This window comes from Lithobates pipiens, unplaced genomic scaffold (genome assembly GCF_037356315.1).
Source record: "Lithobates pipiens isolate NorthernLeopardFrog02 unplaced genomic scaffold, aLitPip1_a1.2 Scaffold_16, whole genome shotgun sequence".
Taxonomy (NCBI): domain Eukaryota; kingdom Metazoa; phylum Chordata; class Amphibia; order Anura; family Ranidae; genus Lithobates; species Lithobates pipiens.
In genome coordinates, this window is record NW_027507748.1 from 524,513,761 (window position 1) to 524,585,849 (window position 72,089).

A 72,089-nucleotide genomic window follows, 5' to 3' on the forward strand; every position below is an offset into this window, starting at 1 on the left:
TCTGATCCTCTCCCCAACTCTCTCACACTCCTTTGCAGTATGGGATGGACTTAAACACAATTGCTCCCTAATTTCCCAATTAAAACCTTTATCTCACATTTTCCATAACCCAGACTTCCCCCCGGGCCTGGACATTAAAGCCTTTCAATGGTGGCTAGACAAGGGGCTATATAGAATAGGACATTTCCTCAGACCAGTGGGCCCTATCTCTAAAGCCTATTGCATCAGCAAACTTGATATGCCCCCCACTGAAATATTCCGATTCACTCAGATTTCAAAGTCCCTTCCCAGTGGTCCCCAGGTGACGTGTTATGAAACGTGGTGCGGTCAGTCAAGTGAGCAGAGGGGGGGGATTTCAGTCATCTATAAAGCACTATCTTCCACACGATCCAAGACGTCTTACATGTTGACTTGGGAAGAGGACCTCAACCAATCCTGGAACCTCGATCTATGGCATGGGCTGTTTCTTAAATCCTTCAGAGGTATCCTTAACCCAAGTCTGATGGAAGCTGGTGTCAAGGTGCTAACGAGATGGTACCTAGTCCCTTCTAAATTGGCAAAGATGTTCCCTTCCTCTTCCCCACTGTGCTTCAGGGGATGCGGCCTACGAGGTGACATGATCCACACTTGGTGGACATGCCCTAGAATACGGCAGTTCTGGTATAGGATCTTTACCTGGATCTCCAAATTCTCCACCATACCGGTTCAGATGTCTCCTCTGGTGGCACTCCTTAATTTCCCTACAGAGGGAGCCTCCAGGAATACGCAACGCCTCATCACTTTTATTTTATTAGGAGCCAAGCTTACTCTTGCCAAAGCCTGGAAGCAGCCATCTGTTTCCACTGTACTGGCAAAAAGAAAAATTTCCTGGATCATGTTACAGGAAAAGACGGCAAGCGTACTCCTGGACCGCTCGGACAAATTCAGGGCCACTTGGGACCCATGGGCACGCTTCGTGGGAGTTTCTCTGTCCACATAAATGATCCCGGATTTAGACCCTGATTTCAGCTTTGTTACCCCCCAAGCGACTCCTGCTAGAAGATGCCACTCCCTTTGCCTTCCTTTTCTCTTCCTTCCTCTCTCTTCTTCTTCTCTCTTTTTATTTTCATTATTCGCCTTCTTCAATGTAGCCTAGTGAGAGACGGTCTGTAGTGGATGCTTCAGTGCAGAGCAGGGCCAAGCATGCTGGTCTCAGGACCTGTCCCTGCATTGCAATGTAGGTCCCAGTATATTATTCTCGGTTCACGGGAACCTGGGTTACATGTTTTCAACTAGATGCACTGGGCTTCTGAGCTCGTTCGGGATGTTGTTCCATTCATCCCTGGTTAATTTTTGCGTTTTAGTTATGCAACATATTTTGGTTACATATTTTGGTTCATTTACATAGTTCAACACCTCTGGTGAGCATGCTCCTGGTCCTCTCTGTCTTTATTCTTGGCAGGGGGATAGGGGTCCTCGGCCACAGCAAAGAGCCCTTATGGGGTGGCGGAGATCCCTCCCTCCTTCCTTGGCCATTTTTTACCCTTTTTTTTTTCGGACTGGGATTTTGCTCAAATAATTAAGTTAGCTCCGGTCTATTAGGGGCAAATGACCTCCACAGGTGCATAAATGTGTAATCTATATCATCTGTATTTTGTATTGGCTCCTGGATCACTTTATATTGCTCTGTTTGATTGTAAACTGGCTTGGCATTTTTATGTTTCAGACTGTCTGCACTTCTATATCACCTTTACTGTGTTTTAGTCATATCCACATTGACTTTGTTTCTTGTTCTTGATGCAAAATAAAAATATATTGAAACGAAAAAATAAAAACCCCAGAGGTGATCAAATACCACCAAAAGAAAGTTCTATTTGTGGGAAAAGAGGACAAAAAATTCATTTGGGTACAGTGTTGCATGACTGAGTAATTGTCATTCAAATTGTGAGAGCACTGAAAGCTGAAAATTGGTCTGGGCAGTAAGGGTGTTTAAGTGCCCAGTAGGCAAGTGGTTAATAGTTTTTTTTTTTGTATTAACAGAATATTATATTTTTTTCTGCAATATATTTTACAATTTTCTTAGCGGTAAATATTGCATCATCAATATTCCTCTCTTTGTGAATTGAACAATTTGCTATTGCATGCAATGTTTCAGTAAATTGAGTCATGTGCTCCTCATATAAAATTCTGTATCTTGAGCTGACCCCAATGCTGTATACTAGACCCTACTTTTGGAAACTGTTCCACACCTCTGAATCCACAATAAAAATAAAGGCAGAAAATAGCTTTATAGAGGGTAGGAGGAACTGAAGTAATTGAGTGATACACACAAAGCCTTGATATCAATATTACACAAAAATAGAGGGTCAACCATGTGAATTAGGAAAATGTTGAGTAAGTTAGAGACATAACCTGGAAATGTTATAACATGAAGTTGTAAATATTTTACATTCAAATGAAATTTGTAGGAATTTTTAACATAACTTATTGATTACCTATAGTGAAATATTTTAGGGGCCATTAAATGGTGTACAGTAAAAGGGAGGGGTGCTTGGGGACGAAGAAAATATTAGGCAGAGTAACAAAAGTATTTAGTGACTAAAACCTGACATAGACTAATCACTCAAACTCCTAATGCTAATTACTGATTATGACTCTTGGCACTGACTTATGACTTTGAAAACAGACACCTGACAATGACAACTGATAAGTGAGTCTGACTTTGTGCAAGTGATTCTGACTTTGGTCTGATTAATAGTTGCTAGGGTTGAACATGGTTTGCTAGATACCTGATTACAATTTGAAGAAAGATAATAAAGTTTTGTATTGGGATCATGGAGAAAATTGAGATACCGTATGTCCCCAAATGTACGCTGTACAGGAAACCAATCATTATGGTAAAATGTAAAATCCATATGTAAAATGTATATATATATATATATATTTTTTTTTTGTACAGACAAATAGCTTATGAATGGGGAAGGCCAGAGCAGGGCAATTGATATTGCAGAACATATTTCTGCATGATGCTGCAGTTTCTATAGTGGCATAATTTAACACAAATGTAATAAGTGTTCCTGTGTATGGAAATGGTCATATAAATACACCCTGTGGAAATTTCTTGTGGGGCCACAGACAGCATATCTAACCTTTCCCTATTGTGTCCAAAACAAATAAAAAAAACTTTGGCAAAAGTCATATAAGAAAACAACTATTGCTTAAATACTGCAGAATTCTTACTTAAAGTTTTATTTTGTCTGCTCACGTCAAGCAGTCACAAACAAATTATTATCCCTTGACCTCAAAGAACCATTATCATTTATAAGGGTATTCCAACTCTCAGCAGTGGGTCATCAATCACCCTTGATGGTTAATGACTTTCCAAAAATCTGGCACTCAAATCCTAAGCTTGAAATAGACAAATCTTCATAGTTAAATGCTAAGCTCAAGAGATTCCACTGCTGCTTCTGTACACTGAACTATCAGTTCTCTGAAAGACAGGACATATTTGTTAGAAATACTGGAATTTATTACTTTATCTGTGATGGGGTTTTTAATAATGATGTACCTGAATGTGGACACAATAAATAACTGAACAATAGTTATTATCGACAGGTGAATAATTATATGTAACAGTAAATGCTAACTTGATTTATTTATTTGTTTTGGTTTACATGTAGGTTTACTGTAAGTGACTGACAAAATATAGTGCTGAAACACAATTTTATATAAATGTTAAATATAAGCAAGCATATTTTGGATACTTTATTATAGTATAATTGAGCAATATTAGTATCAGGTACACAAATATTTGCAATATTACCATAAAAAGACTAATTTAATATCCAGTAACTTCCGTTTCATTTACCTGTGGTTGGAAATGACATAACTTACCTCTTGGCATATTGACCACCCATCCTCTTTTACTGCATGCTCCTCAAATGTCACCCTCTGCATATTCTTTTCCTCTACATGTATTGAATGAACGTTTTTACCTTAATGCATTCTTTGCATTAAGGTAAGAAATGCCCCTGCTATTGATATCCTCCACTTCTGTCAGTAAACACTGAAGAAACAGGAACCATTGGCTCCTGATGTTGTCAGTCAGGTCTTGCAAAATGGGAGTGAGGGGGGATTGACAGAGTTGTGCGGTGTTTGTCTGTGGATGCACACAGACCGGCTCTGGAGCACACCTGCAAGATGCACCTGCTAGAGCACATAGGTGAAGGAGAGCACAAGCACTTTTTGTATTCATTATCTACACCATGGTGGAAAAGCACTTAGAATGAAATAATCTATTTAAATCAAAGGACTACTTTATATAATGTTTAATTTTATCCCTTGGAATTGATGCACACTTTGCACTTTATTTTATATACATGAATTTAAGGACACTTTGCACTTTATAATCCGTTTGATTACAGTATTACATTATTGAATGCACATAGTGATGTGTTTATATACTACTGCACCTTATATTGTATATATATATATATATATATATATATATATATATATATATATATATAGTATTGCATATTTGTAGTGTTGTACATACATACATATACCAGAGAATTGATCTATGGTACACGGTTATGTACTAATAAGTTGGAGTAGCTCTTCACTGATTTTTGTTTATAAACCTGCAAGGGCCAAAAGCAGCCAGCTTGCAAAAGAGGCTAACTGACTTCTTTTTGACTATTGTCTATTACATAGACAATAAAATTAGTGACCAGAGCCTCATGGACTAGCAACACATCAACAAGCTACCACAATTAGAAATGGCCTTGCGGTTCACCCGGCGGTCGGTTCGCAATTGCTTGTTCGCAATTCACCAAACCGGTGGACTTCTGGCGCTGTTCACGGTGGCCATATTTGTTTACACACGTATAATATACTTTCTTTCAAATATAGAAATAATATTATACTTGACTGCTGACTGATTCTGCAGCTGTCTTTTATCAGTGTAGGGACTGAGGGATAGTCTGCAAATCACTAGCTACTAGGTCCACAAAGGTCCTTTTAAGGACTGGTATAGGTGTACAGAATATAGGGTTGTACACGTATAATATACTTTCTTTCAAATATAGAAAGTATATTATGGTGCACTGCTGACTGCTGTGCTGCTGAGTGCTGCCTAATTCTGCAGCTGTCTTTTATCAGTGTAGGGACTGAGGGACAGGTTGGTGTTCTGAGCAGGGACAGTCTGCAAATCACTTGCTACTAGGTCCACAAAGGTCCTTTTATAGGTGTACAGTATATAGGGTTGTACACGTATAATATACTTTCTTTAAAATATACAAAGTATATTATGGTGCACTGCTGACTGCTGTGCTGCCCGATTCTGCAGCTGTCTTTTATCAGTGTAGTGACTGAGGGACAGTTTGGTGTTCTGAGCAGGGGCAGTCTGCAAATCCCTTGCTACTAGGTCCACAAAGGTCCTTTTATAGGTGTACAGTATATAGGCTTGTACACGTATAATATACTTTCCACATATATACTGCACTTCTCTAGAGACTTTTGTCACAGGGTCATTTAAAAAATGACAGGCAGAGGAAGAGGCAGGCCCTTCCGCAGGGGTGGTAGGGGTAGGGCAGGAGCTACAGACTTGAGCCAAAGTGGCAAATTGCAGAAGGCGTGTGCGATTACGTCAAAGGATGCACCAGACTTGGTTGAGTGGCTCACTCAGCCTTACTCTTCAGCACCCTCCTCATCTTCTCGATCTGCACCTTCTTCTTCACTCTCTGCTGTGTGTACCCCCAAAGACACTACCACCAACACCATCACCACTATATACCTTCCGCTTGAGTCACAGCAATTATTTTCTGATCCATCACAAGACATTGCCAATGCGCAGCCACTCTTGGCATTGGATCAGGAAGAGGAGGTAGCAACAACCGCCACTCAGCAGTCTGACGACAGCACCCAGATCAACCAGAGGAGTAGGTTGGTCCCCGGTGTTGCTGCCTACTCCGAGATCTCAAATTATAGCGGTGGGGAAGGTGATGATGACGTGTCTAGTGATGTCACGTGGGTGCCCACAAGAGAGAAAGAGGAGGGGAGTTCAGAGGGAAATATGGACCAGCAGATAGGAGAAGCAGGCAGAACTTAGATTGCACAGGAGGAACAAAGCAGACTGCTAATGTATCAGGAGCGAGGCATCAACCACGTACAGTCACATCTGGTGCTCCCAGGATGCCGGTGTCTTGTCAAATAGGGTCCTCCATCAGATGCTGTCCCCTGCGTACTGCGCATGCGCAGTACACAGGAACACAGATTCCGAAAATTGCCGAGGATGAACGGCGCCTGCGCCGTGAGTCCAGGTTCTATCCCCACTATCCAAGTGGACATAGAGTTAGAATAAAAAAGAGCCGAGCGCAGCGAGGCCGAGCCCGAAGCGTGGCGAGTGAAGCTCGCCCGCGAGGGGCCCTCTAAAATTCACAACCCTATGTCCGCTTGGATGGTGGGGCTACCACCTCCACTCACGGCGCAGGCACCGTTCAGCTTCGGAGATTTTCCGAAGCTTCGTCTGCTCTGTACTGCGCATGCGCAGTACGGAGCGGACACATATTGATGGCAGGACTCTATTAGGCAGAACACCGGCACATGGCTCCGCAATGTGGGCTTTTTTTAACTTGTCCGCTGCTGACAATAGTGTTGCCATCTGCAGCCTTTGCAGTCAATGCATAAGTCGCGGTAAGCCCAACACTCACCTAGGGATGACCGCCTTAAGAAGGCAAATAAGCTGCCATCACCGAGCCCAGTGGGAGCAATGGAACACACAAAGCCACACTCCAGGCTCTCACCGTCCAGCCTAGTCTTCTACTTCTCCTTCTCCTCCCTCTTCACAATTGTCCTCCACTCCACCTTCCATCATGCCATCCTCACATTTTTCTGGAAAAAGGCAGGCTTCCATGGGCCAAATGTTTGAGCATAAAAAAATGATTACGCCGGATAACCCTCTTGCCCAATGGTTGACGGCTGGCTTGACCAACTACTGCCATATAAACTGGTGGACTTGGATGCCTTTCGAAAATTTGTGGCCATTGGAACACCACCATTGAAGGTCCCAGGAAGGAAGTATTTCTCACAGAAAGGCATCCCAGAGCTATATGGCCATGTTCAGCGAGTGAATGTATCTCTGGCACACAGTGTCGGTGCCAAAATACATCTGACCACAGACACGTGGTCTAGCAAACACGGGCAGGGAAGGTATATCACTTTTACTGCCCACTGGGTGAACCTTCTGACGGCCGTCAAGCATGTAACCCGTGGCACCCATGTAGATTTGGTTTTACCGCCACGGATTACATGCAGGCCTGTCTGTTCTTCTCCTCCTCCTACTCCATCCTCCTCCCTCTCCTCCTCGGCTGACTCCTCCTTTTCCGCTGCTAGCGTCTCTCCTCTGGGCCACCCAAGCTACCCAGAACCTATTCGACATGCCAGGTGAGACGTTGCCATGCTGTGCTGTGTCTGTTGTGCCTGGAAGCCAAGAGCCACACTGGCCCTGCACTCCTTTCAGCTTTGCGTTCACAGGCAGATCAGTGGCTAACACTGCTCAATTTGACAGTTGGTAAAGTGGTGTGTGACAACGGTGCCAATCTACTTAGCGCATTGAAACAGGGCAAAATTACGCATGTGCCATGCATGGCACACATCTTAAACTTGGTCGTGCAGCGATTCGTTGTCAAATACCCTGGGGTCCAGGACATCTTGCGGCAGGCAAGGAAAATCTCGGTCCATTTCAGAAGAACTTACATGGCCATGGCTCGCCATGCTGACATTCAGCGGTGACACAATTTGTCAGTCAAATGTCTTATTAGCGATTGCCCAACGCGATGGAACTCAACCTTCTATATACTTGATAGGCTGTTCCAGCAGAAACGTGCAGTTAACGACTACCTGTACGAACTCTGCGGTAGAACAGGTTCTGGGGAGCTTGGTTTTTTTTCACTGCGGCAGTGGCTGCTCATGCACGACGCATGCAGACTTCTGTGGCCATTTGATGAGATCACCAAACTGGTCAGTCGCAGCCATGGCGCCATCAGTGACATCGTACCTTATGCCTTCTTTTTGGAGTGTGCATTGCGTCGTGTCATTGATCAAGCCGTGGAGGAGCAGGAGCACGAAGATGAGGAAGTCGCAATGCTGGATGAATTCCCAGGGGGGCTACTCTATCTGAGACAAGTGAACAACAGGAGTCTGAAGAGGAGTCAGAGGAGGATGGTGTCAGGGCGGATGAGGAGGAGCAAGAAGAGCTTTTCCCTTTCTGGGATCCCTGTTGCGCGTGGATGGGGAGAGGAGAATGAAGAAGACGACATTATCCTGGATGATGAGCAGGAGCCAGGCCACCACACCGCTTCCAGTTTAGTGCAAATGGGGGCCTTCATGCTCCAGTGTTTTAATAGGGACCCCCGTATAAAAAGCATAAGGGTCAAAGACCAGTACTGGGTGGCAACGTACTTAGACCCCCGGTACAAACACAAAATGGCGGAAATGTTACCACCATCACAGAGGGCTGTCAGAATGGAGCACTTACAGACCTTGCTTCGACAACTGCTGCATTCTGCTTTTGCGTGTGCTGGCAGAGGAGGAATTCCCACTCTCAGAGAAAGAGTTGCGGGTACCAATCAAACAGCGCCGGCCAGAAGAGGGCGGTTTGAAGATGTGTTGGTGACATCTGATATGAGGTCATTCTTTCAGCCGACCCTTCAACAGGTCTCATCCGGATCCTGCATCAGGGAATGCCTAGACCGACAGGTGTCTGACTACATCAGGTTAACGGCCGATGTGGGCGCTCTGAGAAGTGATGAACCCCTGGACTACTGGGTGGGCAGGCTTGACCACTGGCCAGAGCTTGCCCAATTTGCAATGGAACTGTTGGCTTGCCCCTCGTCCAGTGTCCTGTCCGAAAGGACGTTCAGCGCAGCAGGAGGGTCGTGACCGATAAGCGCATTCGCCTAACTCACGACAGTGTTGACTACCTGACCTTTATAAAAATTAATGAGGCATGGATCTCGGAGGAATTCAACACATGTGACCAGTAGACCATGTATATGTATAACTCTATAAACGATTTATTTAATCAAGCACACGGACCTTTTTTCTACCTTTGGCTCACTTCCTTGTACAAAAAAAGCACACCGTACTATATGCCCGTACCCTCCTGTTTGGAGAGGTTGAGCGATGTCATATTTTTTTATTTTTTATAGGAAGTTTTTATAAATTCCTGTCAGTAAATTTTGTAAATAAGTCATTTTCCTCCTTCCCTGATGGGCGCTGATGAGGCTGCACTGATAGGCACTGATAGGCTGCACTGATGGGCACTGATGAGGTGGCACTTATGGGCCCATCAGTGCTGTCCATCAGTGCCCATCACTGCTGCCCATCAATGCCACCAATCAATGCCCATCAGTGCCACCTATCCATGCCGTCTATCTGTGCCCACCAGTGCTGCCTAACTGTGCCCATCAGTGCTGCCTCTCAGTGCCCATCAGTGCCCACCAGTGCCACCTATCAGTGCTCATCAGTGCCACATATAAGTGGTACCTTTGAGTGCCCATAAGTGCAGCTCATTCGTGCCTCCTCATCAGTGCCACCTAATCAGTGCCCATAAGTGCCGTCAGAGAGGTCGTTCTAGGAGGCTGCCATATGACATTCACCCAGAACAAAAGCCGCACTGCCTAGCCGACATTTGACGGTGGACAGGAGGCAAGTGGTTAAAAACAACCACGCAATATTTTTCCAGAGCAGCCTATATTTCTACTGAGGTTACCTGTGGGTTTTTCTTTGTATCCTGAACAGTTCCTGCGACAGTTTTGGCTGAAATATTTCTTGATCTACCTGACTTTGGCTTGGTGTCAAGCGATCCCCACATTTTCCATTTCTTATTAAGTAACTGAACAGTACTGACTGGCATATTTAAGGCTTTAGATATCTTTTTTATATCATTTTCCATCTTTGTAAAGTTTATTTACCTTGTTACGTAGGTCCTTTGACTGATTTTTTTCTACCTCCTCATGGCTCAGTGTCTAGCCTGCTTAGTGGCCTCTCTAGTGTTTTCTCAGTGTTCTGAGTCCTCTGTGTTTAGACAATAGAAATCAAAAGGAGTACCTTTAGAAAAAATATAACAATTTTCCAAAACAATTCCTACATTTTTTCCTACATTAAACACTTCCTCTGCAGGCTGCTAAGTTCCAGATGGGGTCCTCAAAGTTTACTCCAAATCTCCAAAAAATGCAAGAAAAGGGGAATATATAACTTTGAATACTGCCCTATATCCTGTCACCCTACCCCCTCACCCCTACCCCACAACACCCCACAACACATGAACTGCTAATTAAGTGACCTACTTTCCTTAACCTTTGCAGTGCGTGCTATATTTAAGATTTGAGATGCTTCCCAGCAAACCCAGATTTATGTACTGTGTTAGATGGCTTCTGGATAAGGAATGGCTCAAGGTAGGTACAGTATGCAGAAGTATTCAGAACTAGAGACTAGCTGAATGACAAGCTTGAAGGTATCATTGCTAGCAGCAGGTAGAGATGCAGTCTGCACTCCAAGCAATGTTCAAGGCAGGTGGCAATCAGTGGCATAATCTGTTATCCTAGCAAGGGACTGGGAGGGCAGCAATGGGAGTGGAGCGGATATTGCTGGCAGGGCCTGTTGCCCATTTACAAAAGCTTATGCTGGGGAAGAGAGAGTGGCTGAGCAGACAAGTAGTGACTGTGAGAAGAGAGGAGTGGCAGCTGCAGGCATATGCTCAAACCATTGATATAGAGCAGGGATATGCAATTAGCGAACCTCCAGCTGTTGCAGAACTACAAGTCCCATGAGGCATTGCAAGACTCTGACAGCCACAAGCATGACACCCGGAGGCAGAGGCATGATGAGACTTATAGTTTTGCAACAGCTGGAGGTCCGCTAATTGCATATCCCTGATATCGAGGATAGAGGTTTTTCATGTAATTGGAGCAACATGTGAAAGGATCTGGATATTAAGTATAGAAAATCAACTTCTTTTCCTACAACAATACTCATAGAACACTGTGCATTGTCCTAAAACATGAAACCATAATTCTAGCTGCTAGCAAAAAGGATATAGGAGTTGAAGCCTAAGTATACAACTTACAGATTAGTCTCTACTTAAACTGATAAATTGCTTTAAAATTGAGATCATATGCTATAATTGTGTTTCCATTTAGTATTAGCACACTTGTATATAAATGTTTTCCATGTTATTTATTTTGTTTGAGGTCTGCTATAAAAACTGCTAAGTTTTATCTAGCACAACTTTGCTGCTTTTAAATGATTTAAGCAAATTGATTTTCTGTTGACTCAGTGTGCTCTGTGTGCTTACTGCTGTAAATGATATGAATATTGCTTGTCTTTTTTCAAATCGTCAAAGAATAACCCTCACCTATAATACCCATCGGAGCACTGTATGATCAGCAATCCTGTAACATTTTGAGATAATATTCAGAGATGACACTTCATCAGTGTCTCATTAGGGGCCCCCTGAAATCATTTAAAAAGGAAGAAATGAAAGAACGATTAAATAAATCTAACCCTGTATCCCAGCAGTGGTTGATGTAGTAGGCAGGCTGTTGTGTTCTTTGTTTTCTACTGTTGAATGGCATAGAATATTCATGATACACTCCAAAAACAAAACTTCCCAACAATAAGCACTTAGTAATGTCTCTGCAGTGCAAAGTGAAACTGGCATAGTACAAACCACCTAATTAGATGAATGTTTTCTGTTGCTCTGTTTTTGCTGCCGAGAGACTTAATTAATGACTTTGCAAAATATGCACACATTTGTTCTCAACTTTCTGCTTTCTTCCTATTTGTCACAGGATGTTAACCATTATATGTCAATCATCAATTTAAAACAGCTGTTCAGAAACATAGTTTTTATGAGGATATGTTTTACATATTAACTTTCATCTGTTAGTTCATGGTATTTTATTCACATGCCCCATTCCCAATCTCCTAAAGCACTTTCTTCCAACAAAATCAAATTACTTTTTGATAATATTGATGCTGCTTAGATGTTTACTAAGACATCGTTTGCTTCTTATTTTATTCCTAAAAGAGTGTTTTAAGAATTAACTAAACACTTAAAATTAATAGTTTTAAAGTGAACCTATGCTTTTTCAAAACAGGGAAAAGAAAAAAACAGTTCCCTTTCTATAACTTTGGCATAGAAGGTGGAATTTGAATTTAATCAACCAGGCATCCTGAGGGCATCATCCCAGCATGAATCATAGTAGCTGCAGGAACAAAAGGAACTTTAACTATAAACCCTAGGAGATCAATATCATAGAATGCATCCAAATAGGGATGAGTCCGATGTTTGAGTCAAACGTAAGTTCGAGTCAAACATCGGGTGTTCGCCTGTTCGCCGAATAGCAAACAATTTGGGGTGTTCGCGGCAAATTCCAAAGCAGCGGAACACCCTTTAAAAGTCTATGGGAGAAATTAAAAGTACTAATTTTAAAGGCTTATATGCATGGTATTGTCATAAAAAGTGTTAGGGGACCTGAGTCCTGCTCCAGGGGACATGTATCAATGCAAAAAAAGTTTTAAAAACAGCCGTTTTTTCGGGAGCAGTGATTTTAATAATGCTTAAAGTGAAACAATAAAAGTGAAATATTCTTTTAAATTTCGCACCTGGGGGGTGTCTATAGTATGCCTGTTAAGTGGCGCATGTTTCCCATGATTGGAACAGTCCGAGAGCAAAAATACATTTCTAAAGGAAAAAAGTAATTAAAAAATTGTCGGTCCTGGCAATACACACAAAAGTCATTGAAAAAAACAGCATGAGATTCCCCCACAATCCATTACCAGGCCCTTTGGGCCTGGTATGAATATTAAGGGGAACCCCCAACCAAAATGTAAAAAAAAATTGCGTGGGGATCCCCCAAATTCCATACCAGGCCCTTATCCGAGCACGCAACCTGGCAGCAGAAAAAGAGGAAGGACAAAAGAGCGCCCCCCTCTTGAACCGTACCAGGCCACATGCCCTCAACATGGGGAGGGTGCTTTGGGGTAGCGGCTATCCAAAACAACTTGCCCCCATATTGATGGGGACAGGGCCTCATCCCCACGACCCTTGCCCGGTGGTTGTGGGGGTCTGCGGGCAGGGGGTTTATCGGAATCTGGAAGCCCTCTTTTAAGTGGACCTCCAGATCCCAGCCTCCCCCTGTGTGAAAAGGTAACGGAGTACAAATGTACCCCTACCATTTCACCAAAAAAAAGTGTAAAAATGGTAAAAACAACAATACACGCCTTGGGACAAGTCCTTTATTAAAAAAAAAAATAAAATGTCCCACAAAGTCCATTCATCTTCTTCTTCTCTCGCTCCAACAGACAGATAAAGAAAACAAAAGCTGCATGCCACCACCCGCTCTACTGACCGGCCTCTCAGGTGACAGTTCTTTTATAACTAAAAGTGGGGCCACATGGTGATGTCGCCAGGTGACCGTGCCTCCCTCTGATGCATGGGGACATCCCTATGGCTTCCCCGTAGCGTCAGAGGGGGCAGGGTCACTTGGTTACCTCACCGGGTGTCCTTGCCCCCTCTGATGCTACGGGGAAGCCATAGGGATGTCCCCATGCGTCAGAGGGGGGTCATCATGTGGCCCCTCCCTCAGTTATAAAAGAACTGTCACCTAAGAGGCCGATCATTACCGTAGGTGCCTCCCATGGAGGCAGATCAGTGGCGTCATGCGCTTTTTTTCTTTTTCGGTCCGTTGGAGTGAGAGAAGAAGAAGATGAATGGACTTCGTGGGACACTTTTATTTTTTATTTTTTTAAGGCGTGTATTGTCATTTTTACCATTTTCACACTTTTTTGTGAAATGGTAGGGGTACATTTGTACCCCGTTACCATTTCACATGGGGAGGCCGGGATATGGGGGTCCCCTTGTTAAAGGGGACTTCCAGATTCCGATAAGCCCCCTGTCCACATACTCCCACAACTACCAGGCAAGGGTTGTGGGGATGAGGCCCTTTTCACCATCAACATGGAGACAAGGTGCTTTGGGGGGGCCACTATCCCAAAGCACCCTCCCCATGTTGAGGGCATGTGGCCTGGTACGATTCCGGAGGGGGCGCTCTCTCGTCCCCCTCTTTTCCTGCGGCCTACCAGGTTGCATGCTTGGATAAGGGTCTGGTATGGATTTTTAGGGGGACCCCCACAACATTTTTTTTAAATTTTGGCGTAGGGTTCCCCTTAAAATCCATACCAGACCCAAAGGGCCTGGTAATGGACTGTGGGGGAGTACCATGTCGTTTTTTTCAATGACTTTTATGTGTATTGCCGGGACCGACAATTTTTAAATTACTTTTTACAATTCATTATAGCTGCGAGTACTTTTAAATGAATTTTTTTCCTTTAGAAATTTAATTTTGCTCTCAGACTGTTCTAAACACGGGAAACATGCACCACTTTACAGGCCTACTGTAGACACCCCCAGGTACAAAATTTAAAGAAATATTTCACTTTTGACTTTAATCATTATTAAAATCACTGCTCCCGAAAAGACAGCCATTTTTAAAACTTTTTTTTGCATTGATACATGTCCCCTGCAGCAGGTCCCAGATCCCCAAACACTTTTTATGACAATACCTTGCATATAAGCCTTTAAAATTAGCACTTTTAATTATTCACATTCGTGTCCCATAGAATCGGTGGGTGTTCGGCTCATCACTACATATATAATATACACATAGATTAAATCACACATTTATTGTATTGAAACACCACAAACATACAGTATCTTAAAATAATGCACATAGAGGATTAGGTTTCAGTCTTCAAAGTTATTGTCGTGCAAATTTAAAGGTAGAACATATGTCTATGAAAATTTCATTATAGGACAAAATATTAAAGAGTCTGATTTTCATTTAGAATTTTTTTTTAAAGAACTATTTAATTAAAAAAATATGTAAAACACATAGGAGATGATTTACTAAAACTCGAGAGTGCAAAATCTGCATAGTAACCCTCAGCTTCTAGGTTTTTTTTTTATGTTTACAGCTTACTTTCAGGAGATGGGAACCAACTACATACTGTACTATACTGGCATACTGTGATTTCTATTTGAAATGCATTTTAGTTTCAATATATTTTCAATATATTTTTGCTGATACCATTAAGGAAGCGAATTTAAAAACTGGTATATAAGGACAAACCAAATTGTTTACATTTAGTGCTTTAAATTAAATACCATGGGGTTGATTTCCTAAAACTGGAGAGTGCAAAATCTGAAGCAGCTCTGCATAGAAACCAATCAGCTTCCAGCTTTCTGTCAAAACTTAAGGCTCCGTTCACATCTCCACTCTGAATCGTGGTCATTATTGCCACGACTCTGTCCCAGATTCTAAATAGTGGCAAATTGCAGGACACCCATGCGCTCCCTGTGACTTCCAGTAGCACTCCAATCGCAGCACAATTTTACCATGTTGCGCTGGCAACAATCACGGTAAAATTGTGCAAACAGAATCTCAGGACGCATGTCGTCCAAAAGAAGCCCTTGTACTTCTTTTGGGTGACACATGTCCCATGATTCTGTTTGCGCTATTTTACATGAACGCCAAATCGCGATAAAATTGCGCCATGCTTGGGGTGCCATTGGAATTTACAGGGAATGCATGGGCGTCCCATGATTTGTAGATATTTCGAATGTGAACGCAACCTATTTGAACAAGCTGAAGTTAGAAGCTGATTGGCTACATGCGCAGCTGCACCAGATTTTGCATCTAGTTTTAGTAAATCAACCCCGTACTTTGTATACCACCCAGAGGAAAAAAAAAAAAACATTTACATAAATACCCATACAACATATACAGCACATATGTAAAGAAAGATTACCCTCGCGCCACAGTAATTATAGAAAAAGGAAAATACACAAACAAAAAAGATTATGGTTGCAGCAAAGCACCGACAGGGGTTCAAACCCTCCCCTGAGTGAGTAAAAAACAAATGTATGAAAGTGGTGTTGCGCTCCTTAAATAAATATAGCAGTAAATATGTGAAGTACACAATGTACAAAAAATTAAAAGTGAATATTCCTACAAACTATAAACGCATGATTTAGCATCAAAAGGTGCATTAAATAAAGTGCATACAAGTGCTCGGGTAGATATATAATATATCCAAAGTGCACAGATTGCAGTGATAGCAGGATCTGCAGCGTGATTAAAAAACACTCAATAATCTAATATCCAAAAGGTGCAACAAGGAAAAAAAAATATATATATAACAATAAAATCATAAGAAGATTAAGTAAATTATATAAAGTATATTCCACAGTCCGCATTGAAACATGCACTGCAAGAAAATATTAATCCACTCTGTGTGCAAATATCTGGTAATCCCGTGAGTGAGAAAAATATATATAACAATAAAATTATAAAAAGATTAAATATATTATATAAAGTATATTCCACAGTCCGTATTGAATCATGCACTGAAAAGAGTCCACTCTGTGTGCAAATATCTGCTAATCCCGTGAGTGAATCGTTATTCCATAGGTGATAGCGTGCAAGGTGTCCACACACTGGTAGCAATGGCTACCTTACCTTACTGCTGTAAGGGAACAGCATATATCCTTTTGAGCAGGTGGTAGATGTAAACAACAATGGATGCCCCCCTCTCTCGGTCCTCAGTCACAGGTAGCATATGCATCCATAGGAGAAGAGAAAATGCCAATAGTGAAGTATGTAATGCAATCCGAACTTTATTTTTTAAAAGGACACAGTCCAGGGTACTCACATTTTAGCATACACCATAAATGCAAAAAACTTTACACGAAGCGACAGCATCAAACGAACGAGCAGGTAGTGTGTACTACGAATGTCACTTCCGGTATCCTCCTAGTCCAATCCTACGCGTATCGTCACTTGGACATGTGACTTCATCAGGGAAACTGATGAAGTCACATGTCCAAGTGACGATACGCGTAGGATTGGACTAGGAGGATACCGGAAGTGACGTTCGTAGTACACACTACCTGCTCGTTCGTTTGATGCTGTCGCTTCGTGTAAAGTTTTTTGCATTTATGGTGTATGCTAAAATGTGAGTACCCTGGACTGTGTCCTTTTAAAAAATAAAGTTCGGATTGCATTACATACTTCACTATTGGCATTTTCTCTTCTCCTATGGATGCATATGCTACCTGTGACTGAGGACCGAGAGAGGGGGGCATCCATTGTTGTTTACATCTACCACCTGCTCAAAAGGATATATGCTGTTCCCTTACAGCAGTAAGGCAAGGTAGCCATTGCTACCAGTGTGTGGACACCTTGCACGCTATCACCTATGGAATAACGATTCACTCACGGGATTAGCAGATATTTGCACACAGAGTGGACTCTTTTCAGTGCATGATTCAATACGGACTGTGGAATATACTTTATATAATATATTTAATCTTTTTATAATTTTATTGTTATATATATTTTTCTCACTCACGGGATTACCAGATATTTGCACACAGAGTGGATTAATATTTTCTTGCAGTGCATGTTTCAATGCGGACTGTGGAATATACTTTATATAATTTACTTAATCTTCTTATGATTTTATTGTTATATATATATATTTTTTTCCTTGTTGCACCTTTTGGATATTAGATTATTGAGTGTTTTTTAATCACGCTGCAGATCCTGCTATCACTGCAATCTGTGCACTTTGGATATATTATATATCTACCCGAGCACTTGTATGCACTTTATTTAATGCACCTTTTGATGCTAAATCATGCGTTTATAGTTTGTAGGAATATTCACTTTAAATTTTTTGTACATTGTGTACTTCACATATTTACTGCTATATTTATTTAAGGAGCGCAACACCACTTTCATACATTTGTTATATACAGCACATACCTGTCTAACCAGGAATCAATCGAACCAACACAAGTTATGTGGGAGTAATTACTTACCTCCAGCTTGAGAGGGAGGAAGGCTAATAGGACACATACAATGAAAGTTGGTATAAAAAGTATAAAAATATAAGATCACTTCTCAATCACTTGTCCTCTCAGCCAATCAGGTGATGGGTCTCAGGACCTGCTTCCTGGTTGGCCAGGAGGAAAATCAGGAAGACAATAGTAAATATGAATTCTCTATTGTCACACAACTGGGTGGACTCAGGGAGCAGTGCTCTGTGCCCACCCATTTCTGAAGCCAATTAGAGCCTCAGGCTCTAATCACATGCTTCTAAAAAAAGAAACCCCATTGGAATCCATGCGTCTGGCACCCTGAATGTAGATTTGGGGCTGGACGCATCGATTAGGGGAGGCGGCGCACCTGTGCACTGTGTAGACAGGCCGCCACTGTCGTTTTGTCTGACAGGGTAGGAAACTTTATTTTCTTTGTTGCAATTAAGCAACACTTAGACCCCTTTCAGACTGGGGCATTTTTCAGGCGTTTTTCATGCATTTTCAGGCGCTTTAGCGTTAAAAAAAGCACCTGTAAAGCGCTTGAAAAAAGTCGCAACTGCAATCCCAATGTAAAAGCCTGAGTGCTTTCACACTGAGATCCCTTTCACACTGGGGCATTTTTCAGGCGCTTTAGCTTTAAAAAAAGTGGCTGTAAAGTGCCTGAAAGAAGCCACAACTGCAATCCCAATGTAAAAGCCCGAGTGCTTTCACACTGAGGCGCTGCGCTGGCAGGGCATCAAAAAAAGTCCTGCAAGCAGCTTCTTTGCAGCGCTTTTGGTGCGTCGAATACACCGCTCCTAAAGCGCCTCTTCCCAATGAAATCAATGGGAAGCGCCTGCAAAATGTCTGAAAAGCACCTGAAAAGCACTTTTGGCAGCAGCATTTTGTGGGAGCTTTTAACCCTTTATTTGGCCACTAGCAGGAGTTAAAAGTGCCCCAACAGCGCTTGAAAAAAGCTGGTAAAGCTCTGCGCTTTACGAGCGTTTTTCGGGCAATGACATTGTGAAAGGGCTCTTAAAGCACTTGGGCTTTCACATTGGGATTGCAGATGAGGCTTCTTTCAAGCGCTTCAAAGGCACTTTTTTTTAACGCTAAAGCGCCTGAAAAACGCCAGAAAAAGCCCCAGTGTGAGAGGCTTCTTATAGTTGCTGTCCCTCCCCCATCTGTGACTGGACTCATGAGCTCATCTGTCTATCACTCTGCTGTCTTCTCCTACCAGCATGTTCCTTGTTAGAGTTTAAGCACTGCAAAACACTTAACGTACTGCTTATTCCTCTACTAGTCTCCGAGCTCTGCCACACAGGGAATTACAAGAGGCTGATACCAAGTCAAATTCCCATACTTACATTGCTTGTATTTAAAAAATGTTTATATTATGTTCTTCATTACATTTGCTGTAACAATGAATACAGAGCTAGACTAAATTGTGTTTCCTATCTCAGCCTGGACTTCATTTTAATGTCATTAAAAAGTATATTCTATTTAAATCCACAGATGCTTTAAGTTTCAAAAATTATCAAAAAAGTTAAATGTTGCTTCGGTGCAATTTGTCAACCCATGGATTTTTTGAGATTTTACCTGGTGGTTACAATGAAGGCAGTCCCTCCCAGTCTTCAATCAGTCGGAGTTGACGTTTTGCCTGTCAGAATGGCATAATGATGGGAATTGACAGACTGCTACCTGTGTGTTGATGTGTTGGGTGCATATCCACATAATTACACTAACTCTTACAAATGTCAGATGCAAATTCATGTAACCTATCATGCGGTATATGAACAATAAATGTCCTGGAGCTTATAATCTTCAGCCCAGGAATAGTGAAAATGGCAAAATATTGTAGCCGTTTCCCAGATCCTCCTGTCATAGCTGCATTCTGGGATGCTTTGTCAAAGATAAAACACCAATGCTTTTAGGTGATGTCAAAGCTTGCATCTAAAGCTGGCCATAGATGGATCAAATATCCATTTGTTCAGCATGGACCGGCCAAGATTTGATCCATCTATGAGCAGGCTGGTTGTACCCAAGTCGATCCATTGATCAACTTGGGTACATCCAGCCTTCAGATTTTTTACATGCGATCACTGCCAGAAGTGATATAGCTGCTAGCAGTAATTAATGTGTTCTGCCAGCCGGGAAGGCTACCCACGCCCCCCCCCCCCTCACCCCAGCAAAACACAATAGCAATTCGGGAGGCACAGGTGATGTTGATGGGAGAATAAAGCAATTTTCTTTGCTTCCACCCATGATGGAATGAAAGAAAATGGCATAATCTAGAGGCTGCTTGAGACCCACCACCCTCACATTCCTCTTGGTTCAGCACTATGATGGACTGCCTCACCCTGTGGCATTGTTATGGGGAGGCGGGGGGTGCATCCCACACCAGGTGACACCTGCCAGATGGGTGACACTGAGGCCGCCACTATATCATGCGCTTGCAGAGCTGGAGAGGTGTGAGCAGGACATACAGTGTGCGGGGGGAGGCTGCCTATAACACTACCCCATCATTAAACCAGCTGAAGTGTCCCTCAAATCTCTAATATCTCCTGAGGTAGCCAGAGCTGGTGGATGGAACTGGGGGTGTGGCTGCCTCCTCCACTCCTCCTGCAGACTGCTTCACCCTGGCTAATCTTGTGGCTGAAGGAGGAGAAAGAGGCAAGGACACAGCAGCCCCCAGGTGTCCGCAGGTAAATTACTGCACACTGTGACCACAAAGTGCCCTAACCTGCCAATATGCCACCCTAACCTGCCTCATACCACCCCAAACTGACCCATACCACCCTAACCTGCTCTATACCACCCCAACCTGCCCTATACCTCTCCAACCTGCCATACACCACCCTAACCTGCCCCATACCACCCTAACCTGCCTTATACCACCCCATTCTGCCCCATACCACTCCATTCTGCCCCATACCACTCCATTCTGCCCCATACCACCCTAACCTGCCCCATACCACCCCAATCTGCCCTATACCACCTCAAAATGCCCTATATTACCCTAACTTGCCCCACACCACCCCAATCTGCCATATACCACCCTAACCTGCCCTATACCACCCCAATATGCCCTATACCACCCCAATCTGCCTTATATCACCCTAACCTGTTCCACACCACCCTAAATTGCCCTATACCACCTTAACCTGCCCTATACCACCCTAGCATGCCCTATAATACCCCAACCTGCCCTATACCTCCCCAACTTGCCATATACCACCCTAACCTGTCCCATACCACCCTAACCTGCCCTATACCACCTCAATCTGCCCCATACCACCCCAATCTGCTCTATACCACCCCAAACTGCCCTATATTACTCTAACTTGCCCCACACCACCCCAATCTGCCCTATACCACCATAATCTGCCCTATACCACTCCAACATGCCCTATACCACCCTAATCTGCCCCACGCCACCCTAATCTGCCCCACACCACCCTAACCTGCCCTATACCACCCGACTTACCCTATACCTCCCCAAACTGCCATATACCGCCCTAACCTGCCCTATACCACCCCAGCCTGCCACTATACAACCCTATACTATCATTTACAGGGGTCGTTTTGGGGTGCGCCCCTTGACTGTGCACTGCATTCAGGGTGCTGGGCAGAATAGATGGAGGTAACACCATGTTTTATCGCACCAGGTGACACCAACCTTAGTGACACCATTAGCCTCACTGATAAAAAAAATATACAGAATGCAGGCTATTAAGTGCCAAATTATTGTCAGAACAACCCAGCAGTGACATAAGAACTTGTAAGGCTACTACAGGTATATGCAGACATTAGTAAGTGTCTGCACTTTATACCTTCAAAGGTTTTGGTTGTTACTTCCTGTAACAGGGCCCCTTTAATCCCATGCATTATACCACTGCCACGAGTCATGCTTAGCCTGGTCTTACAATGTTTCTCTATCTCTAAGCAAGCCTAATACACAGCCATTTGTGATTTAATTATAAAAAAAGAATTCATAACTCACAGTACAAAAAAGGAAGTTAGCCACAAAATGTCGACTGAAAATGTATTAAATATTTTGAGGAACAAGCTTGATTAGCTCACATAATCACTCGAGCATTGAGAGCTGATAAGAGTACATTTATCAGAATATTTCACTGATTGATATGCAATGTGTGTTTGTGAGGTAATCACATATTAGCTCACAAAGTCAGTCATGAGTGACAGGAGCTAAGTGATAATAGCACAAAAGCCGTAAAATATCAGAACTGTCAAAAATGGAGAAAAAGTAACTTGCCATGATATATGTATCACATTTTGTTTAACGCATGCATTATTAATAGTATGTCTTGCAGATTCTAATCCAACACCTCTGAAGTTGAAAGGCTAAGGCGTTTCCTTTTCTGAAATTGTGTAATTGACTTGTGAATTTAATTCTATAAAAATAAATCCTTTATTCAAATATAGTGCTACCATTCACATTCTTCTATAAACCATTTCTGTTGACTGGTTATGAATTACTTGTAATTACACATAAATAGAAATACTAATCTTTTTCTACTGTATGTTCTGACAAATTTTTACAAAAGCTGTTTTTGCATTTTTCTATACATGGCCCAGATAATTATTTATAGATTTTTTAATTTTGTAAAGTATATCCTATGCAGTCAAGATGACTTATGCATGTGTAGGGACTGCCATTAAATGATATACTGTACCTCAAGTGCTCAACATGGTGCCATTTTTTGTTATGCTAGAAGCTTGTGACTATTTTGCTACTATAATAATGTATTTTAATATTTTGATACACATTGAGCCACTTAAGCCCCTGACCATTTTGCAGCTAAAGGACCAGGCCCCTTTTTGCGAGTCGGCACTGCGTCGTTTAACTGACAATTGCGCAGTCGTGCGACATGGCTCCCAAACAACACTGCGTTATTTTTTTCGCTACAAATAGAGCTTTCTTTTGGTGGTATTTGATCCCCTCTGCGTTTTTTATTTTTTGCGCTATAAACAAAAATAGAGCGACAATTTTGAAAAATGCAATATTTTTTTACTTTTTGCTATAATAAATATCCCCAAAAAATATATAAAAAACATTTTTTTCCTCAGTTTAGGTCAATACGTATTCTTCTACATATTTTTGGTAAAATAAGCGGTTATTGATTGGTTTGCGCAAAAGTTATAGTGTCTACAAAATAGGAGATAGTTTTATGGCATTTTTATTAATAATTGTTTTTTACTAGTAATGTCGGCAATCAGCAATTTTTATTGTGACTGCGACATTATGGCGGACACGTCGGACAATTTTGACACATTTTTGGGACCATTGGCATTAATACAGCGATCCGTGCGATTAAAAATGCATTGATTACTGTAAAAATGTCACTGGCAGTGAAGGGGTTAACACTAGGGGGCATTGTCGGGGTTAAGTGTGAGTGTGTGTGTGGTTTTTTTTTTACTGTAGGGGGCATGGCTTGGCGTGTGACATCACTGATCATCTTTCCCTATGACAGGGAACAGACGATCAGTGACAAGCTCACTAGGAAGCACGGGGAGAGGTTTGTTTACACTTACCTCCCCTCGTTCTTCAGCTCTGTGATCTGAACGCGGGACACAGGTGGTGATCGGGTCCGTGGGTCCTGGGGCCACGGTCATGGAGCTCAGGACTGGGTCGCGAGTGAGCTGCCGGCGGCACACGCACGACCAACGGCTGGGCTCTTAAAGGGCAACGTACCTGTACATGTTTGTGCCCAGCCGTGCCATTCTGCTGACGTATATCGCCATGAGGCAGTCCTTAAGTGGTTAGAGATCATTGATGTACAAATGGCCATGGTCTACTAGTTCAAGACTAACTGTACAAATTATCATAAATCATGACATGGAATCAGGCAGTACCGGACTGCCTTGAACATCATAAATAGTCACAAATAAGAGAAAAAAATGACTGCGCTTTTAATCTAAAAGATTAAAAAACAAAAACCCAGTAACAGCTGCAGCTACCAGGATGTGATACACATCCAAAATACAATGCATATAAAGAACAAAATTAACTGTGCTACCTACCCCCACTGAGGGTATTACTGTTTGTGCAAAGAAATGAACATGATAGATAATTCCAATAGATTAAGTGAAATCAACTAGAACAATTCATATACAATCAAAATTAAGTGATAAATGCTCAAAAATTAAATATGATTAAATTAATATAGTGATTAATAACAGTTGATTATATTCAAAAAGTGAATAAATAATTATAAATGAATGAATAAATCCATTAATTATTGACTATAAGTAAATTCATTTAAATTAATTATAATCAATAAATAAATAATTATAAATAAATACAGTGATTATTAATTATAATTAAAGATAAAAATCCAGTGACAAATTAATAATAAATTATATCCATAAAAAAGGTGAACCAGTGTACCACAACCAATGAGAAAAAGTCCAAACAAAAAGTCTTTATAATGGAAGATATATCTCTTGAAAGAGGGTGCCAGTCAGCCGTGCGATCCACCTTCACCAAGCTAGAAACCCGTGAGTCAACAGTGGGAATGCAAGCTTGCCAGAAAGCGTTATGTAAACGCTCATTGAATTTGTCACCCGAACTGCACCAATCCTGAATCCTATTGCGGAAACACTTTCGAATGGACCATGGAGATTTCCACATAAACAGGCAATGGTTTAGAATGATGGTAACTCAGAAAACACAAAGAAAGCATCCCATAGTGTAAACCAGGCAGGATATTTTTTATTTAAATAAACAAAATATACTCACAAACATATTAGTAAAAAAGCGTGAAATTCCGGCTGGCATGCGAGCGCCCGTTCAGAAGGTCAACGTAATTGCGTCAGCACATCTGGACCACCCGCGCGTTTCATCATACGGTGATGTCGTCTGGGGTATGGGCGATGCGCTGACGCATCACGTTTAAATAGGGACAGTAATAAAACCAAGCCTTAATAATCACTGTATTTACTTATAATTATTTATTTATTGATTATAATTAATTTAAATTAACTTACTTATAGTCAATAATTAATGAATTTATGTATTAATTTATAATTATTTATTCATTTTTTGAATAAAATCAACTGTTATAAATCACTATATTAATTGAATCATATTTAATTTTTGAGCACTTATCACTTAATTCTGATTGTATATAAATTGTTCTAGTTGATTTCACTTAATCTATTGGAATTATCTGATTAATTTTCATTTCTTTGCACAAACAATAATAGCCTCAGTGGGGGTAGGTAGCGCAGCTAATTTTGTTCTTTATATGCATCATAAATAGTCAGTTTGCAAGCCGATCATTGCACTGTTTGGCCTACATGCTGTGTTGATGGGTTCCTTACCAATGGCCATAAATTCAATTCAATACATATTGTGGGATTTATTTATTAAAGCTGGAGAATGCAAAATAAGGCTCTCTTCTGTAGTCCCGGAAAATAGCGCCCAATTAAGGCCAATTAGGACTTCAACTCTCAGAAACTGGGCGCGCATGCAAATGGGAAGCCTGCTATTGCCGGCCAAACATGCCCGTCAGATCGCATATGTGGAAATAGTGGAAGTCAATGGGGCTTTAAACCCTCAAAATCCAAAGCTCTTGCTGATCTCTTGTATGCAAGTTCTTTGCCATAGAAAGTGTATGGGGATCTGGGTCCTGCCCCAGAGGACATGTATCAATGGAATTTTTTTTAATTTACAATGGTGGTGGAACCCTCCTACACATCAATGCTACATTTGGACATAGATTTAGGACCTGAGTCAGGAGTTATGTGTCACACACAGCCCACCTTCACATTACCTCACGCGCTTCCAAGCCCAAGATCGAGTGCCTGCCCACTGCGCATCGCCATTTGACAAGCAGCCTGCCTGTCTGAAGTAACCAGGCAGCGATTGGCTGAGACAGGAGTGACTGGGCCTGGAGCTCACCTGGCTGTCAGTGGTGAAGCTGAGTGCCTAACAAGCGAAGCAGTATTAACTTTATATAGATTTGTTTTGGGCTTCTTTTCATCCATGGAACATACTTCTGCACACCATACCGAAAATCTGTTGATGAGGAGTGTCTGATTTTGATCCGGGATAGTGATCATAGATGCCATATCTCCGTACACATGGTGTTTGGGACCACAAGCCTTTATGACTTAAGCGGTGTATACCCCTTTAAGTCCATATATTCTGGTAAGCCCCTGCACAGGCGGTGGTGGTTGTTTGCAATGTATTACACTTTTCTCACAGTTTTTCAACATAGTTCCAGTGGAGTCATTCATTCAGTTGATCTATACACTTTTTTATAGACTTTCTTATTTTGCTTTTATCACATGAGTTGTGCAACACATGAGTTATTATATGGATACAGTATATATGGATATATATAATAGATATATAATCTTCTGCTCTGTAGTAATTCACAACACTGTTTATTTCCACATCAACCCTCCTTTTTATGTTTTACTTCTGGTCACCCGGCTTGGTATTATTATTATTTTTTTTTTTGAGTATATGTCTGAGCACGGCATATTATTTCTTTATATGTATCTGTCAGAGTACTGAGGCTGTAGCACTCCCACACCCCTTTAGCTACTTCCTCGCGTCACAACTCCAGTATATGGGGGGGTGTAATTTAGAAGGGGGAGAGGCAGGGAGAAAAATGCTCCTACAAAATACACCACATGACTCAATAGTGGAAGCTCTGGAGGCAGGATCCTTCCTATTAGGACTCCCTACTTTGAGTTTAATGACGAGAGTGTGGGACATAGTGAAGGCCATATTAAAATACAGAGGATTTAATGAGTATACCCCCTTATGGAAGAATAGTAAACACCTGTTTTAACCCCTTAATGTGATTGTAAAGGTTTGCTTTTTTTTTTTTTTTAATAACAATCATGTTATACTTACCTTCACTGTGCAGCTTGTTTTGCACAGAGTGGCCCCGAACCTCATCTTCTGGGGTCCCTCGGCGGTTCTCGTGGCTCCTCCTCTTATCAGATAACCCCCTAGGAGAAGCGCTCTCCCGGGGGGTTACCTTGCAGGCGCCCAGACGCCCGCGTCATTGGATTTGATTAACAGCTGCAGGAGCCAATGGCTGAGCTGCTATCAATCTATCCAATCAGGAGCCAAGAACCCCGGGCAAAGGAAGAGCGTATCTCCCCCTGGTGAAGTTCCAGGGCTCAGGTAAGTAAAACGGGGGGGCTGGGGTTCCGGTGACTGCCAGGTGTTTTTTTCACCTTAATGTATAAGATGCATTAAGGTGAAAAAACACGATGGTTTACAACCCCTTTAAATGCATCATCACTATGCTGCAACTGCATGCAATGCACACAGTTGCAGGGGGGTTGCAGTGCAGCCCCATTCACCTAGGGATGTACTTAAAGGGTGCCCTGACTGGAAAAAGTTTGAGAAACACCAACGTAGAGGAACCCATCTCTCCATTTTCCTCCTGCAGCCGCTGAATGCCTTTGGGAGAGAGAGGTGGAGAAGCGGTGGTAAATGGAGAAATTGGTTCTTTTACACGCAGCCGCCCACTTGCAACCGGGCCCTGTTGCTCCGCCAACCAAACTCGGAGTAAAGGACCCTGTCAGGGGGGCCCTTCATGGTTTCTTGCATCGGGGCCCTGAAGGTTATAGTTACGCCACTGGTACACATGTTTATCCCCAAATGTACTTTGAACACCCATGTACATGAGGTCTAAACATGAAAAATGTATAGTGTTTTTTTTTCTATTGTTCATGTCACAATTAAAGATAAGCTTTGAGCTCCTGCTGAACATGAGTTAGACCAGCACCCAGCCTGTCTTTAGTTTGGTGAGTGAGCACAATTGGCTAGTTTTTCCACCTGCCCAAAGCCTGTCATTTAGCTGAGGTAGTCATACTGCTGCAAAATATCAGCCCTCCAACTGGCTGCCTAGTGTTGTAAACAGAATGGCTGGAGGATCCTGGGTGATATAATTTACCAAATATGGTTATGACTATATTAACCACTTCCCGACCAGCGCACGACGATGTACGTTGACAGAATGGCACGGGCAGGCATATTGGCGTACAGGTACGTCCAATATTCAATGCCGCCCTGCCATCGGGAGCACGCCGGCGGCGGCGCGCTCCCGTGCTGGTCGGGACCCCCGTGAATCTGGTCGCGGGACCCGCAGACTCGATCGCCACGGGCATCCCCGCCATCGTCTCACGGAGCGGCCGAATGGAGGAAATGCTGTGTAAACAACATTTCTCCATTCTGCCTAGCAACTAGTGACGCTGATCTCTGCTCCATGTGATTGGAGCAGAGATCAGTGTTCACTAAATGAAAGCCCAACCCCCCACAGTTAGTAACACACCCCTAGGAACACTTAACCCCTACACTGCCACCCACTGGTTAACCCTTTCACTGCCAGTGTCATTTACACAGGAATCACTGCATTTATATAGCAGTGATTACTGTATAAATGACAATGGTCCCAAAAATGTGTCAAAAATGTCCGATGGGTCCCCCACAATGTCGCAGTCACAATAAAAATCACTGATCGCCGCCATTACTAGTTAAAAAAATAATAATAAAAAATTATTAATAAAAATGCTATAAAACTATCCCTATTTTGTAAACGCTATAACTTTTGCGGAAACCAATCAATAATCGCTTATTGCGATTTTTTTTACCAAAAATATGTAGAAGAATACGTATCGGCCTAAACTGAGGGAAAAAAATGTTTTTTTATATATTTTTGGGGGATATTTATTATAACAAAAAGTAAAAAATAATGCGTTTTTTTCAAAATTGTCGCTCTATTTTTGTTTATAGCGCAAAAAATAAAAACCGCAGGAGTGATCAAATACCACCAAAAGAAAGCTCTATTTGTGGGAAAAAAAGGACGTCAATTTTGTTTGGGAGCCACGTCGCACGACCGCGCAATTGTCAGTTAAAGTGACGCAGTGCCGAATCGCAAAAAGTGGTCTGGTCTTTGACCAGCAAAATGGTCCGGTCTGCAAGTGGTTAAGTCAGTGTTACCCAGCATCTCTAGCTGGTTTGTTGAAATACTGCAGCTGGCTGGGGAATAGTCATTTGCAATGGTTTGGGTGCTTTTCTTTACTTTTTTTTTTTTTTATGAGTTACATAGTTACATAGTAGATGAGGTTGCAAAAAGGCACAAGTCCATCCAACCTTTGTGTGTGATTTTATGTCAGTATTACCCTGTATGTTTCGGTCGTCCAGGTGCTTATCTAATAGTTTTTTTAAACTATCGATGTCCCCACTGAGATCACTGCCCGTGGAAGGGAATTTCATATCCTTGCCGCTCTTACATTAAAGCACCTCTACGTAGTTTTTTAATGAGTGCCCACAAGTCTTGTTAAACTCCCTTCTGCAAAAAAGTTTTATCCCTATTGTGGGGTCCCCAGTATAGTATTTGTATATTGAAATCATATCCCTGCTTAAGCGTATCTTCTACAGAGAGAATATGTTCAGTGCTTGCAGCCTTTCCTCATAACTAAGGTCCTTCAGACCCTTTATTAGCTTAGTTGCCCTTCTTTGTACTCGCCCATTTCCAGCACATCCTTCCTGAGGACTGGTGCCCAGAACTGGACAGCATACTCTAGGTGTGGCCGGACCAGAGTCTTGTAGAGTGGAAGAATTATCATTTTCCTCTTTTTAATGCATGCCAATATTTTGTTTGCTTTGTTAGGGGAGAAGTTATTGCCCTGCTTAGCTTAGTATCATCCACAAATACAGAGATCGAACTGTTTACTCCATCCTCCAGGTAGTTTATGATCAAAATAAATGGGATTGGTCCCAGCACAGAACCCTGGGGGACCCCACTACCCACCTCTGATCATTCAGAGTACTCCCCATTTATCACCACCCTCTTAACTCGCCCTTGTAGTCAGCTTTCAATCCACGTACTCACCCTATGGTCCATGCCACCAGACCATATTTTGTACAGTAAATGTTTATGGGGAACTGTGTCAAATTCTTTTCCAAAATCCAGATACACCACGTCTACAGGCCTTCCTTTATCTAGATGGCAATTCACCTCCTCATAGAAGGTTAATAGATTAATTTGGCAAGAACGATTATTCATGAATCCATGCTGATTACTTCTAATGATGTCGTTCTCGTTACAAAAATCTTGTTTATCATCCCCTCCAAGAGCTTGCATACTATTGATGTTAGGCTAACTGATCTGTAATTCCCAGTGATGCATTTTGGGCCTTTTTTAAATATTGGTGCTACATTGGATTTTTCTCCAATCACCTGGTACCATTCCAGTCAGTAGACTGTCAGTAAAAATTAGGAACAATGATCTGGCAATTACTTGATAGAGTTCCCTAAGTACCCTGGGATGCAAGCCATCTGATCTTGGTGATTTATTAGTGTTAAGTTAAAGTCTAATTTTAATTCTGTCCTCTGTTATTCATGGAGGTGCTTCCTGTGATGTGTCATGAGGCCATCTCCCTATCCTTTGTAACCAGATGTCCCTCTTCATTCTTTATGGGATCAATATGGTCTTTCCTCCCTTTTTTACTTTACCTTTGTTTACATACTTAAAGAATTTCTTTTTTTGCTCTCCTCCACTATCTGTCTTTCGTGTTCTATCTTAGCCACCCTAATTGCACCCTTACATTTCTTGTTGCAGTCTTTATAAAGTCTGACTGCTGATGATGATCCCTCAACCTTGTATTTTTTGAAGGCCTTCTCCTTGGCTTTTATATGAATTTTTACATGGGAGTTAAGCCATCCAGGATTTTTGTTTTCTTTTCTTAAATTTATTATCCAATGGGATGCATTGGCTAATGCCCTTATTTATTATGCTCTTAAAGCAAACCCATCTCTCCTCCATGTTCTTTGTTTCTAAGATTTATCCCAATTCATGCCTTCTAACAAGGTTTGTAGTTTAGGGAAGTTGGCTGTTTTGAAATTCAGTGTCTTTGTATTCCTCTTATGTTTCCTATTTGTGCGATTTATACTGAAGCCAATTTACCTGTGATCACTGTTTCCTAAATTGCCCATATTTCCACATCCGTGATCAGGTCTGTATTATTGGTAATCAGTAGATCCAGTAACAAAGAGTGCTATGTAAGACCTACTCATTCATTCAGGGAGGTGATATCTGAGGGGGTCCCCCTTATTCTAGAGACATTCTCTAGGTCCTGCTTTGAAGATTTTAAAGAACAAGAGTGCCACAAATCTTATCAAGGTCCAGTAAATTATTATTGCATGTGTAAAAAAGGTCAGAATATAAATCCACCCTTTGGCTGTGATGTCTTTATCATTACATATTATTTCCTGCACAAACCAGTTATTACTCTTACCCAAACATTATCTGAGACCTGCCACTTGTGCATGATCAGTTTTGAGCTGTAGTCCACATTTGTAAAGATACACAAACTATATATAATATAACAATTATTTCTCTTTGCAATGCTTACCAATTTTCTGGAAATGTCTACAAAAGATTGGCCACTTTGCAATCCATCACTGGTCCTTTTGAATGATGCCTTGTTAATCCAACCAATTTCCTGTGAGCAGAGGTTGTCATAAACATATTCATTGGATGTGTGTCATCACACTGGCCTTAGCTCACAGTGCTCCAGGGCAGAATAGTGGTTACACATTAAAATATGAGTGAAACACTGTCCAAAAGTATTGCCCACCCACATCTGACTGAAAAAGAGGAAGGACCCATGACATCATATGACCAGCTATAAAATTGTAGGATTTAAGGTTTACATAAGGAGGGAGGATACATTTGGTAGCTTGGGCTTTAGGTGGCAAAGTTGCCTATAAACTTTCATGGCTTAATTAAAATTAATTATCAGAAAGAATGAAACTCCAAAAGAATGAAACAATGAAAACCAGAAAGAATGAAAAACGATTCAACCTACAAGTTTAACGAATCTATTACATTTAATAATTTATTTTTTTGTTCTTTGCGACTATTCGTTATCACTGAATATGAAGATATAATGAATGCATTCATATTTCTTTGGGATTTATTTTGATTCATTTGATGGGCATTTTTAGCGTGTTATCTCTGGCGAATGAGGTTATGCCTTAGTCACTTTTGTGTTTTTCTGCATCAGACTGCATTCCAGGCAGGGCATGGTGGTGTTAGTTGGATTTGTGAGTCTCTTGTGACCCAGTGTGAGAGAGAAATTATTAATTTCTTATTAAGCTTACCATTATTTAAAAAAAGATTTCCTGCAGTTCTATTTTTTTACACATAAAACGACAAATCCGGAAAATCCAATCGTACGTAACGTGATGACATTATTTTGTTACGACGGGACTACATTCAGGCTAGTAGCCAATAGCTTTGGTCTAGGAATTTGATCTGAGCATGCGTGGCACTTTGTCTGATCGGAATTCTCTACACACAATCGGACAAAGTCCGATCGGATCATGTTTTCGGAAAGTTTTAGAGCCCAGCTCTAAAACTTTGTCCGTCGGATATTCCGACGGAAACAGTCCAATGGAGCCCACACACAGTCGGATTATCCGACAATGCGGTCCGATCAGACATTTTCCGTCGGAATGTCCGACTGTGTGTACAAGGGCTTAGTGTTGCCATTAACATTAGTGAATGGAATGAAAGGAATACGAATGCATCTGAAGATACGAATGATCCGAAGTAACAAATGTCGATCATAACGAATGCAACTAAAACTAAATTAAATAAATTTTTCGGCAGAACACATGTCTAGAAGTTAAGCATGCAAAGACCTACCCATAGCTGTAGTTATTTTTCCTATGATGCAGCAAAGCAACATTCAAAGTTCTGCAGATAAAAATTATAATAATAATAATCTTAATAAAAATTCTATAGTGCTTTTCTCACTAAAGACTCAAAGCACTTATCGAATTGTTATCTTGGTAGTTGAAGAGAAGTATTTTCAGGTAATGCTGGGTGAATGTGTCTTAAATTAAAAAACTTCCAGAAAGGATGCTTCCAGGTTATTGGATGACAGCGAGTTCAATATTGAGTGCTGTAATGCAGAATGCTCTAGATACAATTGGATTCAAGTAGCCTCTCCAGCAAAACTTAATTTTATTGTTGTAAATGGGACCTAAGCTGCATACTGATACAGGATTAAACATATCAAGTTTGTCACACATGCAGATGATCTATCATAAGTCATCTAGAGTCTATGATCAGCACTGTTATGCACTGACACACATTTAATATGACATGTGCCTATCAAGTGACTAAAAAATTAGTTTATCTCCTGTACAGACAGACATCTCTTGTTCAGGAAATCTTTCAACATCCATCCCATGAGGATCTGTCCATTCAGAAGAATAAAAATCACTCATATACAGCAATATATACAAATGATGTAAATTAAGCAATTTCTGTTGTATTGTGGCAAAATAGGTGCAAAGCTTCCGTGGAGGAAGACTGCAGGCAGTATTGGTCTTTGAAGGCTGACAGTCAAGTGTGTACAGTATACAGTGCACTATACAATTCCAAAACTGCCATTTAAATGTCTACTAAACCTAAAAAAAAAAAATATATACACACATATATATATATGGAAAGGCCAGTATGGTGGCCTGTAATTATGGGTGGAGCCCGGTGGAGTATATAACCAGCCCGTTCGCCTGGCTCCCTTGTCGGTTCCGGTGCGCGATATCTGATACGTCAGAAATCAAGGGCCGACTATCCACGTGACTTTACAGTGAGCCGGGTTCGTGAGTTCCTACGTTTTCGTCCGCCTCGCGTCGACAAAGCCTTGTCGTTCGTCAGCGTCCGTCTGGTTGCCGTCTAAGTCGCTATACTCTAATCGAAATTTTCCGTTGTCGTACAACACGTCTGGGCCGGCTGTCGCAGGTAGGGCTTCGGCACCCTTTTCGTTTCATGTGTTATTAAGTCACGTAAACTAGATTCCTGAACTCACGAACCACTCACTCTAAATTACACGAACGTCTTAACTGCGACACTTGTATTCGATACCTCATGTCACTACCCCTTCCTTCGAAGAAGTCGTTGTCACCTTTTCGGTACATGTCGTTCGTGCCAACAGGCACTTCGTTTCGTAGCACGTCATTGCTAAACCGAACGACTCATTTCATTGTGTTCGAACCGATCGAACCGTTTCGAAATCGCAGCTGTCTGCTTGTCACGCTGAATTGAGCAGTCCGGGCAATGTCAATCTCAGGTTGTTCAAACCAAAAAAAAAAAAAAAAAATCATTTCATACCGTTTGTACTATGTCCGTCATGTCATTTCTTTTCATGTCAATCATTTCAGTCATTTCAATCATGTCAGTCGGTTATGTCGGATCATTTCATTTCTGCCATTTCTAACCATGTTATCATTTCTGTCACTTATTACGCTCCAATCCGAATCCCATCGCATTCCTTATGCATCGATTCGTTCTGGTGCGCCCAGCTGCACGCCTCATTTCAGTACCCCCCCCTTGCCTGAGCTCCACGTGGCAGGGTCCCCCCCCCTGCCTGAGCTCCACGCGGCGGGGTCCCCCCCCTGCCTGAGCTCCACGTGGCGGGGTTCACCCCCCGCCTGAGCTCCACGTGGCGGGGTCCCCCCCCCCCTGCCTGAGCTCCACGTGACGGGGTCACCCCCCGCCTGAGCTCCACGTGGCACGCCCCCCCCCCCCCCTGCCTGAGCTCCACGTGGCGGGCTCCGCCTGAGCTCCACGCGGCAGGCCCCCCCCCCCCTGCCTGAGCTCCACGTGGCGGGGTTCACCCCCCGCCTGAGCTCCACGTGGCAGGCCCCCCCCCCTGCCTGAGCTCCACGTGGCAGGCTCCACCTCCGCCTGAGCTCCACGTGGCAGGCCCCCCCCCCCTCCCTGCCTGAGCTCCACGTGGCGGGGTTCACCCCCCGCCTGAGCTCCACGTGGCAGGCCCCCCCCCCCCTGCCTGAGCTCCACGTGGCGAGGTCCACCTCCGCTTGAGCCCCACGTTCTATGTGCAATTTGCATTGGAAAGGGGAGGAAAAGGAAATTTTTCATCTGCGACGCAACCAAGTCACGTCTCTGTCGCCATATGCACGTTATTCTAAATTCGGTTGTCTGCTCGTTTCATTTATGTAGCTCGTTTCAGTTATGTCTTTCATCACATTTTCCAGTCTTACCTCCACGATTTAGCTAGACATCTCTCTGCAGGTATAGGAGTCTCATACAAACTTACCTTCATCTCCTCAGATCAGTCGAGTTTTCAGTAGGTCCAACCTGCACCGGGTCGGACGGTGCCTCCTTAGGTAAGAGAATCTTCTGGGAGGGAGACGCTCACAAGCGGTAGTATCCTTCTCTTTAAAAAAAAAAAAAAATGTGTTTGCTCAGGAGTCTCCTACGAGTCTTGTAATCCATGTCACCCTCTTAGGTTCCGTATAGGAGAAAAACCCAGACCCAAGGATTAATAGACTCACCAAGCCTGGATTTTGCCACCATGTCCCAGGCTGGCAGCGAGGACTACACGGCTCCGTTGTCTCCGTCTCTCGTCTCAGAGAGCGGCAGCCAAAGGTCCTTCAGAACATGGACCATTCCCAGGCTGACAGCCGAGTTGAGGCGTAGGGGTGTACCCTTCCCAGCTACAGCCAGAAAGGCCGAGCTTTTCGGGCTCCTCTTTCCTCCCCCAGCCGCGGTTGAGGATGGTGCCCAGCAGGCCTCCCTGGGCTCTATCGCTGCTTCCATCACGCAGCTTCACACGCTGGTGTCATCCCTGACGACCTCAATGTCAGAGGTTCAGAGTCGGGTGGCCCTCCTCGAGACCCGCCCAGTCGTTTCTCCTCCTATACCAGCTTCACAAGCAGTGGAGAACACCAGCGCAGGTACCCCCGGGTGTACACCAGTAGTGTACCCTTCTCATTTAATATCAGCCAACATCAGGAAGGACATCCTAGAGGGCAAGGACGTCAATCTGGCTTCACTCCTGATATCCATTCATGAGCTGGCAGAAAACAAAGCTTACACTTGGGGGGACGTGTCGGTGGTCCTCAAAGCCAAAGACCCCAGGCTGGACAGGAAGCTTTCGGTCACCGAGTTCACCTTGGCCTTCGGCATGCTGAGGGATGTCATCTGCTCGGCCTCCCCCGGCAGGAGGGAGGAACTGGATCGTTACCTCCACGTGGTAGTTGACCTGGGGTATAAATACGGCGGTTTTTCATTTTATGACTATCACCGCTCCTTCTCCGCTAAGGCGGCCGCCAGGCTCTCCCAATTTCAGATACCTACGGATTGGAGTGTCTTGGACACCGAGTTGTTCTGCCGACACTTCGCAGGGCTGCGGTCTCCCCTTTGTGCCATTTGCCAGTCGGCTACTCACACCGCAACTTGGTGTGCCAGCTCAGTGGCAACCCCGCCCGTAGACGGTCCATCGACCTCAGGTACTGCCCAGGCCCTACTGGCGCCGGTACGCCTGCCGCAGACGGATAAACTGGGGTCGCCCGGTCAAGACCTTGGGAGGCGCAGCCATCTGTAACAACTTCAACAGTGGGTCGTGTAATTTCAGCCAGTGCAGGCTGCTTCATGTATGCTCACGATGTCATAGAGCTCATCCCAGGCTCATGTGCGAGGTCAAGCAGGCTAGAAAATCTTGACTAAGCCGGGTCAACGTGTCGTGGCTCAGTGTCTACCTCGCCAATCATCCCACCCCCTCACTTGCCACCTACCTAGTTCAGGGCTTTACTCAGGGCTTTCATACAGGACTTATCTCTCTCCCTCACCTTACACACGAGTGCCAGAACCTGCGGTCAGCAGCCACGGACGTACAAGCCATCGACCAGCTATTACGGGCAGAGCTAGACCGGGATTTCATCATAGGCCCTTTCACGAAGCCCCCATTTAACACCTGGCGAGTCAGACCTATTGGGCTTGTCAAGGGCAAATTCTCCAATAAACTTAGGTTGGTCTACGATTTGTCAGCGCCTTATTCTTCCTCTGTCCCCAGTCTTAATTCCCTTATCCCCTCTGAGGAGTTCTCCCTTAAATACGGAATCCGTAGATACGGCCATCCAGGCCATTCTCAAATCAGGCACAGGAACATGGCTCTCCAAGGCCGACATCTCGGACGCCTTCAAGCTCCTTCCTATCCATCCATCTCTCTGGTGCTGGCATGGCATCAAATGGAGGGAGCTCTACTATTTTGCCACTAAGCTAACCTTCGGGTCCAAGAGTAGCCCCTGGCTCTTCGACTCGTTTGCGCAGGCTCTCGCATGGATCTTGCTGCACGTAGCCCAGTGCCAGGGAGTCATACACTATTTGGATGACTTCCTGCTGGTCGAGTCACCTGGCTCCCTTCCAGGGGATCTGGATAAACTAAGGGTGGTCTTCAATAACCTTAACGTCCCTATTGCTGAGCACAAGGTGGAGGGCCCTGCGCAGGCAATCACCTTCCTCGGGGTCAGCTTAAACACCAGCACTATGCAGGCCAGCCTCCCCCCGGATAAACTAAGCCGCATCAGGTCGGTCATGAGGGACTTCACCCGCACCAGAACTTGCACCAAGAGGCAGCTACAGTCCCTTCTCGGTATGCTTAATTTTGCTATGCGCATCATCCCTCAAGGTCGCGCATTCGTATCGCGCCTGTTAGTCCTTCTGTCCCATTCACAAGACCCGGAGCACGTCCTCAGCCTGGACCCCGCAGCTATAGCAGATCTTGCCATGTGGGAGGAATTCCTGACGTCCTGGAATGGCGTGTCCCTGTTCATTCCCTCCGTGTCCTCCTCGTCACCGCAGGTCGTGACCGACGCAGCGGCCTCCACGGGTTTTGCGGCAATTTTTGGCCACCTCTGGCTCGCAGCCCCTTGGCCTCCTCAGATACTGGCAATTCCGGGCTTCACCGAGACGTCCTCCCTATTCGAGTTGTACCCCATCGTAGCCGCTGCCCACACGTGGGGCCGCAGTTGGTCCGGTCAAACAGTGACCTTTTCAACGGACAATCTCGCCACTGCGGAAATCATTAACAAAGGCAGGTCTAAGTCTCTGGAGATTATGTCCTTCCTGCGGCGACTGGTCCAGCTCTCGTTATTGTTTCAATTTAATGTTCATTGTGCCTTTATCCCCGGTAAATGTAATCGGACAGCGGACGCCCTCTCCCGCTTTAACTTAGTTTCCTTTTTTGATCAGGTGCCCGGAGCCGGACCAACGTCAGCAGCTATCCCGGACTGGTCTCAACTGACCCTGGATTAACCCCTCACCTAGTAGCCGCAACTCAACTCATCAATCACTCCCTCGCAGACAATACCCGCAAGGCCTACCAAACAGCCTGGAGGGCCTTTAACCGTTTCTTAACATCTCACTCCACAGAGACCTCCCGGGTCAAGCAAGTCCTGGCCTTCATTGCCCATTGCCACTCGGACTTGGCGTTATCCTTTAACACGATCCGGCTATACCTGGCCGGGGTACAACATTTTACGTCCCTCCAGGACCCTGCCGAACCCTCCTTGTTCACTTTTCACGCCATTCGGGCCGTCATGCGCGGCATCCAGAAACGCCAGCCTACGGCCTCCCCCAAACGCCTGCCTATCACAGGAGACGTTTTCAGAAACATGTCTGATATTCTGGCCACTGCACCTTTCGGACTCCACACTAGTATCATTATACAAGCAGCCATACACCTGGCCTTCTACGGCTTCTTACGGCCAGGCGAGTTTACCTCCAGTAGCCCCTCAGCTCGCACGCTATGCAAGCACCACCTGGTCAGGCACGGAGACCATTTCATCCTACATATAGCAGTATCCAAGACGCAGCAGCTTGGCCCAGGTACAGACATACATTTTTATAAAACTAACAACCGCTGGTGCCCGGTCGCCATTCTCACCCGCTTGTTGACCCTTCTGGCCGATCAACCAGGAACTGGCCCGCTTCTGCCATTCCACGGTAAGCCACTGAACGCAGCCCAGTTCATGGAGCATGTCAGGATACTCCTGGGCATCCTTCACCTCAATCCGGCTCACTACTCCGGACATTCATTTCGGATCGGAGCGGCTTCAACTGCCTCCCGCCAAGGGGTCCCGGTCCACGTTATCAAAAAGTTGGGTAGATGGAAGTCCACCTGTTTCGCCCGTTACATACCCAATCCGCAAGTAGAGATGGCCCAGGCCTTTGTCAAGCTCACCCAGTAACAAACTCGAATCAATAAAGGCATTCCCTACCTGTATGTTTTTGCCCCCTTATTTTGGTATACCCTACGTTAGGCCAGGGCACACTTTCAGGTCCGGTTCAAGTAAGCGAGTTTGTGTTAACCTTGTTTGTCATCCTTATCCGTATCGGTCAGAGGGCTCTGGGCCATAAATGGAAAGGCCAGTATGGTGGCCTGTAATTATGGGTGGAGCCCGGTGGAGTATATAACCAGCCCGTTCGCCTGGCTCCCTTGTCGGTTCCGGTGCGCGATACCCACCCACCCATCCCCTGTCAGGGCATTTCTCAAGCATTATACTCCTCGGGCGAGTACTCATTTCACTCCATTTCATTTTCATTTCATTTAATTACTCATTTCTCTATCAAGGGTATGCCCCCTTATTTTGGTATACCCTACGTTAGGCCAGGGCACACTTTCAGGTCCGGTTCAAGTAAGCGAGTTTGTGTTAACCTTGTTTGTCATCCTTATCCGTATCGGTCAGAGGGCTCTGGGCCATAAATATATATATATATATATATATATATATATATATATATATATATATATATATAAAATAAAAAGGGAGGAAACATTATTCATCCACGTTATTTACTTCCCAGGAAAAGGATCCTGGCTTACGTATGTTGCTTTTGGTCTATACCAGTGGCCTCCAAACTTTCCAAACAAAGGGCCAGTTTACTGTCCTTCAAACTTTGAGGGTGCCAGGTTGTGGCCAGTGGGATTAAATGCCCCAGTAGTAAACAATACCCCACTCTTGGTATTAGTGGGAGGAATAGTGCTGCATTGTTGATGTCAGGGTAAGGAAGAGTGCCCCAAGAATGAAAGATTAAAAGTTGCCCACACTCCAAAAGCTGGTAAAGTTCAACAAAGTTTATGGCAATCTTCCATAAGGTACAAATATCGCAGCTCAGTAGCAAAAGAAACAGCATCTGGGCAATAGTGGCCCGTCACTGGCAGGAGTAGGAGGAATAGTGCCCTGTTGATATCAAAGAAGGGAACAATGCCTTGTATCAGTGGCTTTACAGGCGCTATTTTTAGCGCTAAAGTGCCTGAAAAACGACCCAGTGTGAAAAGGGTTTAAGAGTGCCCCCACCCTGGATAAATGAGCACAGGGCCCACTTTTGCACAGCAACATTGTCAGTCTGTGGGGAGAGGAGTGCTGGATGTACTAGCAGATTTAAACTCACTGACATATTGAAGCTGAACTAAAGCTCATACTTTATAAGCAGCTGCAGTTTTCTTTTTCTTGTGGAATAAAGGTTTTACATAAACAAATAAAAGCTGATCATTGTACACACCCCTGTCAGTAGTGGGTTGAATATTTAGATATAGAATCCTATGCGCTACCACATATTATAAGAAATGGGAAACAGCTGCTCACAAAGTAAGTGGGTTGTCTCATCCATGTAACTGCTGCATCTGAAAGAGAGCTTGTTCTTTTGAAAATGTGAAACTATAAATGGACATTGCTTGAAGCGTTCACATGACTTTGTAATTTTTATGGGTGTGATCCCACTTTTTTATGGAAACTATTTGAAAATATTTTGGTGATGACTACATTACATTGTTATGTTTGGTTTGTTATATATTTTTTTTACACATATAACACAGTGTTTAGTTGATTGGCACAGTCTTTAAAGGCAGCGCCTCCTTCTTATGTTTTAAAAAAAATTCAGTTTGTGTACACTTAACCACTTCAATACTGGCGTATAGTAATATGACGCCCGCAGATGGGATCTCCCATCCTGGGCAGGCGTCATATGACCTCCTCCCCTTCACGGCCGTCCATGGGGCGCTCTCGTGCCCACAGGGATGCTCAGGACCCGGTGCGCTTGTCCGGCGGCCGCGATGTCCGCCGGATACCCGCGAATGCCTGGGAAACAGCAGGACCGTGGATCTGTGTGTAAACACACAGATCCACGCCCTGTCAGAGGAGAGGGGACCGATGGTGTGTTCCCAGTACAGAGGAACACCAATCGGTCTCCTCCCCTTGTGAGTCCCCTCCCCCTACAGTTAGAATCACTCCCAGGGAACATAATTAACCCCTCCCTAGCCCCCTAATGTTAACTCCTTCCCTGCCAGTCACATTTATACAGTAATCAGTGCAATTTTATAGCACTGATCGCTGTATAAATGTGAATAGTCCCAAAAATGTGTCAAAAGTGTCCGATAAGTCCATCACAATAAAAAAAATTGCAAATCGTCGTCAGTACTAGTAAAAAAAAAAAAAAAATGCCTTAAATCTATCCCCTATTTTTTAGACGCTATAACTTTTGCGCAAACCAATCAATATATGCTTATTTCAATTTTCTTTATCAAAAATATATAGAAGAATACATATCGGCTTAAACTGAGGGAATTTTTTTTTTTAAAATGGCATATTTATTATAGCAAAAAAAGTAAAAAATAATGTGTTTTTTTCAAAATTTTTGCTTTTCTTTTGTTTATAGCGCAAAAAATAAAAACCACAGAGGTGATCAAATATCACCAAAAGAAAGCTCTATTTGTGGGGAAAAAAGGATGTCAATTTTGTTTGGGTGCAACATCGCACAACCACGCAATTGTCAGTTAAAGTACGACAGCGCTGTAAACTAAAAATTGGTCTGGGCAGCAAGGGGGTGAAAATGTCCTGTATTGAAGTGGTTAAAGGGGCAGCAGCACATAATTTAAAGTAACTAGAGTTGACATCCTCTTATAGTTAATTTTTTTGCATATTTTTAATTTTTTTTTTAAAAACAACTGACCATACCAGGTGAAAATAAGAGAAAGAAAGCCTAAAAAAGAAAACTCATGCAGCCATCACATCTAAGAACTGGCAAGCCGCAATATAATTAATGTTTGCTTTTAGGTTTTATACTGCTCATAATACTACTCTAATACTCTAATACTTACAGCATTTACCATGATCATCAGATCCATCTGGAGGACATAATGTAGTATTTTCCTTAATGACTCTGTTCTTATAAATGGAAAATCCAAAACTTGAAATGGAGAGAAAATAGCCAAATGGCATTTGTTTTTGTCCACACAAAACAAATGTACCGTAAATGTCATTTTTACAGGAAGAATGTCAGGAAAGGGGTTAACATCATGAGTGATCAAGGGGTTAACTGTGTTACCTCACTGTGTGTTCTAATTGTATGTGTAACTGTGTAACTGGGGAAACACACAGATCTGTCTTCCTGCTTAGCAGAAAGACAGGATCTGTGTGATCTCCCCTGTCAGAATGGTGATCTGCCTTGTTTACACAGGCAGATCCCTGTTCTGTCACTGCCAGAAATGATCACGGGTGGCCAGCAGACATCGAGTCTGCTGGACCCGCTGATTGGCTCCCTCGCTGGCCAGTGAGAGTATGTGTGTACCTCCGGCGGTATGCGTGTGCCCAGAAAAGTGATTTCTGAGCCGACGTACAGGTAGGGCAATTTGCGGGAACTGCTGCAGTATAATGACAGCGCCGTGTCAGCAAGAGGTTAAAAGATAGGTTCACCTCTCTGAACATGTTACACCCATATTTTTTTTTGTTTAATAAATGTTTATTAAAGATAAACAACAAACATATACTGTTAAATCCACATACAGCACCCAGTCCCATACACCAGGGGACAGGATTAGTAATTAGCATCAGAGCATCTTAGGGCAAACACAGTAAAGCAATAACGGAAGTGCCAGTGAAGAAAAACAAACAAAAAAACAAAAAACAAAAAAAAAAAAACGAAAAGCATTCAAGAGATAATGAGCAAAGTACACAGCCCTGATTCAAGGACCAGGTATCATGTTGTCTATCACAGAAACTGAGAAATAACAGAAAAAGGCAAGAGAGTGTAAAAGGGGGGGGGGGGGAAGATAAGAAGAGGAGGGTCAAGGAGGGGAGAAAGAGGGTGGGGGTACGGTGGCTCGCGTGGTGGCATGTAGAGACTTAGTTTGCGATGCTCAGTGGGGCTGCGCTAAGATATCTGCGTAGAATGTAGTGGAGGTAAATTCTTTCCAACAAGACCAAGTCAAGAGGGTTTTTTGCGAGGAATTCTTATTGGCATGAGTGATGTCCTCCATGAGGTAAACTGCCTCGATTTTATGCATCCAACTTTTCAGTGACGGAATCTTTGATTGGCCCCACAGGGCAGGTATCAGTGCCTTAGCTGTGTTCAGCAGGTGTGGGATGATAGAGCGTTTGTATCGGCCCACAGGGTCTGTAGTAGCATGGAAGAGAATGGTCCAGGGTTCATCAGGGAGGAGGGTGCCAGAAATACGTTGAATAATCTGGATGACATTCGACCAGAACGGCTTAATAATGGGGCATGACCACCATATGTGTGCATGAGAGGCCCGGAACCCACAATTCCTCCAGCATAGCGGGGAGTTGTCAGGAAACATCCTGTGTAACTTCACAGGGGTGTAGTGCCATCTGGTGAGCAATTTGTAGTTAACCTCAGCTATTTGGGAGGCGATGGATGAGACCTGGGTTAGTTGTAGCACCTTCCGTTTTTGTAGGTCAGTGAGGTTGGTACCTAAATCTTTCTCCCATGAGGCCAGAAAGGACGGGAATGAGTTGTGGAGGAGACTGTTGAGGGCCTTATAGAACAAAGAAATGCAATGCAAGGGAGGATCCTTGGGGTAAAACACTACCTCAATTTCATTTAAAGTCTCGGAGTCTCTCAGTGGTCGGGGCAGGGCCCGCAGGAAACACTGTAATTGAACGTACCTCCACTTGTCCAGGAATGTAATCGGCTTGGCGCCGAGTATTTCTGACAAAGGTTTAGGGGCATTGTTCCGGAGGACCTGGTGCAGCATCAGGGACCCATCCAAGGACCAGGCATGAAAGCCTGGATCTAGTAGACCCGGTAGAAAATATCGTTGGTGGAGAAGTGGCATTAGAGGGGAGTTGTAAGACCAGGAGAACCGTTTGTGTAAGTAGTCCCAAACAGCAAAGGTGGAGGAAGTGAGTGAGGAGGTTTCAGTACCGAGATGTCTGTGAACACGAGGGATCCACGGTGCAACTCTGAGGTCTGCCCCAGATAAAAAGTGTTCCATGGCCACCCACAGCTTGGTGTTAACCGCGTACTTCCAATTTGCTATCCTGGTGAGTATAATTGCATGGTAATACATCCTAAAGTTCGGTAGAGCCAGACCCCCAGCATCTTTGGCACGGTATTGTTAGAGTCCAGATGTGGAGCCCGACTTGTAGGAGGAGACCTCTCTTACAGCGCTGGTTCAGGAGCCGCTGGAATGGGAACAGCGGTCTCGAGAGCGCAGTGGGTAGGAGGGCCTGCTGGATAGGGCCGCTGGAGCTGGTAGAAGAGCGGAGATCCCTCTGAAGGCTGAGTGGACTGCGGTTTGCTGGAAGCAGGCAGTAGCTTCAGAAGCCGAAGATTGGAACTGGCAGCAGGCTGGAGAAGAGTCAGACGGTCCGGGTCAGAAGGTAAGCAGACTGGTGGTAACGGAAGGCAGAAGAGGCGTCGGTAAGCAGGCAGAGGTCGGCAACGGAATCACAAGCAGAAGAGGTTTCGAGGTCAGGCAGGCCGGGTCGGGATTGGAGAAGGCAGAGAAGTCAAGCAAGCCGGGTCGATAACGGTAGCAGGTAATCAGGTTCAGGATCAGGTATTCAAAGGTAACCGGGTTCAGGATCAGATATTCAGACACACGGAAGCTGAGACGAAACAGCGCCGCACCGGCGCACTTGAGGGTCCTTTAAACGCTCAGTGGCGGGAAGGAGCGCACGCACGCCACGCACGACCACGTGAACGAGCGCGCATACGAATCGCCACTCGCGAACGTGCACACTAACGCGTAAACGAACGCGTACGCGAACGCGTACGCGAACGCGCAGAAGACACACGCCGACGCCTGTGTGCACGCAGCTGTACCTGTCTATTGCTGGTAAGTTCCTGACATTGCCCCCTCCCAAGGGGCAGCCTCCGGATGCCCAACAGGTTCCTCTTTTCTGGATGGGCAGACAAGTATGCGTGAATTAACCGCCTGGCATGGATATTGCTGTTCGGTTCCCAGGAATTGTTCTCTGGCCCAAATCCCTTCCATTTGATCAGAAATTGGATGCGTCCCTGTCTTTTTCTGCAATCGAGGATGGCCTCCACCTCGTACTCCTCATTTCCATCCACTAAGATGGGTTCTGGAGGTCTAGTTCCTCTATCAGGAAAGGGATCAGGGGTGGCAGGTCTCAGCAGTGACACATGGAACACAGGATGAATCCTAAGCGACTCAGGCAGGGTTAGCTCGTAGGAAACTTCATTAATTTTCCTCTTAACCGGAAATGGTCCCATAAATTTAGGTGCAAGTTTCCTGGAGGGACAAGCCATTTTAATGTTATTGGTAGAAAGCCATACCTGGTCGCCAGGTTGTAGGATCAGTTCCCCTCTTCTTCTCCGGTCAAAGGCTCTCTTACTGTCTGCCTGGGCCTTGGCCACTGCTTCCTGCAACACCCGGTTATTGTGGCTGAGGAAATCCACTGTCTTCTGGACCGCTGGAACTGAGGTTTCTGGAAGAAAATCAGGAAAAAGGTTAAATGAAAGCCATAATTGGCGAAAAAAGGGGACTGACCGGTGGCCGAATGACAAGCATTATTGTAGGCAAATTCTGCCAAAGGCAGCAGGGACACCCAATCATTCTGTACGAATGATGTGAAGCACCTAATGTACTGCTCAAGAGTCTGGTTGGTCCTTTCTGTCTGCCCATTAGTTTGGGGATGATAGACCGAGGACAGTGCCAGCTCAATTTTCAGGATCTCGCACAGGGCCCTCCAGAAGCGTGAGGTGAACTGCACTCCTCTGTCGGAGACTATATTCGCTGGAATCCCGTGTAGCCTCACAATCTCCTTAATGAACATGTGGGCAGTCTCCACAGCAGATGGGGTGCCTTTTAAGGGTGAGAAGTGGGCCATCTTGGATAGCCGGTCTACAACCACAAAAATAGTTGAACATCCCTCAGAACATGGAAGCTCGACAATAAAGTCCATACTAATCATTCTCCAGGGTCTGTCGGGTACGGGTAGGGGTTTCAGCAGTCCCCAAGCCCGGTTCCTGGGTGTCTTGTTCTGGATACAGACGGGGCAAGAGCTGATGTACTTTTCGCAAAAGTCCTTCAAATTGGGCCACCAGAACGTGCGTTGTACCAGATCAAGGGTCTTGCGGACCCCAAAGTGGCCTGCCAGTGGGTGGTCATGAAGAAGGGACAGCACCTTAACTCGGACATTCTTGGGGACAAAAATTTGACTTCCCCTCCAGAACAAGCCATCTCTGGACATTAAGGTGATTCCGGGGGGTCTAGAGGAGTCAGAGGATGCTTCTCTGATCAGAGAAAGGAGGTCAGGCTGTAAAAGTAAAAAATTCCCGGCAGGTAAGATGGTGTCAGGAACAGATGAGTCCTTGGGATTGTCATACATCCGTGACAGCGCATCCGGTTTCACGTTCTTCGATCCAGGCCGGTACGTGATGTGAAAGGAGAAACGTGAAAAGAACAGGGCCCAGCGGGCTTGTCGGGGTCTCAGTCGCTTGGCAGACCGTAGATATTCTAAGTTCTTGTGGTCTGTGTATATTAGTACCGGATGAGCAGCGCCCTCCAATAGGTATCTCCACTCCTCCAAGGCGGCCTTAATGGCGAGCAACTCTCGGTCGCCTACGTCGTAATTCTTCTCCGCGGAAGAGAGTTTCCTGGAGAAGAACCCCACGGGATGCATTAGGTCCTTGTTGCCTTGACGTTGGGAGATGACCGCTCCTACGGCCACTTCAGAGGCGTCTACCTCGAGGATGAAGGGTAGAGACGGGTCCGGATGGCTGAGAATTGGGGCGGACGTGAAGAGTTTTTTAAGTCTTTCGAAAGCACTCTGGGCCTCCTGAGTCCAGCAGAAGCGGAAGTTTTGTCTGGTCAGTTGCGTGATGGGCGCAATTATAGCTGAAAAGTCTCTTATGAACTTTCTATAAAAGTTCGCAAAACCGATGAAGCGTTGTACACCCTTCTTATCCAAAGGCGCTGGCCAATCTAGTACAGCAGACACCTTTTGGGGATCCATCCTGATGCCCGTTGGGGAGATCACTAGTCCCAGGAATCGGATGCTCTGTAACTCAAATTCGCATTTCTCAGCCTTTGCGTAGAGTCGGTGCTGGCGAAGGCGGTCTAGGACTTTACGGACGTGTTCTCGATGCTGATCAAGAGAGTTGGAAAATATTAAAATGTCGTCCAGGTAGACAATCACGAACACGTCGAGGAAATCCTTAAACACGTCATTGATTAGGTGTTGAAATGTGGCCGGGGCGTTGCAGAGCCCAAAGGGCATCACTAAATATTCATAATGACCGAATCGGGTCCGGAAGGCTGTTTTCCATTCATGCCCGGCCTGGATGCGAACTAGGTTATACGCTCCCCTTAGATCCAACTTGGTGAATATTTTAGCGGATCTCAGTCTCTGGAAGAGTTCGGGTATCAAGGGTAAGGGGTAGCGGTTCTTAACCGTAATCTTGTTTAAGTCTCTATAGTCCACACATGGACGGAGGGACTGATCTTTTTTAGTGACAAAAAAGATTCCAGCTCCTGCTGGGGAAGTTGAAGGACGGATGAACCCCTTCTCTAGGTTTTCGTCCAAGTAGGTCTTCAGTGCCCCCTGCTCCTTTTCTGATAAAGGGAATATGCGTCCGAAAGGAATCTCGGCCCCAGGGAGTAGCTCGATCAGACAATCATAGGGACGATGGGGAGGCAGAGTGTCTGCTCCCTTTTTACTGAACACATCAATAAAGTCATGGTAGTGCTTGGGCACAGTCTGCAGTAGGTCTTGATCAGAGTCTAAACATAAAAGGGTGGCGGAAGGCTTGGTGGAATCTGTTAGGCAGTGTTTCAAGCAATAGGAAGATGGAAATGTGACTTCTCTGGTAACCCAATTGATGTAGGGGTTGTGGGCTTGGAGCCAGGGTATGCCCAGAATGATCGGGAACATTGGAGAGGAGATGACATCCAACGTCAGAAATTCCTTGTGTTGAGAGGAGATAGTGACAGGTAGAGGGAGAGTCTCTTGAATTACCTTTCCAGAACTGATGCTAGACCCATCGGCCAGAAAAACTGAGAGTTCATGAGCCTTGCCTCGTAACGGGATGCCCTGTCGGCCCGCAAAGGTGGAGTCTATGAAGCAGCGGCATGCCCCGGAGTCAATGATAGCGTTGACTGTCACCGTCCTTCCTTGGAGCTGTAGTGAGAGAGGAACAGCAAGGTGGGTTGAATTGGCAGTCAATGCAGAGAGACTGGTAGAAGCAGAAGGTAGACACTTACTTGTCTTGACAGGGCAATTAAAGACATAGTGACCCGAACCACCGCAGTAGAGGCAGAGATTCTGCTGCCGGCGACGTGCACGCTCTTCTGGAAGCAAAGCGGGGCGCAGTAGTCCTAATTGCATGGGCTCGGAGGTGTCAGGAGCCGTACAGGGCGGAATAGGACTGGACGGAGGTACATAGCGAGAAGCAGGCATTGGGGCTCTCGCTGTCATCCAGACTGGACGGGCTTGCTGAGCGGAGCGCTCTGATCTTCGCTCTCTGAGACGGCGATCAATCTGGATTGTCAAGGAGATCAGGGCCTCCAGGGTTTCTGGTATACCGACTCGAGCCAGTTCATCCTTAAGTCCTTCGGATAACCCCATGCGAAATTGATGCCTTAAAGCCGCATCATTCCATTCCGTGTCTGCGCTCCAGCGTCGAAAGTCCGAGACATAATCCTCAGCCGGTCTGCGGCCCTGCTGGAGCGCAAACAGAGCAGATTCAGCCGTGGCAGTCTTTTGGGGGTCCTCGTAAAGCTGAGCCATGGCCTCAAAGAAGGATTGCAGAGAGAAGGTTGCGACTGAATCTCCTTCAAGTAAACGGTGGGCCCAGGTCTGCGGTTCACCTTGTAGGAGGGAGATTACAAATCCTACCTTCGTGGCTTCCAGGGAGAAAGTCCGTGGTTGTAGGGCAAAATAGAGTTGACAAGCGTTCCGAAAAGCCCGAAATTTGGTTCGATCCCCAGAAAACCTTTCCGGAATGGGTACCCTTGGTTCAGGTGGAAGCATGACAACGGATGGTGAGGCGACGGGCTGTGCTGATAGGGAGGACGGAGCAGGGGCCACGTGACCAGTATCTGTAAGGTCCTGGACCTGTCCTTCAAGCCTGGCGTAGCTATCTTGAAGCGATTTTACCGCTTGGGTAAGGGCCGACAGGTGCGTGCAGATCTCCTTCATGGGAGAGGTCTCTCCTGCGGGCTCAGTCATGGCTGTTTCGTACTGTTAGAGTCCAGATGTGGAGCCCGACTTGTAGGAGGAGACCTCTCTTACAGCGCTGGTTCAGGAGCCGCTGGAATGGGAACAGCGGTCTCGAGAGCGCAGTGGGTAGGAGGGCCTGCTGGATAGGGCCGCTGGAGCTGGTAGAAGAGCGGAGATCCCTCTGAAGGCTGAGTGGACTGCGGTTTGCTGGAAGCAGGCAGTAGCTTCAGAAGCCGAAGATTGGAACTGGCAGCAGGCTGGAGAAGAGTCAGACGGTCCGGGTCAGAAGGTAAGCAGACTGGTGGTAACGGAAGGCAGAAGAGGCGTCGGTAAGCAGGCAGAGGTCGGCAACGGAATCACAAGCAGAAGAGGTTTCGAGGTCAGGCAGGCCGGGTCGGGATTGGAGAAGGCAGAGAAGTCAAGCAAGCCGGGTCGATAACGGTAGCAGGTAATCAGGATCAGGTATTCAAAGGTAACCGGGTTCAGGATCAGATATTCAGACACACGGAAGCTGAGACGAAACAGCGCCGCACCGGCGCACTTGAGGGTCCTTTAAACGCTCAGTGGCGGGAAGGAGCGCACGCACGCCACGCACGACCACGTGAACGAGCGCGCGTACGAATCGCCACTCGCGAACGTGCACACTAACGCGTAAACGAACGCGTACGCGAACGCGTACGCGAACGCGCAGAAGACACACGCCGACGCCTGTGTGCACGCAGCTGTACCTGTCTATTGCTGGTAAGTTCCTGACAGGTATAAAACGTCCCTAGATACCCTGGCATGGCTGTTCCTCCAAACATAGCGGGAGATCATGGTCTGTATTGTTGTAAAAAAACCTATGGGTACCCCCATGGGGATCATTTGGAATAGGAATAAGACTCTGGGCAATATGTTCATTTTAACAACGTTAACCCTCCCTAGCCAGGAGTGTGAAAGGTTCTTCCATTTTCTCAGGTCCTCTCTGATATTGTTGAGTAGTGGGAGGTAGTTATATCGAAAAAGGGAGTGAATATTTGGTGTGAGGTTGATTCCTAGATATTTCATATGACGCTGAACCCATGTAAAAGGAAAGAGGGGCCGCAGTAGATCTGCTTCCCGTCTGGGGAGATTAATGTTTAGAATTTCCGATTTCGAAAAGTTAATTTTAAAATTGGAGAGGGTTTGGTAGGTAGAGAGGGCCGACATCAGATTAGGCAGGGAAATACGGGGCTTCTGGACAAAAAATAAAATATCATCAGCATACGCTGCATATTTATGGGTCGTGGGACCTACCTGAACCCCATGGATATTAATGTTATGCCTAATTGTGGACAGGAAGGGTTCGAGGGTGAGAGCAAATAGGAGCGGGGATAAGGGGCAGCCCTGTCTGGTCCCATTGTGCAGAGAGAATGAGTCACTCAGAGAGCCATTTATGCGGACACGCGCTGTAGGAGTGGAGTAAAGTGAGGTTATGCGGTAGAACATTTTAGGGCCAAGACCTAGGTGATGCAGGGTCGTCTTGAGGTAATCCCAGTCCACCCTATCGAACGCCTTTTCTGCATCCGTAGAAACAAGTAGGGTGGGCTGGGAGCACCGTCGGACATACTGAATCAGGGAAATTGTCCGGAGGGAATTATCCCTGGCTTCTCTACCAGGTATGAAGCCAGTCTGATCCTTGGAAATCCAGCTGGGTATTAGGGGAAGTAGCCGATTAGCCAGGACCTTGGAGTATAGCTTGACATCTACATTAAGGAGGGAGATCGGCCGGTAGCTGCTGCATGCTGTGGGGTCTTTACCTGGTTTAGGTATGACTGTTATGTGGGCCACGAGAGATTCCGTGCGCAGACAGGAGTTGCGAGATATAGAATTGGCGTAAGCCGTGAGATGGGGGAGTAGGATATCACGAAACGTGTTGTAATAGCAGACAGTGTACCCGTCAGGACCAGGGGCCTTTCCCGTGGGGGACGACTTCAGAGCTGCCCGGAATTCCTCTACCGTAAGGTCCTCTTCTAGGGCCTGAAGTGCGGAAGCAGGTAACTCGGACAGATTGGCCTCTCTTAAATATGCCTGTATGCGATTGCGTTTTTCCCCCGGAGCGAGCTAGGCCGTTGAGCCCTGTACATTATACAAATCCGCATAGTAATCGCGAAACGCCGCGGCTATGTGGGGAGTAGCATGCACCAAAGTGCCATTGGGAAGTTTTAGTTTGGGGATGAAAGACCTGGTTTGTGTCGCCTTGAGGGATCTTGCCAGTCGCCTCCCGGGTTTATTTCCCCACTCATACAGAGGCGTCGGAATTTCCTGTTTGTGTCTAGGTCAAGGAGGGTTTTCAATTCCTCCCGTTTCAGGGTGAGGGCTTGTAAATGAGCCATGTGCAGGGTGAGTTTATGCTGCTTGTCCAACTCTGCAATCTGACCAATGACCTGCTCAATCTGCCAACCACGCTCCCTCTTCTTCCTAGAGCCCAGTTCGATGAGTCGTCCCCCCATGGCAGCCTTGTGAGCTTCCCACACAACCGAGGGGGAGGACTCAGGAGAAGTATTTTCTGCGAAATACTGTTTCATGTGCGAGACTAACTCAGAAACGTCAGCCTCGGTAGAGAGGAGAGAGTCATTGAGCTTCCAATTATTGGAGCGTTGTGCTAAGGAGGGCATGGTCAGGCACATTGATATCGGCGCATGGTCAGATATAGTGGCTGTACCTATATGAGTGGACTGCAGAAGTTGGAGATGGTGGTGATCTAAAAAGATATTGTCAATGCGCGAGTACGATTGGTGTGTTTTAGAAAAGTGAGAGTAATCCCTGTCTTTGGGGTGGAGTATACGCCAAACATCGATCAATTGTAGCTCAAGGAGCCTGCGTTTAAGTGCGGACAGTCTTTTAAATGGAATGTGGGAGCGGCCTTGGGAGGTGTCCATGCTGGGGTCAAGAGGTATATTAATGTCACCCGCTAGGATAGTTAAACCCTCGGCAAAGTGGGCTAATTTGGAGAGAACCTGAGAAAGGAAGGCAGGTTGGTGCCTGTTAGGGCAATACACATTAGCCAAGGTGCAGCGCGCATTGCCCAAAAATCCCTTTAAAAAAAGATATCGACCATGATCATCCGCTAGCATTTCAACAAGACGGAAGGGAACACTGCTGCTGAAGCCTATGGCCACTCCCTTTGCTTTATTCGTATCTGACAGACTGTAATACCATTGCGGAAATTGGGGGGAGGTCAACTTGACCGGTGTTGTATGCGTCAAGTGCGTCTCTTGAAGAAAGGCAATTGAGCATGCAATCTTTTTCAATTCACGGGTAATTTTGGTGTCTTTTTGCGGCAACATGTAGGCCCCTCACATTATATGAGGATATTTTTATGGAGGCCATAGCATCAGCAGAGTGCTACCTCTAGGCTTAAATTTCCACGCAAGCCACCAGGGGGGGGGGGGGGTAAGAGAGGAGGGAGAAGACAGGGGGAAGAAAGAGAAACTGGAGTAGAAAAGAGAAACATAAGCGTTTAAGAATCATTTCTAACGTGAAACCATTGGGAACAGTTAGTATGTCACGCAGCAATCTGCCGTGATCCCAAAGGGGAAGGGGAGAGCAGACGGCAACCCCGTCCTCAAACCAGGAATCGGGGGTCAAAAGAGGAAAGCCAGCCGCTCTCCTCAACCCCAGAAGGGGGGGGAGGGTAGGGGGTTTACTGAGCGAGAGGCACATGGGAGCAATGTGCCCCGCCAGTGTTCAGCAAAGCGAATCTTAGGTAGAGAACATGAAAATACCAATACTAAACATATAAAATTGCAGCCACCAAAACCTTCATCCGCTATTAAGAACCAGTGAGCCTAGCAAACAGGTAGGAGCACACATAACATTAAAAAAAAAAAAGGGGGGGGTAAAATAAAAGAAATAACAATGATAAATGAAGAAATGCAAAAACCCCCCCCTGAAAACACCACGGACCCCTGCTAGGTGAAGTGCTTAATGTCTACTAAAGCGGTGCCAAGCAGTCAAACCGTAAGGGGTTGTGGACCCGCTCACAACAGGTAGGCATGTGTGGGCCAAACAAGGGCTATGAACGTCAAGAGGTGATGAACAAGTGATCCGGATCGAGGGATGCAAAAGGCAGGTATCTTCATCATTCACCCGTTCTTTTGTGTAGATCCTGGAAGGGACGTGCGTCGTTTTTTTGACGGGGTCCTCCGCCATTGAGGGTCCGAAGTGGCGGAGAACTGAGAGATGTGGGCTTGCCATCCTGGGAGATCAACTTGCGGCAAATTGAGGTCCTTCAGGAACGTGGGTAGGTCCTCTGGAAACCGTAAGGTGTGGGTGCGGCCGTTTTTGGTGGCAATGAGGCAGGCTGGGAACCCCCATCTGTAATTGATCCCATCAGCGCGAAGGAGATCCAGCAGGGGTTTGAGGGCTCTGCGACGGTCAAGCGTGTCCTTAGAGAGGTCTGGGAAAATGCTTATGGTGGCCCCATCAAAGTCTATGGTAGGTGTACTCCGCATTTTGAGCATTACTGCATTTTTATCGGAGAAATAATGAAGGCGGCATATGACGTCCCGCGGTTGGTCTGATGAGAAATTGCGGGGGCGAAGGGCTCGGTGCACACGGTCGAACCGCAGGGGTGCAGTAACCGGGTTTCCCAGGATCGTATTAAGGATGCCCCGGATCGACGGTTCAAGATCATTGTCTCCAGTGGCTTCTGGGAGACCCCGTATTCGTAGATTATTCCTGCGATTCCGGTTCTCGAGGTCCTCAAGCTTGTAGGATGAGGCCCTCTGAGCAAACGCCAGTTGTGTAACCGTCTCTTGCAACTCTTTAATAGCTGAGGCTTGCGAGTCTTGCCGGAGTTCGGTCTCCTCCACTCTATCCAGAATGTGCGCCATATCCGCTCTGACTCCGGTGATCTCCTTCTTTATAGCTTTTTCCAGGCCATGGAACATCCCCGCCAGCTCCTTCTTAAGGCCGCTGACCAAGGTTGACATGTCGGAGCCTCCTGGGGACTCAGGGTCTTCCATAGGCTCAGAGCAGTAGGAGGAGGCCGGTGAGCTTTCCCGGACAGAGGCAACAAGAGAGGAGGGGGAGAAGGTGCGTTTAGGGGTTCTGGCGTGGTTATCTCGTTCGCCCGACCCCGATTTCCCTGCGGCGAGGTAGTGCTGTATCGATCCGGAGCCCGAATGGGTTAATGTTGGCCCCTTTCCAGATCCTTTGTTAGTTGTGGAACGAGATCTAGGTTTCTTAGTTGGCATAATTGTGGCGGTGAAGCTGAACACTGGACGGGGCTCAGGGTCATGCAAAGTTAATTAAGCATAACATATGAGGATTGACAGAGTCATTAACCGTTGATGTGGTGGACACTGCGATTGTAGCGTGCTTATCAGGTCGCGGACAGGTGGAGCCCTGGAGGTCACTGTGGGGAGCCTCGTGCCAAGCCAGAAGGGTGTGCGGAGGGGATCCGGGCTTTCTAGCGGGGGGGGACCCCGACGTGGCCACAGTGGGGAGATGGGGGTGTGCTGAGGAGCCCCGAGACCTTGCCTAACTGCCCCTAAGCTTCGGCCAGCCACCCAGGCCTCTGGTGTTGGGAGATGGCTCTGGCAGGGTCAGCGGGGTAATGATTGCCGGGTGGTGGCAGACACAGGGAGATCTGGCCCCCGGGGAGTGTATGGGGTGGCACAGTAGTCCGAAGCAGCACTCACCCCTATGTTGGGCACTGAGGCCTACTTAAGATGGCGGCTGTCCGTCCTCTTCCGCGGCTCGTGCGGCTGGGATCCGTGAATGCCTCGGGTGCAGGGAGGCTCCTGGTGGTGTCCAGGGCCCCCGGGACGGCGGTGCTTCCGGATCGGTTCCCGTCGGACGGCCGCGGCCTCCAGAAAGGCGCCCGCGGCGAGTAGGCCGCAAGATGGCGGCGATCCGCGGTTCCGGACCGGGCCGCGCGAACGGAGCACAAAACTGCAAAAATACCGCCGCGGTCCCCTCCCGCGGCGGCTCCACTCTCTCCAGATGTCTTTGTCAGCCTGGTGGAGCCACTCAGGGCGGTGGATGGCTCGGGATTGCGTGTTACACCCATATTTAGGGTGTAATATGTTAAATGGGCAGTAGCTGCCTGCTTTTACCCCAATCCACCCTTCCCCCATATGACAGCGGGCTTGGGATCTTCTCCCAACAACTGCTGTCACATTTAAAAAAGAGCTACCGTGTAGAGGAACCTCCAATCCTACTGCTATTGTGATTCCTTCAAATACATATGTTGACACTGCTGGTAATTTGACTTTAGATGAGCTGCACATTAATAGTTCAGTTCACAGGTTTGTAGAACTACTGTATCTTATTATTATTATTATTATTATTATTATTATTATTATTATTATTAGTAGTAGTAGTAGTAGTAGTAGTAGTAGTAGTAATAGTAGTAGTATTAATAATAATTATTGTTTTTTTTAGCTTTTAGTAGTATTAGACTTTTTTTGCAGTATTTTTTTCTAACAGTACCAGCAGTACCTTTATGGTAAATGTTCAGTAGCTTTTCCTTTAAGATTTATTCTATGACTTTAGGTGCATCTTTCTGATACTCAACATCTGTTACAAGTAATAAAGGCTATCAGTTTGAGTTCTTTTTTCTTGAAAAGATAAATCCATTGAAAGTTTCACTTTTGGACTAATAGCATCAATTTAGTATCCCAGCAGCTTTATGCTTCTGTCTGTGGTTTCTATAGAAAGATAGGAGCCTAAATTCACAGATTTAGCCACCAACTACAGCCTTTACAAAATGCTCTCTGTTCAGTTTACATTTTCTACATTTTTCAGAAGTGGAAGAGTTTGATGACATGAAGGAAACTCCAGGTAGATGGTCTCACTGAGTCCAAATAAATATAAAAAGTAATTGGATAATTTCATCCAACAACATTGAACATAACTATAATACACATTTTTAGTTTTGATATGTCTGTTTTGGATCTCTTCTTGAATTTATTCATTTTGCAAAATTGTAATAATATTGTCACTGAGTTTACATAGGATGAAAACGAATCACTTTAACCACTTCAACCCCCCTTCATGACCAGGCCATTTTTTGTGATACATCACTGTGTTACTTTAACTGACAAGTGCGCAGCCTTGCGACACTGTACCCAAATACATTTTATGTTTTTTGCCCACAAATAGAGATTTCTTTTGGTGGTATTTGATCACTTCTGCATTTTTTATTTTTTTTTGCTATAATAAAAAAAAAAGACTGACAATTTTGAAAAGAAAACATTTTTTTTTACTTTCTGCTATAAAACATATCCAATACAAAAAAAAATCAAAAATCAAATTTCTTCATCAATTTAAGCAGTTGTAAACCCGCACACAAATAAAAAAATAAAACTCTAAGGCAAAGGCATAATGAGCTAGTTTGTACTGCATACTAGCTCATTATGAAATACTTACCTTAGAACAAGGCGTCAGCAGCTGATCCCAGTCACCATCGAGGGAGCTGACATTTCCCCTTGGTGTGTTTTCCGGGTTCGCGGCTCGGCCGCTGTGAGTGGCCGGAGCATGATGTCGTCACTCCTGTGCATGCGCATGGGAGACTTCTTTCCAGCAAGGTCTGCCGGACCTTCAGTCGGACCTTCACGGTGCATGTGCTGCTGACATCAGCGGCTGCATGCAAAGTGAATATCTCCTAAACCGTACAGGTTTAGGAGATATTCATTTTACCTACAGGTAAGTCTTAATTATAGGCTTACCTGTAGGTAAAAATATAAAAAATGGTATACAACCACTTTAAGGCCAATAAGTATTCTGCTACATATTTTGGATAAAAAGAAATACCAGTAAGCGTATATTAATTGTTGCGCAAACGTTATGGGATATATTTTTTTGCTAGTAATGGTGGCAATCAGCGACTTATAGCGGGACTGTGATTTTGCAGCAGACATTCTGACACTGACACTGTCACACCTTTTGAGGACCAGTGATACTAATAGAGTGATCAGTGCTAAAAAATGCACTGTCACTGTGCTAATGACACTGGCTGAGAAAGGGCTAACATCAGGGGCGATCAAAGGATTAACTATGTGCCTAGCCAGTGTTCTTGTGTACTGTTGGAGGTGCTTTCACTATGAGAAGGCATTGATCCATGTCCCTGCTTTGTAGAGACACAGGGTCCATGTCTTTGCACCTGACAGAACGGCGATCTGCCTTGTTTACATAGGCAGAGCCCCATTCTGTCTCTGTACCAAACAATCGGCGCACTGCACGGACATTAACTCCACGGTACCTGCCGATAAGCTCTTGTTGTGTATAACCACAGTAGGAGCGAGCCTCCGCCAACGCATATTCATGTCCACTGCCCAGAAGAGCCAGATCATATATATATATATATATATATATATATATATATATATACACACATGATCCAGTGCAGAGGTGCCACGCTGTAGCAGTAAAACTTCTATAGATCGGACCTTAAGTGGTTAACTTATTTTTTTCTCTTGTTTAGACAATTCGAAATTTCATTCAGCTAAATTTTTGACATAAATAAAAATATATTTAATCTACAAACATTTACTGGATTATATTTGGCATATTGTCTTCTCTCACCTTTCACTTGACATTCATTGTTTAGCACTCAGATTGTTTTATATATTGAAAGGGGCATTTAAATTCTCCAGATCAAATATTTTGATTGATAAGCAAAATATAAATAGATATAACATTATACAAGATCCTTATTACTTTTTCTGCCTCCTTTAACACCCCCTTCTACCCATTCCTTTTTCCCCTCACTTCTGTTTGTTTGAAACAAGCATTGAACAGTACAAAATCCCACAGTCTATAATCCATTGTCCCTGGTCCATCTCAGGAACATGGGACCATTCAGAATGAATGTAGCCACCCTCTAACAGGAAGTCAGATCACAGCAGCAAAAAAAAAAGGATTTTGGTGATTTGGAGAAGGCTGAGAGCAATATAAGGCACTTTTAAGTTAAGAATATTTACTTGAATAGAAATTTATATGGATAGGCGACAGTGTCAGAGAAATGGCACCAACATCCCTGAATGATATGTATGGACAGGGAAATAGTTTTGGTAGGATTTTAGGGGTGCCAAGCAATAAGATTACTAACAGTACACATAAATGTAAAAAGTATAACAAAGTTTATTACACAAAGGACAATGTTAAAAATGTTGGCTATACATATGATACACAGGCCTCTACACACATCTAAATCAAAAGATGGAATGAATGGACACTTAACACTAGCATGGAGTGACATAACCTGACATGTTTCGTCCTTTGGGGCTTCTTCAGGGGTGTTTATTGAAAGGTAGTTGTGATACTGCATAAAACAAAGTACAGGTAAGAACAATGCAAAAATGATTATAATAAATACAACCGCCCTGCCCAGTACTCATCAGCCACCCAACAAAGATGTTTTACCTGCGACCTGATATTGCGTTAAATGACGAAAAGAACACTATAGGCACATGCAGAGAAGCTGGCCGGGAAGAACCCAGGTCAGAGCCAGGAGACCGAACTCTGTCTATTGAAAAGAAGGTATGATAGGAAGACCCAGACAATGTAGGGAGGTAAAGGGGGGGGTTTCACAATGGAAGTAGGTGAAAAGGGGTTGTGTGGAGGGGGAGGGGTATTAGATGGGGGAAAAAGAGAGGAAGGGGCAACTAGAAGGGGGTGTGGTGGAAGTGGAAGGTCAGGATGGTGAGGTTTAGGGGGGGGGGGGGTGGATAGGGGAAGAGAAAAGGGAGAAAGAAGATACAAAGGGAAGTAAGGAAAGAGAAAAAATGGGGGGAGAGGGGAAGTGAGGGGATGTTGAGGAGAGTTATGAATTTGGAAAGCAGGAAGTGAGGGGTCCTGCAATGGGTTGAAGGAGGATGTTCATGGAGAGCCAGTGGAAAAGTAAGGAATAACTATAGTGTGGGGGTGAGAAGTGAAAGGTGGGAATGTTTAACTTAACATGGTGTACTTACAAATAGCCAGACTGGGTCTATAAAGAGGCCAGGGGTGCCTGTATTACATGGTGTTATCTAATTGAGAAGGTATACACAATAATGAATGTCTGTTTCAATTGGAAATATAATGAAGATATAGTTAAGGTTAAATGCATGCTGCAACAATGTAGTCAGTTTAGAAATGTCTGTGTTTTTAAGTGTAGGCATATATATACCTTATTCATCTTGTATATTAGAAGACCCTGCCCCTGTTTGCAAATCGTCTGTCCCCACTTTAAAAAGAGTGGGGAGAAAATGTAGCTGGCAACAGGAAAATACGGCAAATAAAAATGTTACAGATAAAGCATAATTGAGCCAGTGCAGTAGCAATAGAAAGCATTTAAAGAGGAAGTAAACCCTGATGGGTTTACTTCCTCTTTGATTCCCTGCAAAGGTAAAGCATAATGGACTACTATGCATCGCATAGTAGTCCATTATGTGTCACTTACCTGACACAGGAGCCAGCGAAATCACCGCTGTCCCCTGTAGTCCGAAGCATCCATCTTCTCGGTGGGTCTCGCTGCTCCGCCGCTGTCATTCGATGAAGCCGTGATGACATCACTCCCACGCATGCGCATGGGAGCCACCACTCGCGGCATATCGCTGTTGACATCGGCACGCTCAGTGCCTGTGTTTTGGCAAATATCTCCTAAACCGTGTAGGTTTAGGAGATATTTCTTGGACCTACAGGTAAGCCTTAATCTAGGCTTACCTGTAGGTCAATGTGGTTTGTAAGGGTTTACAACCACTTTAAACCCAAAGGAATAGAAAAGAGCACTTAGTTCTACAATTTACCTTGTCAGGAGAGATGTAACAGCATGGCAATCCCTTATAGTGTCGGACTGTGTGATATAAAGAGAGTGTTTTTATATGTGCAGCCGCTGTGTAAGTGATACCCGGCATCACGTGATGCAGAGAGGTTGACGGCGCAATGCACGGATAGTACTAGTGAAGGCTGACTGTTAGACTACAATACCCATAAGACCACGTGGCTCGAGGGTGGGTACGGAGAAGGCGCTGGATCAGCTGACATGCCCCAATCAGTGGGCGCACATCTAACCTCCCCACCATTGGGACTGGGGTGGGTAACATGTGAATGTGAAAAGGACGAGATTTTAAAGTTGGAACTGTCATTGGCTAATAGTCCCACTGGGCTCTAACAAATAAGGGACAGCCAGAGTGTGTTCAACGCAAATGCCCTGGATCTGGGTCAAGAAGGGAAAAAAGGGAACAAATAGGTGAAAAATAAATAAATAAAAATAAAAATGAAAATGGAAGAAAGACAAAAGAAAGATGGGAAAAACAAAAAAAATAGGAAAAATTTAATAAAAATAAAGATAAATATAAAAATAAAACATAAAAATAAACGTGAATAGATGAATGAATGAAAAAATGGAATGGGGTAAAAAGGAAAATGTGGAAAAAACAAGAAATTGAATATAGTAAAATAACAGGGCGCTTGGAAACCAAAAATTGGTTAATGGTAGTGGGGATGACATAACAGCACAGCAGGAAACAGACATAATAAGAACAAAATATGAAATACACATTTGAACAGACAAAATGTAAATTAGGGTTAGGGACAAGTAATCAGGGCATTGAGAATGGTAATAAACGGCAGGATTACAGAAAAGGTTTGAAACTGACAGTTTCATTGAGGCCAGGGTATATCATGGCCTTGAGGCACGAACCACACTACCTCCTCTGGCATTCAGAGGTAGATGGTCAAGGGCGGAGAACGAGATCATTTGGGGGTTGAAGTTGTGATATAAATCCGTCACTTTAAACACCTATCATGGAGGCCTGGGAACAGACTTTCAAATTTTTAAATTCACCATAGCACAGGCATTTTGTTCTTTCTAGAACCCTATAGTTGTCCAAATGGTATTTAGAGATAGTTTAGGTCACATATTCCCAATCACCCTTTTCTGTGCCGGAACTGCGGCTCAACAGGAACCTTGTCTCATGTATGGCAGAGCTGCTCCATACTTAAAGACTTTAGGTCTGTTTTTTTTTTTTTTTTTTTTTTGTACCACTCAGTAAGATTTGTTATTTATGGATTCTAATCAGATTAACTGTCTGAGTCTTATCCTGTATTCTTAACATCATTGTGGCAAAAAATTTCATTTTCTTTTCCCAATCTCTTTTTCTTTTTCTTTTTTTTTTTTTTTTTTCCCTTTATAAGCTTAATTCAATTTAATATTTTCCATTAAAAAGAGAAAACCATACATATTTAGAGAAAAGGAAAAAAAAAAAAACAACAATAAGATTGACATCTACTTGGTTATCATTGCCATCTTATTCTTACTACCTTATCTATTTATTTAACTCCTTATTTAATTAAATTTTTCCACACCCACCCTTCCCTCTTCTCTCCCATCTGTTGACCTTCCCCATACCCACTACTCTTTATTCCATTAATGCTTGCGTGTAATGCTTCGTCTTTTTAAATATTCTCCACTTTTCCCACGTTCTGCGGTATTTTATCATTTTATTTTCCTCCATTTTTCTTAGGTATTCCATATTATTGATATATTCTATTCTTTGGATCCAATCTCTGATCAGGGGTTGTTTCACCTGTAACCAATTTTTTGGTATTATAGCTTTTGCGGCATTGAGTAAAACGGGTGTTAATGAGTTTTGTATACTTCTTTTGAAATGCTTACTCGTTTTTACATCTACCCCTAAAAACAAACATTCCCCTGGGGTTAAAGGTATTTTTTGCCCTGTTATTTTCTCTATATATTCTGTTATTTTACTCCAATATTGGTTTATTACTGGGCATTCCCACCATAAGTGGAATATCGTTCCCGGTAACCCACATTCTCTCCAACATAACTTGGAGTTGGATGGCTCCATTTTGTGTAATTTATCTGGTGTTAAGTGCCATCTCATTAGGCATTTATAATTTACTTCCCTTGATCTTATATCAAATACGGAGTGATATACTGAGTTAATCATTTGGGTCTCATCGACTTTATAGCCCAAGTCCTTCTCCCATTTAGCTATAAATGGGATATGTCCTTGGCCTTCTATTTCCGATAAACAGTCATATAGCTGTGAGACACAATGTTTAACTGCTATTTTCTTTATACATAATTTTTCCATTGCTGTTAACGTTTTTTCATTTCTTATTGGTTTTGGGATGGAATTAACGAAGTGTTGAATCTGGAGGTATTCCCATTCCTTCAATATTTGCCAATTGTGCTTCGTCATTAAATCTTGTTTTGACATTAACTTCCCCTCCCTTATGATGTCTTTTAATTGTAAATCCCTCATTCGATTCCCTAGTGGTGTGTCGTGACCTGGTGTAAAGAAACTCGTTCCCTCCAGAGGGATTAATGGTGAATTATATTGCCATTTGTTATTGCGCTGTGTTGTGTCCCATTTTTTTAGTGCCGTTAAAGTGATTTCGTGCGTCCTACTACCAATTGCTCTAAATTTTGGTGGAATCCATATGTTTTTTTTTAATTGTGACCCAGTCAGTATCTCCTCCATTTTTGCCCATTTCTTTTTCGTGTTTTGATTTGTCCATTCAACCAGTCTCGTAAAAATAATTGCTAAGTAATATCTGTGAATGTCTGGTAGTGCCATTCCTCCCCTATTTTTTTTCCTAGTTAATAAATTAAATTTTATCCTGGGTTTTTTATTTTGCCAAATGAATTTTAAAAATAATGTTCTTAATATATTGAAAAAACCTATTGGGATATTTATCGGAAGCATTTGCATTTTGTATATAATTTTTGGTAATACCACCATCTTCAACACATTGATTCTTCCCATCCAAGATATTATTCCTTTATTCATCTTCATTAATAACGCTTTGACTTCGTTTATCAACGGGATATAATTAGCCTGATATAACCCCCGAATTGTTTTTGTTATTTTGATCCCTAGATATGTTATCTCTTTTTTTCCCATGTGAAAGGGAATTTATGCCGTATCTTTTCTTCTTCGTGCGGATCTAGTCCGATATTCAGGATAACTGTTTTAATTGGGTTTATTTTGAAATTAGAAAGGGCCCCATAGTCTCTGATCTCCTTCATCATACCTGATAAAGATGTTTGGGGGTTGATCAAATATAGGAGTATGTCGTCCGCGTATGCCGCCACTTTATGTTCTCCCCCCCCCCATTCTTATTCCTTCTATGACTGGATTGTTACAAATTTTTGCTAATAAGGGTTCCAGAGCTAACACATATAGCAATGGCGAGAGGGGACACCCCTGTCTTGTACCATTTTGCATATCGAACGCGGACGACTTACTCCCATTTACCCCCACTCTGGCTGATGGATATGTATATAGATTGTTTACCCATTTTAGCATTTTTGGGCCAAGTCCCATTGACTGTAATGTTTCCATTATAAAGCTCCAATCGACTCGGTCAAAAGCTTTTTCTGCGTCGATCGGAGGATTGGTTTCCTTATCCTTCCCCATTAATAACAGCGTTCGCAGACTGTTATCTCGGCCCTCCCTCCCTGGTACAAATCCTGCTTGATCTTCGTTGATCAATTCTGGGAGTAGGTTTTTTATCCTCGTTGCCAACACTTTTGCATACAATTTAATATCTGTATTCAACAGTGCAATTGGACGGTAATTAGAGAAACTCGAAGAATCTTTACCCCGGTTTTGGAATTAATATGATGTTTGCTAGGAGTGATTCTTTCCTCGGGAGCTCCTCCTCTGCCAGTTTATTCCAAAGTTTGCATAACTGTGGGACCAACAGCTGTTTGAATTTTTTATAGTACCTGATGGTAAAACCATCTGGTCCTGGGCTTTTCCCGTTGGGCATGTCCTTTATTGCATACTCAATTTCCTCTGGAGTGATTGGGGCCTCTAAGCTATTAGACATTTCGGGGGTTATCTTTGGTAGGTCTGCCTCCCTCAGATATTCTTGTATTTTAATTTTCCTAGTCTCCTTCTGACTTTCAGTCTCCTTGTTCCTAATTGAGTATAGGGCGCTGTAATATGTTTTGAACGCGTTTGCTATTTCTGATGTGCTATATTTTATTTCACCATTCGCGTTTTTGATTTTTTCTATATAATTACTAGCTTTTTTATCCCTTAGGCCGCGTACACACGCGCGGACTGTTCGCCCAACTTTGTCCGTCCAACAGTTTCGGCAAACAGTCCGCTCAAAATTAGCATGGACGGACATGGCCACACACGACGAACGAACAGTTTGCTGAAACCGTGCGCGATGACGTGAACGGCACGTACGACGGGACGAAAAATACGACGTCCTATACACTGCATTATAGCTTTCGGCGTGAAAATCCTTTCTGAGCATGCGCGCAACTTTGTTTGACGAACAAGCCTACACACGGGCGGACTGTTCGCTCAAACAAGGTTTCAGCGGACAGTTTTTCGGAATTTCCGAAAAACCTTGTCCGTCCAACTGTCCGCTGAAACTGTCCGCTGAAAGCCCACACACGAGCGGACTGTCCGCCCAAACACTGTTCAGCGGACAAAGTTGGGCGAACAGTCCGCCCGTGTGTACGCGGCCTTACTATTCTGGCCAATTGTTTCCCCGGTTTATTACCCCACATGTATCTTTCTTTAGCTACGTGTTTATAGGTTTTTCTTACTTCTTGCTCCAATCTATTGTTTAGTTGCGTACGTTTATGTATTATTTCTTTATATATGTTTTTATCGAGTTGACCCTTATGTTTTTGTTCTAATAAATAAAGTTCTTTTTTTAAGTCGTTTAGCTTCTTTTCCCTCTCTTTTTTTACCCAGGATCCGATGGATATTAATTTCCCCCTAATTAGGGCTTTGTGGGCCTCCCAGAGTGTAGCCCTTGGGATCTCCTCTAAGTCATTGGCTAAAAAATATTGTTCAATTTCGTATTTAATAGTGTTTTCTGTTTCCACATTTTCCAGAAGGGACTCATTTAGTCTCCATAACCCTTTACTATATTCTCTTCCTAGATCTTTTAATTTTATTATTACAGGTGCGTGATCCGAAAGGGTTATAGATCCTATTTTAACTTCCAATATATTTTCTAGTAGTTCATGGTCTACAAATATATAGTCCAATCTAACATACATGTCGTGTACTGTGGAATAGTATGTGTAATCCTTTTTCCTTAAATTGAGTATTCGCCAGGTGTCCATTAATTGATGCTGCAGCATCTTCTTTTTCAGGGTTCTATGTTGTTTGATTTCGTGTACCATACCCAATGAAGTGCTATCTATATGCGGATCCATGGCGAAATTTAGATCCCCTCCCAAGATTATATGGCCCTGTTTGCATGTTTCTAGAATATTCAGCATTTTGTTTAAATATTTCTTTGGGCCTTTATTGGGACAGTATATATTTACCAATGTGTATCTAACTCTTTCTATTAGTCCTTTTACGAATAGGAACCTCCCCTGTGGATCTGTTTTTATTTCTTCTACTTTCCAATTGACTTTTTTAGAGATCCCAATTGCCACTCCCCTAGAGCCCCTGGTTGGGGTGTCTGCATAGTACCACGTTGGAAAATTCTGTGTGTTTAATCTAATACTTAAGTCTAGAGCCAAATGCGTTTCTTGTAAAAACACGATGTCTACTGAATAACCCTCCAGCTCCCTTAGTATATTGTACCTTTTTTTTGGAGAATTCATTCCTCTGACATTGTATGTTGCTATTTTGATTTCTGGCATTATACGTATTTAACATTTTTTCTATCCTTTTTTAGTAGGAGTAATGGTTTCTTGTCAACAGATTTAACCCTCCCCCCCTCCCTCTGCCCACCTCCCACTCCCCCTTTACCCTCCCATCCCGCCCCCCTCCCTGTCCCCCCGTGAGATGTATATTTGACCAACTGGTCCGGGACCTTTTATCTGGAACGTCCTCATTCCAGTTATCCCTTGGCCCTAGGGTGGAATTCTGCTCAAAGGTGCGATCGCCCATCCCGTCTTTCTTTGGCGGGGTGGTTAATCCACGTACAAGGGGCTCCCCTACCCCCACCGCACCCTCCCTCCCCCTCTTCGACCAGAAAGAAAAACGTCCCACCTTACTGGGAGTGGAACTCCCCCCTCTCTCTAGTTTATGTCTCTATCTTTCTCGCCTCCCCCCCGTCTCCTCACAAGAAGGGGGGGGCTAATTTTCATCTCTATTCCCTCCCCTCCACCCCTCCCCCCGGAACCGGGATCCCCAATTTTCCACAAAATTCTGCGGTTTCTTCTAAAAATCTTAGTCTTGCTGTGCGGCCATCTTTTATCCCTATTAAACTTGCCGGAAAGCCCCAATTATATTGCACTTCGTTCTCAACCAGAACTGTCAGTAACGGTTTTAGGGCTCTTCTCCTCTTCAAAGTTTCCAGTGAGATATCTTGAAATATCTGAATACCATTTCCTTCATATCTTAGTGGTGCTTTTGATCTTATATTCTTCCATATTTGGTATTTTTCTTCTTCATTTTGGAATCGCACTATAATGTCTCGTGGCATTTCTTGTGGGAGACCTTTAGGTTTCCTTACTCTATGCACCCTTTCTATTTTTATCTCATTAGTACTTTCTTTGTTAATTAAGGGATTACAGATCTTCCTAATTATATCCGTTAGATCCTCTCGTTGTTGTGCGTCTGGGACACCATGTATTCTTAGATTTTTTCTTCTGTGTCTATTTTCTTGATTTTCGATCTTAAATGCTTGATCTTGCTGTGTCATTTTTAAACTTTGTATTTTCGCTTCCAAATTCTTTATTATATTCGTGTCTTTTTCCACTTTTTTTTCCACCTCTACCACCCTTTCAAGTATATGTCCTAGGTTCTGATGTAATCTTTCCATTTCCGCTTTCATGGTATTTTCCAGATCTGCAAACATAGAGATTATCTCATTTTTAGTGGGCAATACTTGAAGGTTATCTTGTTGTGTCTGTTGGGATGTTAAAAATTCAACACTCTGATCAGGTTCAGTTATTAAGCCTGTTCCTTCCTCTGGTGGAGCGTCAAGTAATACTTCCATGTCTTGTGCGGAGATATTTTGTATTTGAAGTTTTCTTTTCTCTTTTCTGCTCTTTTCTCTTTCCCTTTTTTCGGTACTTTCTGTCTGTTGGATTTTTATGTATTGGGATTGAGGTTTTTCTGCCTGCTGTTTCTCTGTGACTGCCCTCTGTGTAACATATTTGTTCATAGCACCTGGGCTGGCGACTAAGCTCCGACGTGGGGATTTCAGGGTAGCCCCTGCTTTTGCTGTTTTTCCCTTCATCTAGCACAGCAATAGTTAACCGCCTCTATTGCTTTTGTTAAATGTGCCTCTTCCCCCTTCTTACTTTTTTTTTTTTTTTTATATTTTATTTAATATCCACGGGTGTCAGCGATCTTCCTTAGCCACTGCGATATGGTTTTAAAGTTTCTTATTATCACTGTGTTTTTGCATTACCTTCGGTGTGGCCCAAATAAACCCTCATTTCAGCCTCTACATACAAATTTTTCCACACAGTTGTTTTTTTTTTTTTTTTTTTTTTTTTATTAATGATCTTGCAAGATCGTATGGTATCAAAAATTTCCTTATATTGAGGTAGATCACTTAATTTTACTTTACCGCTTTAAATTCTTGCCAATACATTTACGCCACAGAAAATGTATGTTCCTGGTTATTTGTTAATGTTGATCTTGCGGATTTTCCACACAGTCCCAATATTTGACAGAGTAAACAATACGGAGTACTTTTAATACTTTATATTTGTATATCCACTTACCCCGTAGTTTTTTGGAGTATGGCTTTATATTCTGTTATTTTCCTATTAGGTTCCATCCAAGATTCAGCAGATTCAGGCTTTTTTTTTTTTTTCCTAAGCACAATACACTCTTATATATTCTATAAGCAGTATCTTACTTTATCCAGTAGATGGCGTCCGGAGCTCTAAGCAAACCTTCCGAGGCTTACTGAAGATTACCGAGGATTTCCGAGCGCCGCCCTGCACTGCCCGCAGTGCCAATAGACCGACCACGCCGGTGTACGAACGCTCTAGCGATGGGATCACCAAAGCCTCACAGGGGGGTCCAAGTCGCCACCGAGGGAGCCGCAGAGCCCATTGTCCTGCGTCCCGGTCCAAGGGGAAGGAGCGAAGGGGGAAGGTAGGGGAGATACTCCTTGCGGATGGAGGCAGCCAGGGGGACGGGTCGGAGGGGGGAGATCAACAGGTAGCCGCTATCGGCGGCGTTGTCCGTGCGATGGGGGCCATGGAGCACCAGGACACTAGGTGCAGACACGCACCATTACAGACTCCTCCCCCGGAAGGGCCGTGACTTTAGGTCTGTTTGACTGTTTTTCTCTTGATGTCTAATATCACTGATATGGTATGTACTCCAGATCCCAGGTTGGCTCTCCTGGGAGTGGGTGTAGACTCATGACATCACAATTCTATGCCATTCTTACCCATCTATTGATAGCTGCCAGGTTTTCAGTTGCTATAAACTAGAAACTAGAAGCAAATTACTCCACTGATGCTCTACACAAGAGTTCAAATTCTGAATGACTATACCTATTTGGAATACAAATTTGTAAAAGCTCACCTCACCCATGGCAAATTCCTAATACAATGGTCACCTAATCGCTACCATATCTAATTAGCACAATTGTCCTTTAACTTATCTTCCAACTACCACTCTACTTGTACATTTTCTACTTAGGCCGGCCATATACAGAGCAAATTTCTTTCCTGCAGCCACGGGAAAGATTCACTGAATTCCCCCCATCAACACAGACAGTGTTGATGGCTATAGCAGCCGCTAGCAATAATTGCAGGCACAACCCAGTAGGCTGGTTGTACCCAAGTGGATCGATCTCTCAACATGGTACATTCAGCCAGCCTATACATGGTTCAAATCTCAGCCAGTAACAGGACAAGATTCAAACTGTGTATGGCTGTCTTATTTAGACCCCAGGCATGAAAACGTCTTGATTCTTAGGGGTACCTGGGTTCTTTACACTTCTAATATGCATTTTAACCTCCTAACATTTGTTTAATGATACATGCTTTTGGCACCTCCAGTCATGTACAGTGGGTATAGAAAGACCCCCCCCCCCCCCCTTTAAAATATTCACATTCTGTTGCTTTGCAGCCTGAAATGAACACATACACAGGTTTTTTTGTTATCCAGCTGTGTTTACTAGTGCAACTTATAACATCCAAGTGAAAGATATAACACCAACCTGTCAGACATTTTTTTAAATAAAAAGGCCAAATTGTTTAATTCGTCTCATTTGACATAACCCATTTTTTGCATGTGGCCTTAGAATCTTCAAGGTGCACTTAAAGTGAGATGAGACTAAAATTGAATTATTTGGCCTCAACACCAAACAACATGTCTGGTGGAAATCCAATACAGCTCACCGTCCAAATAACACCATTCCTACAGTAAAGCATGGAGGAGGTAATATCCTGTTATGGGGATGTTTCTCTGCAGCAGGGACTGGGGCACGTGTGAGGATAGAAGAATAATGGTTGGGGAAAAATTCCAATGGGATTCCTAAGAAAAATCTGCAGCCCTCTGCCAGAAAGTTGTCAACGGGAAGAAGGTTGACCTTCCAACATGACAATAACCCAAAGCACATGGCAAAAATTACCACACAGTGGTTGAAGGAGAAGGTAAAAGTCCTTACATGGCTTAGTCAGAACCCACACTTTACTATTGATTGGGCCCTGGGCAAAAAAATTATTGGGCCCCCCCATGCACATTGTCTCTCCACCCCAACATTCGAAAAAACAAAACACACGTAAACTTATGTATTGCATTGTATTGTAACTGTACTGTCTGCCCTCATGTTGTAAAGCACTGCACAAACTGTTGGCGTTATATAAATCCCAAATAATAATAATAAGAATGATGGGGGAATAGACAGAGAAGTCCAGGATGATGAATGGGTGGGGGGGAGATAGCGGAATCCAAGATGATGGGGGGATAGGGGAGTCCAGGATGATTGGGGGAGGGAAGAGATGGGGGAGTTCAAGATGATGGGAGGACGGGGGAGATAAGAGTCCAGGATGACACACAGGGAATGGGGGGGTGTACTGTGAGGTGTTTGTATCATGCAGGGCACAGAAAAAAATCAGCACAAGGGGCAGTACTTGCATATCCTCCCCCCTCCCCCAAAGTAACCATCTATTGGTCACCTCTGCACATCAATTTTCTTACCTCTGCTCCCTCATCTACAGTTCACCTCTGTACCCCTCCATCCATAGCTCACTTCTGTATTCCCTGTCTACCTCTGCCCCCACCCCCCTCCCCATCCACAGCTCACTTCTCTATTCTCTTTCTATCTCTGCCCCCCCTCCCCATCCACAGCTCCCCTCTGTACCCCTCCATCCACCTCTATATCTTTCCATTCCTCAGTATCTCCTCCACCTCTGTACCCCGATGTCCACCTCTGTACCCCCCATGTCCACCTCTGTATCTCCTCCACGTCCACCTCTGTACCTCCTCCACCTCTGTACCCCCCATGTCCACCTCTGTATCTCCTCCATTTCTGTAGCCTCCCATGTCCACCTCTGTACCCCCCATGTCCACCTCTGTATCTCCTCCACTTCTATACCCCCCCTGTCCACCTCTGTACCCCCCATGTCCACCTCTGTACCTCCTCCATCTCTGTACCCTCGTGTCCACCTCTGTACCTCCTCCATCTCTGTACCCCCCCATGTCCACCTCTGTACCTCCTCCATCTCTTTACCCCCCCGTGTCCACCTCTGTACCTCCTCCACCTCTGTACCCCCCCATGTCCATCTCTGTACCTCCTCCACCTCTGTACCCCCCATGTCCACATCTGTACCTCCTCCACCTCTGTACCCCCCCATGTCCATCTCTGTACCTCCTCCACCTCTGTACCCCCCATGTCCACCTCTATATCTCCTCCACCTCTGTACCCCCCATGTCCACCTCTGTACCCCTCCATGTCCACCTTTGTACCTCCTCCACCTCTGTAACTCCCCATGTCCACCTCTGTACCTCCTCCACCTCTGTACCCCGATGTCCACCTCTGTACCCCCCATGTCCACCTCTGTATCTCCTCCACGTCCACCTCTGTACCTCCTCCACCTCTGTACCCCCCATGTCCACCTCTGTATCTCCTCCATTTCTGTAGCCTCCCATGTCCACCTCTGTACCCCCCATGTCCACCTCTGTATCTCCTCCACTTCTATACCCCCCCTGTCCACCTCTGTACCCCCCATGTCCACCTCTGTACCTCCTCCATCTCTGTACCCCCCCATGTCCACCTCTGTACCTCCTCCATCTCTGTACCCCCCGTGTCCACCTCTGTACCTTCTGCACCTCTGTACCCCCCCATGTCCATCTCTGTACCTCCTCCACCTCTGTACCCCCCATGTCCACCTCTGTACCTCCTCCACCTCTGTACCCCCCCATGTCCATCTCTGTACCTCCTCCACCTCTGTACCCCCCCATATCCACCTCTGTATCTCCTCCACCTCTGTACCCCCCATGTCCACCTCTGTACCCCTCCATGTCCACCTTTGTACCTCCTCCACCTCCTGTAACTCCCCATGTCCACCTCTGTACCTCCTCCACCTCTGTACCCCCCATGTCCACCTCTGTACCTCCTCCACCTCTGTACCCCCCCATGTCCACCTCTGTACCTCCTCCATCTCTGTACCCCCCATGTCCACCTCTGTACCTCCTCATCCTCTGTACCCCTCCATGTCCACCTCTGTACCCCCCCATGTCCACATCTGTACCTCCTCCATATCTGTACCCTCCATGTCCACCTCTGTACCCCCCCAGGTCCACCTCTGTACCTCCTCCACCTCTGTACCCCCCCATGTCCACCTATGTACTCACCCATGTCCACCTCTGTACCGCCCCATGTCCACCTCTGTACCGCCCCATGTCCACCTCTGTACCGCCCCATGTCCACCTCTGTACCCCCCAATGTCCACCTCTGTAATGCCCCAAGTCCACCTCTGTACCG